The sequence below is a fragment of the Gymnoscopelus braueri genome (genome assembly GCF_963280865.1).
Source record: "Gymnoscopelus braueri genome assembly, chromosome: 5".
NCBI classification, from domain to species: Eukaryota; Metazoa; Chordata; class Actinopteri; order Myctophiformes; family Myctophidae; genus Gymnoscopelus; species Gymnoscopelus braueri.
This window is the reverse complement of record NC_137606.1, coordinates 27158058-27230146: the sequence shown is the minus strand read 5'-3', so window position 1 is coordinate 27230146 and position 72089 is coordinate 27158058. Positions and strand designations below refer to the sequence as shown.

Sequence of the window (72089 nt, the reverse complement as noted above, 5' to 3'; positions counted from 1 at the left end):
ATGATGTATGAGAGTAAAATTATATTTATTTATTTTAAATGTATTGAAGTAAAAGTGAATGTTGTGATGAATAGGCTATCAACTCAAGTATAGAAGTAAGTACGTGTACTTTGTTACTTTACACCACTATCTCTGCATTCATTAAATCAGTGTCCTACCTATTCTGAAGAAAACCTGGAGACTGGCAAGTCACTCACTGTATACTGGCTCTAAAATTTTTATTTTTTAAATCAAAGATTTGCCGCGGACATGGACAAGTCTTGCCACGGACACATTTGTCCATGTATGGACACTTTGATGGCCTGCTTAAGACTCTTCATTCCTTGGATACTGTATCAACATTATGACATTTAGACTTGTATTGTGATCTTGACCTTTGACCGTTTCAACTCAAAAGTGAATCTTAAATGAGATGATTTACAAGAACATCTGGACAGGCTGCATGCCCAGAACGTCTGGCCCAGTGTTATTTTGCTAACAGACAGAAAGGCAGACAAACAGACATGCTGAACATGAAAAACTACTGCGATATGCATGTCCTATAATAAAAGGTGCTTTTTAAAGTCTGAAAATGCAATTGCTAGATTTGCGGTCGGCGCCGTAGGCGGGATGTGGAGCAGAAGCCAAATTCTAGGCCAGCATCTGAGGAGGCCATCCTCTCTGCTGGACCCATCATCACCAGGAGTGGTGAGTAATGGCCCACAGCAACACCCAGACACACACAGAGGCATTTACATAACATACACAGCCACATACACAGCCACACGCATAATATGTCGCATCTACGTTTCCCTCTATAAGTCCCCCATCTCTCTCTCTTTTTTTAAAAAAAGATTTGTTTTTGGACTTTTATGCCATTTAATGATAGGACAGTAGACTCACAGGAAATGGGGAGAGAGATGGGGAGTGACACGCAGCAAAGGTCTTCGGGATCGGGATTCGAACCCGCGACACGTTGTCAGGCTGGCATTGCAGCCTAGGGTGCCTGGACCGCCATGCCCAGGCCCCATCTCTCATTATGTGCCTGGAATTATCCCTGAATTCGTCCTCGGCCCATTTCCCATAAATGGAATCAGATTGTACCACTGATAAATTCTCCCTGGCTGGGATCTGCTAGACTCTAGCGGCTCCTCTAGTTGCCAGAGGATCCCTTAGGGATCCAGGGCATCACATGAGCCATTTTCCTGTCTACGCAGGGATCCCTGGAAATCTGATATACCTGGCCATGCCGTCAGCATACACATTAAAACTTCTCAAATATTATCTAATTACATAGAAATAAATATATAGAACATTTCCATTCATATAGCTGGAAGAAGTTAATCCTGGGTGGCTTCCGTGTCATATTTGTTCTAAATGAAGATGGATTGGTTTATAGTATCCATAGCAATAAGCATCATTCACCACTTAATGGAATTCACCACTTAATGGAAATGTATGCAGAATTAGTGGGAAATACCAGGAAATAATGGGAATAAAATGGAAATAGGGGTCAGTAAGGCTATATTTACCATGTCAGATAGAAACAAGTTCATTGATTAATTAATTAATTAATCAATTAATTTGCCGAATAAATCCATTAATTTGGCATATACGTTCAATGTGAAATGTGCCATATGGTGAATTAGCTAGGTAGCAAGTTAACTAATTTAGGTTGACAATGTTGACATGTTTGCTGTGTGCATTCACAAAAAAGGCACCCCTTTTTACATTAAAACCTATGAGAAATTATACCAAAAGGCAATCACATAGTGAAAAAGCTCTTTGTTTTGCTCAGCTGCTTTCAAATAGAGAAATAGGCATATATTTTATCTGACCAATCATGATAAACTGTGTCTTCTTAACAGGTGGACAGTGTGAACACACCCTTATGGTTTAAAGTGAACAACTCATTTATGAAATAAATGTTTTACAATAAAGAACGAATGATTAATTAAAACTCTTCAATTAGCATGCTCAATCAAGCTACTTCCCACACCGTTAACTTCTAGAAAAAGTGAGCAGAAGATATTAAAGGAATATTTCACTTTCAAAAAAACTTTGGGTCATTTTATCGTCTACTCAGGCTTTTGTGAGCCCCCAGACCGTTTTTAAGTTGCTTGATTCAGTATTTAGATATTTGATTTTTATCAGACACGCCCCCTTCCTATACAAACTCATTATAACTTCAAACTCCATTTTTAACATGTTAGATTCATCAAAAACACCCGTCCTTCGTTCTGGTGACTCACCCTGCCCTCCTAATACGTGAGGGGGCCGTGTTCTTTCGATAACTTTTTTATTTTTTTTATTTTTTTAAATTGGAAAAAAAAAAAAAAAAAATACAATAAAACAAATTAATAAAATAAATGAAAAAAGTAATCGAAAAAACACGGCCCCCTCGCGTATTAGGAGGGCAGGGTGAGTCACCAGAACCAAGGATGGGTGTTTTTGATGAATCTAACATGTTAAAAATGTAGTTTGAAGTTATAATGGGTTTGTATAGGAAGGGGGCGTGTCTGATAAAATGAATATCAAATATCTAAATAGTGGATGAAGCAACTTAAAAACTGTCTGGGGGACTCACAAAAGCCTGAGTTGATAAAATGACCCAAAGTTTTTTTGAAAGTGAAATATCCCTTTAAGTTATAAGCTGTGTACTTGGCTAATATCTGCTAGTTAACTGAAATATTATAATAAATACGAAAATAGTCACTCTAGTATGATCAATTAATACTTTCCTGCGTCCTTAGGCTCAGACAGTGACTTACTGTAGTGTTGGCATAGTGTGGACTACACATGTGATGGGAGAATATTTTGCAAGCAGAGGGTTGCAATCTCACTCAATTCCTATTTAATGAGATACTGACAAATCTGTACCCAAAGTCCAAGAGATGCTGCTTTGTCTCCCCAGTGGCATAAACAAGGACAAAAATCCGAAAGTGGAGAATTTTTTTTTAATTAATTATTGAGCAAGGCAACTATTTTGACACAAGGTCTTGAACATGATCCACAGGGTCACTTGAAGACTGTGCCTTGGATTTTTTTCCATGTTAATGCGACTGGGGAGACAAAGCATTAGCCTACCTCTTGGACTTTGTGTTTTTGTATACCTGTTCCACCAAAGAGCACATGTAGCACCTGTCTAGAGAGCCACCTGATCCATGCAGCGCTTCCTCCCTTTGTTCTAAATCTGTACTTGTGATGAAAGAGTGCACTGCATTCAGCAGTGTGCATGGTTACAATTCAATTTAAATGGGAATAAAAAAATTCTATTGCTTGTTTGTATTAAGCCCCCACCCACCTAAAAGAGAAAAACCAAAGAAAAGTTTAAACGATTTCTATATTGAAATTGTGCACTTTTCCAAAATTCCACAAATTCCTGGGCTTAATTTCCCTTAGAAAAGTTCCGGATATTTTCTAGAAAAATATCGGAAGTTGTCAGGTTCTTTGCAACTCTAATTGTCTCCCAGCAAAGTAAGTGGCTGTGAATAAGGAAGTATGACCTATCTATATTTTTATATTTATGCCTATTTGAGTACTTTGTCAAAAACATTGTAATAAACGCTGTCTTAATATTTACAGATGAAACACCAGCCAACAACTCACAACTTGGTAAGCTTTCTTTAACACTTTGCTAACCAACCTCCAGCAATGGAGTGAATTGGGCTCATCACGTACGCGTACGCACACACACGCGCACACAAGCACGCACGCACGCACACACACACTTTTGGAAAACCTGAAAATGCATCTATAATAGCTAAAAGGCCATAGTTGTTAAGTTTCTGTGTTTGTTTTTGTTATTCTTCAGCTGCATCTAGTAACTCCTCCCTGCCAATGAACCCAGTGACCAGTGCGCTGCTCTCGGGCGTAGTCATCCTAGGAGGGCTCAGTATCAGCTTTTTCCTGATCTCAGTCCGCCTGCTACACAATGCCCGCCTACCCACAGTCACATCCTCGGGATCCTGGAACCCCACCTTCAAATGAACAGAATGAGTTCTGTGTGTTGTTTACATGTGCCATGCATGTAACAAACGGTCTATTTACAATCTACATGAGTGGTATTCACCATGTGTACTGACTATTGTACTGTAAATGCTACTTATTTTTTTTATACTCATTATACTATATCTATTGCATTTTTTAAAACTGTGTGTGTGTGTGTGTGTTAGCCTGGTAAACCCTCCCTCCGGAAATCTCAATTCTATTTGACTCCTGAAATGAAATGGAATTGAGATTTCCGGAGGGAGGGTTTACCAGGCTATGTGTGTGTGTGTGTGTGTGTGTGTGTGTGTGTGTGTGTGTGTGTGTGTGTGTGTGTGTGTGTGTGTGTGTGTGTGTGTGTGTGTGTGTGTGTGTGTGTGTGTGTGTGTGTGTGTGTGTGTGACATGTGTGTATTCAGCATGTACTTGGCATTGTAAATACCTGTTACTCACGTCTTGTCACATCATGCCAGTCGGGCACTGCCAGGGTAGGTGTGTACTCCTGTGATTCTTTATTATATTGTTTGACGTGTCACGTGTTATCGTCTTTGTTAAAGCTGGCCTACTGGTCCTCATAGAAAATACTATTGAATACCTCAGTATACTTGCAATCTGTTGTTTGGAACAGGATCTGTTACATTGAACAAATACATTCTTTCAAGTATAGGCTTACTGTGACACCTTTAAATGAAGAATATTTGATATAAACTAAAACACAAACATTATAATACAGTAAGATGATTATTATTTTAATAAGGACCACTGAAGGGCAACTTGTTGACTTGTTTCGCACTTGAGCTCTGTGACACTCATCTGTTATTACTGAAGAAATTATAAAATTGTGAAATTATACTGTAAGGTGTAGCGGCTAGAAACCTTGACAGGAGTTTATTTCACACTGTTTCAAGAAATAAGTTTGCTTCAGATGTGGAATGTTAATAAACTAAAGATTCCAGCTGTGTGCTGTTGTCTCGTCAAGATTTGTTTGTTTTTAAAATAATTTTATACTGATTACACAGCATTAAGGGGATGATGAACTTTATTAGAATATTGGGTTTAATACAGTATACCTGGCCATCCAAACATTGTCGCTCATCTTGATCTGTTGTGTTGATATAATTTTATCCATGAAAAGCCAAGTGAAATAATGCTGGGTAGTTGTAAGATTGAAATAGAACGATTTTCTCAGCTAGTTGAAAATATTATGGTTTTAAAGCGATGTTGAACTTTATAGAAGGACGATGGGTTCTATACTGTAGCTACCTGGCCATGATATAAGTAGCATGTAAAAAATAAAGAATCTGTGCTCTGTTAGCAAGCAACGGGGAGATAACAATAAGAAAGTGAAGGCACACACATCATGGTGAAGACCCCAGCCACCCCAACCATGCATGGACTCTTTCAGTTGTTTCCACATCCTCAAGGGCTGGACCAGAAAGCTCCGGGCCAGTTTTTTCCGCCAGTGTGCGCGTGCGCACACGCATGCATGCATAGATGCACAAAATGTAACCCCTGCTGATTTCAAACCACTATGCTAATACTAAACAAAGGCTAACAGGGGTAGATTTTGTAGAGGGAAAAAAGGAGTGGACCATGTACATAGCCTTGGGGGACTCCGGTCAACTAAGTAGGGCTTAAGTGCAGAGTCCACGCTACAACTGTAATGAAGACAGTGGTGAACAATATAGTTATAGTGCTTTGTGTGGACAGCCCTTAATTATAGACGCCATTCTCATGAAAAGACAGCATGAAATAAAAAAAAACATCAAATAAACTACATTACATTACAGTCATTACACGCTTTTATCCAAAGCGATAATTCCATCATATTCCATTAAAAAAAATTCTTTGCTGATTATTTTACTGGGTGTTTGTGGGGTTTTTAGTGGCTGTCAGTCCGAACTGAATAACTGCAAGCTTGCATAATGTCTTGAGACAAGAACTTAAGTCTAGGATGTGCAGGACAAATACTATCTCCCACCATGCAACAACACATAGACATTGGACGCGGGCCTTTCCCTTTGGGCTCAACCTTCTTCCAGGAGAAGGTCTCTGGATTTAATTCCCACAGATCATTGAAGGTCTGGTTCGATTTTAAGCCACCAAATATGTACAACTCTCCATTGTAGGTAAAGGCTGAGTGACCACAGCGTTCTTCTGGAAGAAGCTGTACAGAAGGTGTGCTCAGCAAGAAGTTTGTCTCTGTGTCAAACACTCTGATCCCCCTGGTCCCCCCAGCTCTAAATATAAACATCTTTGTCCCGATGATGGTGGCAGAGTGCTCTGAAACAGGTGGTGTTAGAGTGCCTCTGGTGTTAATTAAAGCCCAGATCATTGTGGTGGTGTCCAACTTGTACAGTATATCTCATTATTGCATCCAGTCCCCGGGATGTATCCTCCATAGAAATACATGACCTTACCCAAGACACAGGCTGAGTGGCCGGTCATCCACTCTGGACTTCAATCTGATCACTGTTGTTCATATTACTGTCGCCCCCGCCAAAGGAGTACAGCTTGTGTCCATCGGCAACAGCATGACTGTATTTATTTGGAGACTTCTTCGATATGAACGGTCCAGTAAAACATTTCACACACCTGCAGCTCAAAGTGGATTAATGGAGTATTTCTGTGTAATAGAATGGAGTTCTATGTTCAGCACTGTGTATTCAACTGGATTAATGCAGTCTTTCTGTGTAACAGAATGGAGCTCTATGTGAGCAACCTCTTATATTGGCAGACTGTAAATTGTCAGGTTAAACAGCAGACTGTCTGTTGTTTAAGTAACAATTAATTTAACATATAGTAGTGGTACAATCATCCCTGTAAGAACACTTTCTTGATTTGTCATGTAAACACACACATGGAAAGGATTATGTCCACCTTGAGATGGTGGCTAGATCTATCTACTTTTTAATCAGCCTGATCTCCAGAGATCTCCGTAACATTGCACGGATCCAGTGCACTTCATTCCGTGGATAGTCGCCTAAAAACCCCGAAGTTGCGTGCATATGTACGGCGAGTCCCACGGTGGGCGTAACCAGTCGCGACCCGGAAAAACCCGGAAGCAGAGCAGTCCCCACAACAAAATTTACGATTCTGTGCCTATCGGTACATAACTCAAACGGCGCTGAGTAGGCACAGGCGAACGTCACACCGTTCAGGACGGCAACTCGGTCGCCTTAGCTCCCTCGGTGGTCCTTCACGGGGTGACAGTTCGCCTGTGACTGCGCGCCTCCGTCATGGTTTAGTCACAATGGGGGAGATGCGAGGCGGCTATGCACGGAATTTCGGGTTTTTCCGTGTCTATTCACGGAATTTCAAAAACGTTCAAAGAGAACGTTTCCTCTGGAGATCGGGTTGTTTTAATATTTAAGTTTGCCCACCCTTCCTCTCATCTCTCTTTCCTTCCCTTATGTGATGCATCACTTCCTTGTTTTTGTTTTTTTGGACCAATATGCTCTCACACTGAGAGAGAACCATCCTCCCAACACAATACAGGTGTGTAAGCTAGTACTGCTGACAATGACCCTGATGAGGACTGAGTCAAAATGCTTCGGTCATTTCAAATACATATAGGGTTAGGGTTATCTTTGTGAATAACCAATTGAATGAGCAATTGAATTTGCTATGCCCAACCCTCTCTTTTCCAAATTGCCATATGTACAGAACATATGATATACGATATGATATATCACTTATGATATATCAGTGGAAACAAAATGAGATATTACATAAAATAAGTAAAGTGCAATTTAGTAATTATTTCTGTTAACTTTTACATGAAGAGATACTTGCATCTGTTTTATATACTGTATTATTGGCGGATTTGTGAGATTTGCTATACTGTTACCTGAACAGAAAAACAAAACGAATCATCAGCCTTTTGATGTATTATGTTATCATTGAAAACTGATGCAACTTTCCTTCCAAAGAGCATACTGGGTAGGAGTTTGGCTTGATAATTCAACCCAAGTTCAACTGTAAGTTCCAAAAGAAGGCAGGTACTTATTATTTTTGAGTGACCTGAAAATATGATATGTGGGGAGTGTTTGAGGGACAACTCAGAAATGATCATGTGAGAGGACAGGAGGGCTCTCAGTCTGTTTTGAGTGCACGTCATAACTATGACAATGTAAGTACGGTGTCCGTAATCCTCTTCACGGTTTTATACATTTTGACAAAAGAGCGAGGGCAACACTGATACTCTGATTTGACCCTAATCAGTGAAAATGTCTTCCCTTCCCAGGTGGCTCACCTGACAAGATCAGGTTACAATGTCCTTCACCCATTTCCCTAAACTTGAACATAGAAGATGATCTGTTTTTGGAAATGTGTGTTTTGACTCACACAAGCACTGACACAAATACTGAATCATTGAGTATTCATGTTTTAAGAATTACAATTCTGTGATAATTATTATCACAGAATTTTGATTAAATAAAACATTGACCCATGTGTTCTGTAATGTATAGACTTTAACATTTTTAGTGGGCTTGAACAATCCTCATATTAATGAATGAATGAATGAATGAATGAATGAATGGATGAATGGATGAATGGATGAATGGATGAATTTATTTATTTATTTATTTATTTATTTATTTATTTATTTATTTATTTATTTATTTATTTATTTATTTATTTATTTATTTATTTATTTATTTATTTATTTATTTATTTATCTATTTATTTATTTTATTTATTATTGCTTATTAATTTATATCTCATGTTTCACAACACATACACATATTTAATTGGTCCTTAAATTACTTAAGATACGTCGTTAAAACTATTTACCATATATAAATTATATTCATTAAAAAGAACACCTGAATTGCGATGTGCTATGTGATCTTTTGCACTGATTAATCAAAGATTAGGGTCATCCAGTACACATTAAACCTATAAAAAGCTATATGGGGAAACAGGACCTCCTTTTGCATTGTGTTCGTAGTCCCTGTAGACAATGAACCTTACACTTTCTTACTTTATTAAGTTTCATATTAGTATGTAAAGGAGTTCATTTCACACACAATGTCACAAAGCCACTTTGACATTGTTTAGCCGTGTAACTTTGAAGGTGACTGTGTTGGGTTTCAACATTTGCCTCAAGGAAAGTACCATGGTACCTCAACCACAAAGGTGAATTGTTTGAGCAAACTGAGGCAGCTCCACCAAAGTGGCATTGACCCTGTTTCCATCCAATCCTAAAACAGCATTGCATCTTTACAGCTGTTCTGCTTGCCATATATAAGACAGACCACTGCGGTCACACCTCAACACAACTGAGAGACTGAAGAGGTAAGAGACAACCATCTGACTGAGGTATCATATACAGTATAAGAGTTGACTAATAGCAGACTTTCATTGTTTGACAACATTGGATTATACAGCTTTGTTTTGGACTTTCAACATCTACGCACCTCACTGGATCTACAGATGTTTTGCTGTACACTGTTTTGGATTTTCAACCTCCGCTTGCTTGCTTATTTTTGTCTTTGCCTCAGCATTTCACATAGGCCATTTCGGTGAGATGGCTTTAGTCTGCTTCCTCATCCTGACCTCCTTGTGGATTGCGGGCCGAGAGGCCCTTACACCAAATGATTGCGGAAGGTTTTCTAGAAAACCAGGTAAAGGATTAACATTTATTCTCATTCTCAACACATTTTGAAGACTGACTTACAATATAACAACTTCGGTCATATTCTATTAATTGTAAAGTCCACTTTAATGTCATCATCTACAATACTATTACTACTACTACTACTACTACTACTACTAGTAATAATAATAATAATAAATGCATATATATATGTATGTACTGTGTATACATATATACATATATATATATATATACATATATACATATATACATACAGTACATACATACATACATACATACATACATACATACATACATACATACATACATACATACATACATACATACATACATACATACATACATACATACATACATACATACATACATACATACATACATACATACATACATACATACATACATACACACATATGTACACTATATATACATGTATTATTATTATTATTATTGTTATTAGGGTTAGGGTTAGTTATTAATATAAGTATTATACAATATAATACTCACTCTCAGCATTTCATTGAAATTAACTCACCTGAAAGTCTCGCTTCCTGAGAGTTATCTTGCATAGCAAATGATCAAGCATGAATGCATTCCCATTGCTCAGTAACATTATTGTCTGATCCTCTTCAGAATATACTGATATATCAGTGACCTGTGGGACCAACGACATTGAACTGGCCATCCTAATCTGCCCAGCTGTCTACACTGGATACAATGAGAGCTTGCTGGTGCTGAACCACATGAATGATGTGGGCTGCAAGGGAACACTGGACACTTCAGTGGCTCCTCCGGTGCTGAGATTTCGCTTCCCCATCAGAGAAGGAAATGCCTGTGGCAGTGCGTTCTTGGTAAGTCTGAATTTCTATTCTTGGGACAGTTGTCTTATTGCAATGTTGGGTTACTTTGTTAGATGGCCGTAGATTGGCAGTTTCCAGCAAGGAGATTTGGTGTAGAGGGGAAAAAGGTGTGGACCAAGTATAGAGCCCTGAGGGATCCCGGTCAACAAAGTATAGGCTATAGGGTTTAAGCAGTGGTGGACAGTAACAGAGTAAAGTACAGATTCTGAGTATCTGTTTTAGCTTTTCTCCTTCCCTAATATTGCATTTTAGGGAAGGCCACATTTCTGCTGTCACACTACCCCCCTCCACTCACCTCTTTGTTACATGTTGTATGGGTGTATAGGAGTAAAATAATTAGGTTCTGGCTCATTTCTATGTTTTTAGGTGTTTCTGCAGGCTTTGTATAACGTAGTAGTTATACAAGCAAGCACATCAGTGCAGTGCAGGTGGTTTCAGAGAGTTACTTACAAGGTCCTATAAATGAATTGTGAAAACATTACAGCAATTCATTGATATAACATTTTGAAATGTACTTCTACTTTTACTTGTACTTTAAGTATTTTTAAAAGCATGTACTTTTACTTTTACTTGTACTTTTAAGTATTTTTAAAAGCTGTACTTTTGAATACTTAAGTATATTTAAAAGCAAAAAAAAGATTACTCTTACTTGAGTAACATTTTGACAGAGCTACTTTTACTTGTAGTGGAGTAAATTTGACCAGGAGTATCTGTACTCTTACTCAAGTACTGGGGTTGAGTAGGCCTACTTGAATGTGTACTGTACTGAATTGTACTGTTGTTAAGCAGGTACAATGCACATAACTGCACATAGTGTCCACTTGGTGTCAGTCTGATATTCCAGAAGTACATTAACTATCTCTTGTCATTCTCTCAGACCACAAGTTCAGCAGGGTGGGGAGTATTCTCAGACTTCTCCAACATCCAGTCCGTCAATGTGAGTGGAGTGGTCAGGTCTTATGATCCTACCCTTGGAAAGATCACCTACAATGCAGAGCTCAAGTACTTTTACTCTTGTGCCTACCCACTCGAGTATCTCATTAACAACACCCAGGTGGATGTGTAAGTGTTTGCTTTTTTTTTTGCCTTCATGCATGAGATAGAGGGATTGCATATTATGCGTTAAGCATGCATACCGTAAATGCCTATCATACTTCCTCAGCATATTTTACTCACCTATTGGGTACAGGATATTCATAATGGATTGAATGGCTTGGTTTAGTGTTGAGATGGATGCATCAGTGTTTTGCTTGATTCATACTTGGTTACGCGACACAGGCACACAGCTACGTATAAATCACTCTTATGTGTGCTGTGTATGGACCTTCGCTCACTGTTGCTTCTCCATTCCCTCTCAGGTCAGCCTCCTCCATTGCTTTGAAAGACAACAATGGGAGCTTCATCAGTACTCTGAGCATGGCCTTGTTCCGGGTGAGAAAACACATTCACGGTAGCGCTATCTCAAATGTTGCACTGACACACACATTTCTGAGCTGCACAAATTGGCAAATGCCAATGAAGCACCATAAGCACCATGAAGAGGAACGGTGCACATGCTCACATCTCCGATATTAGTTTCTATCTACTGTAAGCCTAGAAGTTTGAACATCCGCGAGGGCACTTCAATTACGTTTATATTCATTGCCATCCCTTCTTTGTTTGCCAGGATATGAATTATACTACGCCCCTCATAATACCACCTCGGGGTCTTGAACTGCGAACTAGAATCTACGTACAGGTGAAAGCCGCCAATCTGACATCCCAGTAAGAAACTATTATTTTATCACAGCTATATACATTTTCATAGGATGATTATGAAATTGATTTGTATGTACTTTGCATGCATGTCTTTATGTATATATGTATATGATTTGTATCTATGTCTGTATGAATGCATGTAGGCCTACTGTATGTACCGTAAACCGTATGTATAAATATTGTATGTATGCATGCATACACATGCTGGCATGTATATATGGACACACACACACACACACACACACACACACACACACACACACACACACACACACACACACACACACACACACACACACACACACACACACACACACACACATGCACTACTGCATAGATATATTAATAGATCATTATTTCAGCACATTATTGCCAATAATGTGTTGAAATAATGTATTGGTTACAGTGTCCGACTGAATAATTAGTGATAGACTTTGATTAGAGGACTCCACAGTCCACCTGTGACCTTGAGTCTCTGACTCGGTGCTGTGGACCTCACTTTTTCTGCACAGATACCATGTGCTGCTGGACCGGTGCTATGCTTCAGTCTCTCCTCAACCCAACAATTCTACTTTCTTCAATCTCTTTGTCTCGTAAGTCAAACAGCACCGTTGTACAATCACTGTCCTACGAAAGTAACTTATTTCCTCTCACTTGATCAAGGCTTGATGATGGTTTCTGCCCGATGGTCATCAGAATTCCACGTTTAATTCAAACACTTCCACATCTATACAGGGTTTCCACTTTTTGTGCAGTAAATTCACAGCCACCTCAAGTCGAGGGAGCCTTATTCTTAAATTCACCTCACTTATTTTCAATCATTAATACACTTTCTGTATCTATCTGTGTGATGTGCAAATGAGCACTTGTGAGGTTCGCCTTTTTCCAAAAGGTGCTCCATCGATCAGATGACCACCATGCTGGAGAATGGGGACAGCCAGAGGGCCCGCTTCTATTTCCCTGCATTCCGCTTCATTGAGCAGCAGAACCAAACGGTCTCCACCTACTACCTTCACTGCATCACCCGACTCTGCGAGCGCTCCACCTGTGACACCTTTAAGGTAAGCCGACACAGCACTCACAGAGAGCCGAAACCTTTCACACCAATAACACAGTCAAATCAGTGTTCATTTAACTCAGATTGTACAAATAAATGTCACTGAGGATTTTACTGTGAACCAATCTGTCTCTTTCTTTCTAATTCCACAGCAATGTCCCACCAACAGGAGGAGGAGAAGGAGGGATGCTGAGACCACTGTCATCCACGATGGTATCACTGAGCCATCTTTACTCACGGTACCCATTGCAACCCAGGCAGAGAACAGTATGTCTCCCATCAGTCGATCAGCATGTATACACATCTACATAAATCTACCTCTACATCTTCTATCTACTCTGTCTATGTCTGTCTCTCGTTTCTCACCACACTTTTTCTCACTTTCTCTAAATAAAAAGAATCAACCACTGTCATCCACGATGGTATCACTGAGCCATCTTTACTCATGGTACCCATTGCAACCCAGGCAGAGAACAGTATGTCGATCAGCATGTACACATCTACATAAATCTACCTCTACATCTTCTATCTATTCTGTCTATGTCTGTCTCTCGTTTCTCACCACACTTTTTCTCACTTTCTCTAAATAAAAAGAATCAAACATATTTCAAAATATTTTGCAATAATTCAAAACTAATCATGGCTACTGGCATTGAGTAATTCTCACATTTCTTTCTTCTAGCCAATGTCATCCTTGATAAGGGTAAGTCTATTTTGCATCAACTCAAAAGAGTATTGTTTTCTTTATTATTTAAACTTTTATCTCTGCCAGGCCGGATGGCCGAAGGCCGTAGACCATGTATGTTTTCGCTCCTGTCTGTTCGAACGCCCGTCAGTCCATGTGTGTGTCTGTGAGCAGCTAATCTCAGGAACCACTGGACTGATCGGCGTGAAACTCGGGGCGGCCATAGCTGAGTGGTTAGTGAGCCCGCCTAGGGAACCAGAGGCCCTGGTTGCCCCAGGTTCGATTCCAGGCTATCCCAGCATATGTGCCGATGATATGAAATTTGTCCCTGAGCAAGACTCTTAACCCCAATTGCTCACAGGTTCTCATTGGAAACAAGACCGCAAGGACTTTCATCAACGACCTGTTAAAAGGAATTATCCTTATCCTTATCCTTAAACTTTGCCCGCACACTTTCTGTAGGCCAAGATGTATCTATCAGGGTTTTCAGATTCCATTCCGATTGGCAACGATTGGCTTTCAAGGTCCTTCCCTATGCAATTTTTTATCACACATCAAGGGGCCTCTAAACAACACAGAGCCAAAGCAATTTCACTTCCATCCATTGGGGGCACCACAAATGCTACAAATGTCACCGTTAGTTACCTATGCTTTCACAAACGCGCGGTCTGTCGTACAAACTCTTTTCACCCGCATCTTCCTCGTGCCCTGACACAGGGTATCTGTGCAGAAAAAGACAACCCGGCCTGACCTGCACTCAGAGGAGCGCACTTTTCTTGTTTAGTCATGCATGTTTTTCCCCAAACAACAGTAGTATTATTAACTTAATTATTAATTAATGTATTGTCTTCACTATACATTGGGTGCTTTGTTGCCCTGTGTGTGTGATGTATCATTTTTGTTCTCATTCTCCTTTGTGTGCAGACGTGTCTGCTGCCCTGCATATTCGCACTGGTCAGGCGGTTGGCCTGGGGATCGCACTGGCTGTCCTCGGTGTGATAGGGCTGATTGCCATACTGTTGGCTGCAGGCTTCTATCGAAAGCTCAAGCGGCTAAGTTAGCATTAAGAAGATTATGAGTTTTGACAGGGCCACATTTCCATACTGGTGGAGGTATGAATGTATTTCTCTGAAATCAATGTATATGTTTTCTTTTGGGTTTTCATTGGTTCTCATTTTTGGACAGCTGAACCTTTTCAGCGCTTGAACATGAAGTTTGAATATTCCACTTTTGAAATGCCTGATCTAGAAAAATAAGAAAAGAAAGAAAGAAAGAAAGAACATTACAAATTCAGACACGATAGTCAAGGAAGGAGACCAAAAGATGGCTACATGTTCTAAATGACCTGCTTTCATCTAAAAATAAGTTGGCTTGTCAGTGTGTGAGTATTTCAGGTGCTATGCTTTTCGCTTGTATATGTAGGCTAATAGAAAAAGCCTGCACTTCTGTGTATGAACCGTGAGCCCAGGTGAAGCAGACAGCAGACTACCATTAGCCTACCAACTATTGACTAAAAGTCCTAGATTTGCTTTTCTATTTTGAAGGACAGCATAGACTTTTGCTCAACCCAGCGCTTGCTTACTTGAATGTTACTGTACATTTTTTTGTTTTGTTGTTGTATGTTGTAGTAAGCATGTATAAGCAAATTCTAGCTGAACACTTGTGGGCCATTACCCAATATTCTGTACCTCGCATAAGGCACAAAGATGTACAAACCAAAATTCAAACATAATAACCATATGTCAAGAAGAAAAGTGGGTACATTTGTTTATTTATTTGCAGAAAGCATCCCAAGCATATTGCATGGTCTGCTCATGTGACTTGACTTGAAGTTGAACCAATGTATCCAAGTCTGAGATTAACACATTCTGACTTTTAAGAACACTCAGGGGTATTTTCATGACATTAAACATTATTTGCAATAATGTATAATTCTACTATGTGGCAATTAACTGTTATGAGAAAGAAATTGTATATTTGTCAAGAATGAATGGATGGTTTATTTTCATGTCTGCATGCATTATCATTATTAAAACTTGCAGGCTATGGATGGAATAAGTTATGTCTATTCATATCTATTCTATTCATCAATAGAAATTCACCTGTGATATACACTACCTAACTCCATAATATCAATATTCAGACTATCCCACTTTATGCATTACACATTTCACAAGTGCAAATATTACAAATTAGATGTTTCCTATAAGAGGAATTATGTTGGTTTTGACTCCTTTCATTAATTGAATGGATATTGATTAAAATGAAATTTAATTTAAAAAAATCAGCAAATTGAACAGAGGTGGCTGAACATTTATTACTATTCTTACAGGAGGAATATAGACTACCTGCATGAAAAAAATAAAGAAAAGAAAGAAGAACTGAAATGAAATGGTCCATGAAAGTGATGTTTTTTGGACTCTCCACTAGAGGGTACCTAATCACCATTTTCAATTATGGTTCTTTAACTTTTTAGGCCTTGAAAGTAACTGTCCATAATGCCACTAAAAAGCTTGGTGTATGGAAATGTTCATGATGACTGCATCATATAAATTTCCAAACACCAATCTGTCTGCAAAGATTATCAAAATAAGTGATTGACATCACAAACAAGGGAATAAATCAGAAATATATTTGGTTGTATTGCTACCCTTCCAATTAGGACCTTCATAATGGTACAGCAGATGGTAAATACATTCACACATTCATACACACATTCGCACCCATGGTGGAGACACCTAACCGGACACCTTCCGGTTAGCAGATGGCCACACTACCTCCAGAAACACGGACCCCACCCTAATAATCTTTTTACAAAATATATTCTCTGTACATTTAGTTTAACTTTCCGAAGAGTAAGACAACACGATTTCAAGATTCAATATTCTTTATTATTGCATCCCATTATACAAGTATAAGAGAGTGAAATCATTGGGTTTAAGCTCCTCGACATTGGAGCCCATCCCCACCACCTGGTGTCGACCTGACTGGAAGTCCATGGATCCAGCCTCACAGGCTGCTGGCGTTGATTCCCAAGTCCCGGAGCCTGGTGTCGAGTCTGGAGGGGACTATGGTGATGAATACTGAACTGTGTATGAACAGCAGCATCCTCATATAAGAGTTCCTCTTCTCCAGGTGGGTGAGGGTGGTGTCGAGTGTTGTGGCTATGACATCATCCATGGATCTCTGTTTCATTGGTAAGCAAATTGGGGAGGGTCCAGGGTGGGTGGTAACATGCTACAGATTAGTCAAGGAAAGCAATGCTTCATTTTATTTCATTGTGCATCAGTGTTGCGTGCTGAAAATAGCAGATCTACGACCTGATGGATGCATTCTGCATGACCCAAAGGGAAGTGACATGTTTTCCCTAAACCAAGAAAAGGAGAGGCAATTTCCCCAGCTAAGTTGAAAAACAAATCATTACTTCCTGCCTATCCAATTAAATAGGCAAGACCATGCTAGCTCTGTGTCAAAACGACCTTCTTTAAAATATTAGGAATGAAATGAGATGAGCTCTCCATTATGGTTGGAGTATAATTGTATGTTAGATAAATCTCCCCCCTGTTTTATAAGGGTTCTCTCTAATTTAATTAAAACAACAAGGATGAGTGTGTGCTCTGATTCTCTCTAATGGTTTGGACATTAACCTTTAGATACAGATGGCGGGACCTCTAAAATGTTAATAGCCTGGAGGAATAGAAGTGGGGCGGGGCTGGGGCTCTGTTGTTGCTTTTCTGTCACTACTCTCTTTGCATATCTACACAACATCTGGAGGACATCATACAAAGTAACATCCTGAGTGTTAAGTATCTCATATTGTAAAAAATGGCCCATGAGGTACATTATTACACTTTACTAAAGTGTAATAATGTGAGTTACATTAACACTTGGGATTTTACTATGTAAATGAGCACTCATATTGATTAATCTTCACTCTATTATACTAAGCACCGTTAGTTTGCTGACAGAAAAGGTAACTTTATGTAATTCTGTGCAAAATAAAAGAATAAAAAATATCTGGATGAAAGAATGTATTTGTCCTCAGTTGAAAGAATGATTGATGATTGCATATTCTTTTTGATCCAAGGCATTTTTCATATTAATTTGCATTTAATCCATCTGCAGGCTATACATTCAATTTAGCAGACAGGACAGTAATGAAATATTCATGGCCCTCTTTTCTGTAATTTAGGTCACAGTGTCTATCATGATGTACAGTATATGAATAAACAAAAGCTGCTTTGGTTTATTCTGTCCCCTAGATTACACTGGGCAATCAGAGTAGGTAAACGGCTCTGTCATACATAAAGATAAGATAAGAGCTAACGGAACTGTAGAAGAAATTAATATGAAGCCAAGCCATGTCACATGACATTTTGCTGTGTGTGTGTGTGTGTGTGTGTGTGTGTGTGTGTGTGTGTGTGTGTGTGTGTGTGTGTGTGTGTGTGTGTGTGTGTGTGTGTGTGTGTGTGTGTGTGTGTGTGTGTGTGTGTGTGTGTGTGTGTGTGTGTGTGTGTGTGTGTGTGTGTGTGTGCGTGCACAGAATACTGATAGACATATATGGGGTTTTCTTTTAGGCTTTTGCCCCCTGCACACAGTGGTGAAGATAAAGAAAGCAAGAATGTGAAATCCTTCTAAAAGGATAACTAATCCTTCCGTGGATGAGCGGCCCCATTCGACCTGTGTACCAACACTTGAAATCCTCTCCCCGTTTTCCAGGATTTCTAGATTATCAAAGTATGGACCATTGCTTGGTAAGTGCAGAAAATCCCACTGGAATTTTTAGATGAAAAGAGCTGACCATCTGAGAGACAGGTATTAAGTGTTGCCACCTTCAGTCTGTGAAGAAATTGAAGCTCTCCCCGACTCTGGTTTAAGCCTCCTTGAGAGACAAGTTATTAATCATTATTTTATTTATTTCCATTCAGGAACTTTTGTTGTGTCTTGAATAAATGGTCTGAAAAGTGAATAAGGCCATCATCACCTTGTCCCACTTCATCTGAACTTATTTGTCAAGCTGTCTGTCATCTTGTCAACAGGGGGCTACTTGTTAATGATTGATGCGGCACCTCTTAATGTGATGGATGAATCTCCTTCTGCATGATGGGATGGGGTGCATCACCCCATCGCCCCTTCCCCCAATGCCCCTTCTGTTGGGGAGACACACGGCGTGTGTCCGTCCTCCTTGGTGGAACAAAGGCACATTCAATTTAAGCCCCATCAATAATGTACAGGCAGAAGGAGCCCTGTTGCTAAAGTAGCTCTGTTTTCATTGAGGCATAGTGGTGGGAGGGCATTGGTTTGGGCTCCTATATTAGTTCCGGGGTGGGACTCTGAATACATTATGGAGTCATCAATTTATTCCATCCTGTGTAAAAGCATTGAAAAGTAAAGAAACATTATTACACAGCAAAGTCATCAGTGTTAATTTAACTTAAGAGAGTGTACAAATGTAACCAAATGGACTCAGGATTTTACAGTGTAGGCTACACTATACGTTGCATGGCAAGCTCGGCAAAGACAGTCCCAAGTTGCATGCAGCTTCATATGTAAATGTCAATCAAATAAGACAACTGACAACTCAATAGCTAACTCAATAGCTATAAAGTTTTCACTTGAGTTTAGAATCGTTTTTTTTCTAAGGCAGCAGCAACACAATGGATAGCCATTCTATTGCTGAATTGTCAAGTCAAAAGATGGCAGAGCAAGTATCAAAGTATTTGGCAAAAAATCGGTAAGGTAAGTATGGGTAAGGGGTCAAAAATAGCTTTCCTTTATTGTGAAGGAATGCTTAGCCCATCTTGTATCCATGCGCTAATAGTCTACAGGGGTCACTGAGAACTCAAACAAATTCTCAGTCAACCAGATCCATCCACAATACAAATGCCCTTTGACATAACTGACTGAGATGGGCAGCTTTGCACCAATCCATCTATTGCCACTGGGGGACCTGCTGCAGGGATCATGTTTCATAATTCATGGAGGAAACCAGACATCCAGAAAGAAGGAACAGACAACCCCAGGTGGAGTGCGGATGGGGTGGGGGTACTGTCAGGATGAACCAACACTTTTGTGTTAGGTCTTTGACCAAACAATCCAGGCCATCATATTCTGTGATTTGGCAAAACATCTCAATGTGGACTTTTAGCCTTGTCAAGTTTATAGTGTATATGCAAACACTCCAGATTGGTGCTAAATGGATGAATGGATCTATATAATTGCATTACGTCTATGAATAAGACCACCCCAGGAGGTCTACACAGATTTGTGTGTGTTTTTGTAAAGATGAGTGAGCAAACTGCTGGGATGTAATGAAGTAATAATGAACAGAATGGCAAGGCTTTAGATCTGCAGTGCAGTCAGTTTCCCATTCCTCCCACAGTGCCAAGTTACATGAACATACATGTAGATATGCTGTGGCCTGAAACAGAACTCAATTGTTCTTGTTTGGGGGTTCTTGAATTCTGGTCCCTCTGTCCTTAACAATGCTGTAAAATATCAGCACTGCTATTAAGATCATATTGTATCAGACTTATATTGTAGTGTAGAAAAGAGCCATACTACTCAGCAAACCTCTCCAGGCTCTCACCTATGGCTGTGTGTGATAAATAGTTTATTACTTTCTTCATATGTTGTACTTTAGTGGCTATGATTGAATGTTTGACCAGTATATATTGGTAAATGCTACAATTGTAACATTACCTTTTTGAGACTACTACAGATATACGATTGTGTGTAATTGCGGCATAAGGGCACATGATTTAATAATTGTAGCCTTTAAGGAAATGCGAGAATCATTATAACCTAAGTGACGATGTTATGCATTGTTTAACTGTATTGTAATTCTTGAGTGTTTTCTGTTATCATCTATGGAGACAAAAAAAAAAAAAAACGTTAAGCCTCATCATCTCTATATGCTGTTGTCCATTATGGCAATAAATGGCTTAAAAGGATCAGTTGTCCCTCCTACATTCTTATTCATGCTTACTGGGCCTTGGCCACTGGCGTAGCGGTCCAGGCACCTAGGCTCAGTGTAGCCTGACAGCATGTCGCGAGTTCGAGTCCCGATCCCGACGACCTTTGCTGCACGTCACTATCTCTCTCCCCATTTCCTGTCAGCCTACTACTGTCCTATCAATAAAGAAATAAAAGCCTAAATATCTAAGAAGATAAAGAAAAGAAAAATGTAGGCCTACTGTACCATGGTGAAGCTCAATCTCCTGTGAGCCAATCCTAGAAATACAATATCTTACAGTTAGTATACAAAATGTTTTATTATACAACGATGACATGATTCCTAGTACAATTATGGCAACGCATAGTGCACAGCAACATTCTGATTATTACTCTGAAAATGTAAAGAAATAGGCTCATTAGTGTCTGGATTTTCACTTTTATATACTCAGGATTTTGCTGTGTATGCCCTATATTTGTTCAATTATTGTTTTGCTCACTACAGTGTAGAATGTCCGTGCGCTGTTTTTAAGTTTCTTTCATTTTTCTTTCTGAACACATGACTTTTTTTCATCGCGAATATTCTTGAAAGATGTATTACCAAAGGCAGACACACCAGCCACATGCTCACACATACACTCATTCATGTTCTTGTCTCACCCATAAGCTGGAGTCAGATGTCTGGCTTCACGCCACAACCGTGGTGGCAGTACACAGTAGTAACACCTCTGGAGGGCAGGACTGGAATCATTTTAATAACCAAGGAGACATGTGTGCATGCATGCGTGCGTGCGTGCGTGCGGGCGGGCGGGCGCGCGTGTGTGTGTGTGTGTGTGTGTGCGCGAGTGCACACATATATTTCTACAATGACTTAAATTAGCACTGAGGATATTATTGTCTAAATCTATATGTGACTCACCTTACTGTGGTAAAGTGCCAAATAGCCTGCTCCTAATGGCTTTATGGGTAAATGCTGAAAACCAAGGTATATGCAAATCTACTACCCCAAATTGTGACCCAAGGGGACACAATTATTATCAGAAATAAGTGCCAAACGGCCTAATGAGAACTAGACAGACCGTTATCATCAAGGACAAATGTATGAATATTCCTCTATTTATTATGTTCTTCAAATCTCCCTACATAAGCTTGAGCTCAAAATAAATCAATGAATCAAATCTGTACTAATTAAGAATCCCACTTAATTTTCTCGTTTACAATTTTGTTATTCACAGCTCATATTTGATATGTATGCAAAATGAATGAATAAATCTCACTGTTTGAATGTTTGTGTGAGAGATCCATTATACAGCAGCTAACCAGAGGCAAAATGATTATTAAAAATGTGTTTCCTTACTTCCTGTCAACCTATTTAAATGCAGCAGGAGTATGAGGTCCCTTTGGGAGCAATAGAAGAAGGAACCCAAAACATGGCAGCTCCAGAGCTCCAGTGTCTCCCATGATGCATTTGTTTGAGAAAAAGGGTTTCATCCTGTTTTGGGGGGGGGAGCAACATCAGAGATCATCCTGCCATCTTCTATCCAGCTTGGCTCTCAGACTGCTGGAGGCAAGGTACATCCCCACTGTTTGATTAATGATTTATAACCTTTTCAGATGTATTTTCTCTCATTTTTTGGGGAGCCTTATGTGCTGTGTTTTGCTCAGAGCTGTTTTGGATGAACGAGGGTCTCCTTATACGCAAACGTTTTGCAACTGTCTTCAGTGACTGGGACAACAGTGGCTTGGATGATTTGGATGATTTATTTAATGGCAATACCCTACAGCAAATACGTCACATAATACCTACACCATGCCCGTCTGCATGTAGGAATACATGGGAATAAATATATGGGAATGCTTGATTCTCTGCTTGACACTCACTAGACCGGTGCCTACTGGGCAACGGCCTACTCGGGAATGATGCAAGTTGGAAATGCATTGAGGTTATCCAATACCCATTGAACCTGTTGTCAGAGTACCTGTCGTACCCACACCCATCTGTCTGTCTGTCTGTCTGTCTGTCTGTGTCCCTTTTATGCCCATATATGGAGATTTCCCCCTTTAGCCGGTCAGATAAGCGGTTGTCCAAAACTGGTGGTCCGAAAGATATGCCCATATATATAGGCATATACATTATAGAGATGATATATTTTTAAATTGACTAAAAACCTACCTTTTTAACAAAGCGTTCTATAAAATTTTCTTGGGCCTTTTCTTTTAATTTTACCCTTTTTAGTCTAGCCTAGTTGGTCCTATGTAATTGTTTTGGTTTCCTATGCTGTTTTATGCCATGCTTTTAAACCCCTGTAGCACTCTGAGATTCGCAAGAATGTAAAGTGCTTTATAAATTGAATGCATTATTATTATTATTATTATTATTATTATTATTATTATTATTATTATTATTATTATTATTATTATTATTATTATTATTATTATCTTGTAGTGTAAAGAGCATGGTCAGCCTCAATTTTCTTTTTCTAAAACTCAGTACACTGTAGTCATACAAAATGTAATATGTGAATCAAGTGAATTGGTAGTCCCAACAGCCAACATATTGAAGTGATTTAACAGATCGTTTGATGAGGCACACAGTGTGAATGTGTAGAGAAAACTAACAAGTCCTTTCATCAGAATCTCATCAGCATCGCTCAAAGAGAAACTGACTCATCTGTAAGATCTTTTGTTCTATTGCTTTTATTCAGATAATGGACTCACTCACACTTCATTCTTGCTCCCAGACCTCAACAAAGACAACAAAGTTGACCTTGGCTTATGGGCAGACTATAGGAAACTGACCTATGACCATTGTTATCAAATGCAACCAGTGTTTGCAGGGAGGATTGTTTAAAGAGAGGAAAGAGACAGAATGCCTCACAGTGGTCTCGCAAGGCTCAGTGTACAGTAGGGGTCTTCAACAGGGGGTACAGGGCCCCTAGTTACTGCAGGGGGGCCGCTAAACCTTTGTGTGATAAGAACGTGTTTTTTTGCGTTCACCACTTGAATCCCTATGGCATCCCTATTGTGGGGGGGACATTTGCGTAAAGGGAAAAACAAGCAGACCAAGTACAAAGCCAAAGGTCAAGTTTAGAACTGAGGCTTTAAAGGACGACTTCACCACTTTTCAACATATCTTCATATAATAGGTCCTCACTAATGCTCATGATAAAATGGTAAAAAAAAAATCTAATCAGTCTGTGTCTCATAGGAGGGCTGTAGACAGTTCAGAAACCCGTCTACCAGTGACATCATCGATGGGGAATCCAAGCTATTAGAAACTGCAGGCTTTGTATTCCTGGAAAGTTGCAATGCAATAATAGATCCCATTGTTCTCGCCTTAATAAAAATCTGAATAAAATAATTGTAATCTTTTTGGGGAAAAAAATCCTGCCTAACGATGATCAACACATCAGTGAATAATTGCATCCTTCACCAGCTGTCTACTGTTGAATTGCGCAGAAAATCAGTATTCAAACAGATTATCAGTTTCCGGTATTTCATCAATGTAACAAACAGGTGCATGTCCAAATAGATGTCTGTGTTTAATCCAAACAGGGGGCTTGTTTTCCATACACATTACATTATATTAGCAAGTTTGACTTTGCTGCAAGCTCTCATTTTCTGTTTTCCATTTGTCTGCACCAGACAATCTTTTTTTTTTTTTTTCCTGGAAAATGCTGCAACAACCCTATTGACTTTTATGTGGTTAATTGACTGAGTTGTATCTGTGCTAGTGCTTTGGTTACTCCTATTACAGATGGTCCAGCCTGCCATTCATGTGGTGCCAATTGCAGTTACATCTCTAGGCTATATCACTGCCAGTATGATCTTCTTCAGGTTTGTAAGTTGTTTTGGGATGTATGGAATATTATTTAGATAAGGAATTTACAAGAGGAGTAACCTACTATCACTTTAAATGTTTTATTAGCGGTGCCAGCCGCTCTACATTTGACCGTGTGTGTTTGCGTGCATGTCCGTCCGTCCGAGCACGGCCTCAACAGCTGCAGCTGATTGCAACACAAAAATGCAACCAGTTACACTAATCAACACAAACGTGCAACACATGCGCTACTTAAAGACATGCACACTCACACACACACGCAGGCTCAGCACACATGCGCGCTTCACGTGCACACGCGCACACACACACACACACACACTCACACACACACACACACACACACACACACACTAAAACGACCGATCTACAATGTGAGTAAAAAATATTAAAAGTAAATAAAGTGAGTACAAATATTTAAAAGTAAAAACCTAGAGTAAAAATACTTAAGAGTACTTAAATTGAGTAAAAATACTAAAGTAAAACATACTTTAAAGTAAATAAAGTGATTAAAAATACTTTAAAGTAAATAAATTGAGTAACAATACTTAATCATTGAGTGCCAGGGCTTTTTAAAAACAGGGTACAGTCGGTGCCTGGATTTTTAACCATTTTTTAACCTTTTTCAAGTAGTCACAAAATATTTTCAGTGATCACCGTCCTCAAGGTGATCCCCTCATTACACACATAGAGGTCTCGTACAATCGGGGGAAAAAAACATTAGGTAATCCGCTCCATAGTTGCAGCCAGTTGAAAATAGTCGAAAATAGTCAAAAATACATATTTTAGAAAAAAAGTACACAGGAGCCGAGATACAGGCTTTTGAAGTCATAAGTTAACCAGGAAGTGGATTGGAGTCTAAATCTTCGAAAAATGATATCTCCTGGTGCTGTGAAAAAAATATATATATATTTTTTCCCCAAAAACGGTCATAACCGTTTTTGGCACACAATGCATGGCTTCTCAAAAACGGTCCGGACCGTTTTTGGCACTCAATGTGTTCTTAAATTGAGTAAAAATACTCAATAGTATTTTAAATTAGTAAAAATACTTTAAGGTTGTTAAAATGAGCAAAAAAACTTAAACATAGTTAAAATGAGTAAAAATACTTAAAAGTTGATAAAAAAGAGTACAAATACTCTTTTAGTACCGGCTCAATACAAGCACCCACACATCAAATAGAGTAGTACCGTCTGAATGCCAGCGCCCACTCATCAAACAGAGTAGGCACCGCTTACTCACACTGGGTGTGATATTTTTTTCCTAATTGCAGATTTTTGCTGATAGGGTATATGGTTTTATTTCCATCCATGTTTGAATTATGGATTTCAAACATATACGCCAAGCAAGTGATTTATATGATTTTATAGTGCTGTTACTTAGAACAAAGCAAACCTGAGGAGAAACAAGAGAAGCTTTCTCCCTGGCAAGAATGGTTACTTCACCTTAACTGCGCAAATATAGTGTTTTTAATACATCCTGCAGACATACTGCAGCACTCCTTCACAGATCCACTCCTCCGATTCTAAAGAAAGTGTTCTGTGTCTCAAGTGTTATTTGTTACTTGCAACAAAGAACAGGGAAAACTGCCAGTTTACTTGCAACAAAGACATGTTATGTGGCATACCTTCCCCCCCCCCCCCCTGCATCATACAGTAGGTACACCTTGGTAGGGAATGATCTCTGTCTGAACTTTTCATGAACCAAAGTATTTGTGTACGTGAGGTATGAACATGTTTATTCGTGAGACAGTCTGCCATTGTTCATGTGTTTCTTAAAATGCTCTGTGTGACACTTTGCAAACGTTGTGCTCTGGCCACATGATGCAACACTTAGCGAATGTTTCAGCTTTAGTAAAGGCCAGAAGGGATGCATCAAGTGAGTCAAGTGAAGAAGCAATGTCATCGCACGTTCATGTGCATGTTCATGTGATCCATTGTTATTAGCCCCCCTGGAACTGCCTCTGGGAGGGTACCGGGGACATACATAAAATATGCTACCACAGTGTTCTTGTCATGTCTCCTTGCTAAAGTCGGAGCTGAGAGCAACAAGCATCCTTGCAAGCCTTAAATAAACTACACAAAGACAGATTTTTTTCAGATTGTTTATTTGTCAGACCATTCTAGGGATATCATTCGATTTTTCCCTCATCAACCTCCATGATGGTGGTGCACTGTTCACAACAAAGCTTGCCTGGCCTTTGTCGCAGTAGCGATGGAGTTCACGTTCTTAAAGGTTTCAAACGTGTATAGAAAGTTTTAACAAAAAGTTCCACTCCATTGATCCATGGCAGGTGTTTTTCTCTCACATTTCTAAAGCCTTTTCAACTGCAATGAAAAAAGAAATCTTTGCCTGCGGGTGTCGCTGGTGAGGGATTTTGCCTGTCAATCATCGCCTCTGCTGAGGAGAGTGGGCGGGATTAATCGGCTGTGACCTCACTGCCGAAGGGCCAAACTCAGATTACTTTTCAGCCTAATTATTCAGAAAACCCCAGACCACAGAAAATCCACTGAATGTTCAAAGTTCAGATTTTTTGGGTGTAATTGAGGTCATAAAACCCCCCCCAAAAAAACATAAAAAATAAAAAATGTGAAAATGAATGTCATAGAACCTTTAACCTGTTGATTAGATATTCTCTACGTGAATATTGCCAGACAGCTATTCAACCAAAAGACGGACGATGCCAGAACCTTCAGCTGAATCTGAACCTGAAAATATCCTAAGTATAAGTCATACTCATGAATATTCCCAGAGACAGCTATTCAAGCTAAAAGACGGACAATGCCAGAATTTTTTGTTGAAAGTGAATCTGCAAGTATTCTAAGTATGGCTGTCGACTCATCCTCCTCCTCCTCGGGGCAGGCGTGCCCCGTCCCTCCTTGGGGTTGGAATCCTGTTGTGCGCCGTTGTGCAGCACCTTTTCTACCCCCTGATGACCTTGTCAATAGTACAACCCACTTTTTTCCTTCTACCTATCACCTGCCTCTTAGGGTGGATTCAGACTGGGTCCGATTGATTCGAACCGTTCCCGAGCACGATTGGCCTCTCCCAGCTGGCCAGCATTCACATTGGCCAAAATTCTTCCGTACTCGAGTACACTTCATTCAACAGTAATGGTAAATATGTTGCCTCATGGGGGTTGACTATGGGGGCTTTGGGAGATAGAGAATGTCATTCACAGAGTCAGAGTTTAAAGTGAATAATAACGTTTGACTGTGTTCCTGACATTGTCTTGAGTTATAATAATAACAGAACAACAATACACAACCAAAGCGTGTGTGTGCATTGGTCTTTGAAACCTCAAAATGTAACGTTGTCTCTCGCGTCTCTGTTATTATCAATATGATAGTCACGTCACTGATGCATCCTTGGTATTTTAGCAGTGACGTCACAGACTAATCCTTGGTATATTTATCCTTATATACACGTTCGCTACACATGTGTTTTTGTTTATTATTTTTCACGGCTCGCGCTACTCAAACACTAGCGGGATTATTATTTCTTGTCAACATTCAATTACAACTATGAGAAGGTATAACCCAGCTAAAATAATGTGTCATTATAAAAACATATAAATGATATATGATTAGCAGTCCACTTCCTCCTGTCGGTACGGATGGATTCACATTGCAGCGCACCGTACCCGAGGACGCATCAGTCGCACCCGAGACTACCTCGGGAGGCGGTCCCAACGGTACGCTACATTCACACTATCACGACATCTGCCGTGTGGTCCGGGGTGCGCACCCGGGACCATAGTCTGAATCCGCCCTAGTCATCCTCACTAACCATTGCATCATCTCAAAACAGCTTTCTCACCCCAGTCTCCTGACCTCTGAGTCACTGGGTTACGTCAGTGTTTCCAATGTGAAGCTGACAATGCTCAAGGTTACCAGTGCTTCTAACGTCAGCAGTAACATACATTTAGTTTCAACGAGACATGCATTACATCTATAACTAGTGACAATACACCTGACACAATCAATCAAAGCAAATCACAATAATACATCACATTAGTCATTGAATTGCTCAGATTATATTTCATACACATCAGAATAGCTCTCTCATATATTGTTTATCAATTCTCAACCCTTATCAGCGTAACTCTGTGCTTCGCTTAACTTCGTCGACTCGGTCTTCTCGGGTCTCCTCCGAGCTTCTGCTCTCTGGCTACCTCTGGCGTCTGATGTGCAGGCTGCAGTCTTCTCTTCTCCTTCTACGTCACCCGCAACTCCTTCCTCCTCAATCCCTCTGAGGCCTGCTTGAGGCCTGCTTGATCTTTGACCTCAACTTGTTGCTCCACGGCATGCTATTGTATCCGAACACCATTTCCACTGTATCCATACGGACGGAGGGAGGCTCACTCACCTCCCACAATGCTCAGGGCCATCTGTCCACCTGTGGTAGGATTTTCTGTTTACAGGCAGAGCAATTCCCATACCAGGCGGTTACACAGCCTGAGGATGCGGGTGCCTACAGCAACTTTTTCAGCCGACGGATCCAGTCCAATTGTCTGCAGTGTTTTGACTAACGCATTATAAGTAACTACTTTTTCCAATAACTCGTATTATTCGTAACTAGTTACTTTTTCCAGTTTGGTAACAACATTACAGTTACTGACATCTGAATGGCCGCATTACTCGTTGCTTTATGTGAAAATAGTTGACAACTCAGAGGATTAAAGGTTTATTATGATCCGACTTCTACTCTCACACTAGCCCTATTTATGACCTCTCCCTCTGCTCGCTGCACAGGTGCAGCTGCAGGGCAGTGGGACTACTCCAGGGGTATTCAAATAGATTAGGCAGGGGGCCACAATTGTAAAATGACTTGAAGTCAGGGGCCACAAGACCATGTTTGTGGTTAACCGTTTGTTGTGTGTGCTATAGCAAGGATTCACAAACTTTTCAGGCTGTGAACCCCCAAAAATAATCATATTTGAACTGGGGACCCCCCACACTGACAAGCACTTGGAATTGTAGGAGTTGAGTTGATTGATTTAGTTTGACTCGGTTCCACAGATAAATATATTGTGAAAATAGCCGATCTTGTCACGCCCTGGGTCTGACCCCATCCCCTCCCTGCTCCTCTTTGGTCTCTGATTGCCTAGAATGGACTGAGCTGGGGGTGGCAGCCGTGCCTAGTTGGCTAACGAGCCTCACTGTCTGTGACTTCACTCTGTGCTGGATCATTGTATTGTTGTGGGGCTTGTTTCCTGGTCCCCGTGTTTCCCCGTTGTAATGTAATTCCCTCTGTTTGAGGTGTACCTATGTTTGTTTGCATTATGATATATGATTTAAGTAAAGTCGTTGTTTATTGTCAACCTTGGTCTCCTGAGTATACTTTGATGTTGAGTTCTGCATATGGGTCGCAAAACATCCGGGTCCCTGACAGATCTACAAGCTCACAACGTTGTGAGCTTGTAGATCGTGTACCCGATCATGTTGAGCCTGTCTGCTCCAGAAAGACTGATTTCATGGTGTATTGTTGTTAAAGACTACTAAAGTAACGCTGTTACTTTTTGAGACAGTAAACTACGTTATTATTTTTAAGTAATTTGACCAACACTGGTCGTCGGTGGGTCTGTTTTGTCAGTATGTAAACCAGCCTCTTTTGCAGATTATTGGGGTGAGGGCGACAGGTCTCCAGTCGTTTCAGCGTGTGACCTTGGAGTGCTTGGAGATGGGCACAATGGTCGACATTTTGAAGCCTGCGGGGAACACAGCTGGTCCACACATGCTTTAAGGACGCAACCTGGCATCCGGTCTGGGCCTACAGCCTTATGAGTGTTCACGCGGTTGACGGCTTTGCGTACACCGTCCTCCGGATGGTCAAGGGACTGGCCTCCTCAGATGGTGCAGCCACTGGCTGGTTTGTGTTGTTGCTGTTTGTCTACTCAGGTGATGTTGTGGGTGGAGTTGATCTCAAACCGGTTGTAGGAGGCATTCAGGTTGTTGGGGAGGGTGGCAGGCGGGTTCTCTGTGCATCTGGTTTTTGCCGTAGTGCCTGCCACGTAATTTGTCACATTAATTGACAGGACATGAAACAGACACCAGAAGGCAGTGTTTTGGAAGGACTTAGAAGGTTTAGAACAAAGAACAAAGGACTACATTTCTCTTCAAGTAACCGCATACCAAGATGGTGCTGGAGCACGGATGTGTCGAAACCAAATGGGAGTGTGAACACCAAATGACATCCCAAATGGGTGTGTGGACACCAGTAGCTGATAAGAAATGTGCATGCGCATTGCAACATTTTGACTCCAGTATTGAAAGCGTATATTTTTTAAAGACCCTGTAAAGCATTAATAATTTGTATTCTCTGTCAAACCACAGAATGTGTTATAAACGACCCAGCCAAATTGTAAAGATGTTTCAAAATTGTGAAAGAAAAATAAAATAGAAATAGAAAAAGTGCCAGTGTGACAGGTCTCGCGCTATAACAGGCCAATGTGAAAAGGGTGGCATTTCTTCCTCTGCCTAGTGGGAATGTGCGTGCATTCATGATTTGAGGCATTTTGTTGCAAAAATGTGTTTTGTTAAATTAGACCTGCTGGTGGTGCTATAACAGGGCAAGGTGAAAAGGGTGGCATTTCTTCCTCGGCCTAGTGGGAATGTGCGTGCAAATTTTCACGGAAAGCACACGTGCTGCGTTCATGATTTGAGACATTTTGTTCAAAACGGACCAATCCTGCAAACTTTGGAAGCCAACCTTAGCCAATCAGGATGGAAGATGAAATATCAGACAGATCCGTCTTGATCACTTGCGTGATGTTTGGATACAATTTGTAGGAGTAATATCCAAAAATGGGTTTTGCACAAATCGGCCTCCTGGTGGCGCTATAATAGGCCCATGTGAAAAATCTGAATTGGCACCCAGGGAGTGTGTGTGCACAGTTTAGCAGCGACCGGGCCAACGGTGCCGAAGATTAGCCGCTCGCAGACAGATGGACGGACGGACGGACGGACGGACGGACGGACGGACGGACGGACGGACGGGGGTAAAACATACTCTCTCGCCATGCCTTTCGGCCTGGCGGAGACAATAAAAGCAGTATTTCCTCTGCTCACTCTGCTCTGGCCATGGGGGCTTGTCTCCTGCAGGCACTGAAACCATTGCCCATTCATGGGAGAACAGGGAGAACATGTTGGTGTACCCCTCCCCCACCCAGTGAAACTGACTGATGACTCATTTGAAATTGGCTCCAGTGTGTTGTCAAGCCATGATTTAGCCCCGCCCTATAAACATAAACTGAAAAATGGTTTAAATGGTCTAACTCCAAAATCCATTACTATGCAATTCACAGTCTTTTTACATATTTTCAGCCATTACTTTTAACATGAATAATGTGTTTAGAAACTGTACCCTCTAAAGTTTAGAGGGTCTTAACTTTTAATATAAACAGTACAAACATTGTATGTGGTTAAATAATATGTGTATGGTGAACTTACATTGTCATGACAACTGCACGCTACTAATAAAGTTCTCTCTCAAGTCTCTCATGTGCATGTTACTGCTCAGGTGTCAGCACACATACTCTCTCTGAATCTCCTGCTTGCCATCGGTAAACATTGCTGATGGTGAGCCTTCTGTACAGGCAGATATTACATTGTTGCAGGTTTTCAACGTAGGGGAGACTGTTACTCAAACACCTCTTTTTGGATGCATTTTTAAATATAGATAATTTGTATCTATGTAAAAGTCACGCAATATTAGAGTCACTATGTTCATTTAAAAACCAGAAGTCAAATGTTACATTTGCCTCCATGTGCAGTGGTGATTGTAACAGCATGTGGGGACAACACTCAATACCTTCATACAAATACCAAGAAACACAATAAACTTCCAAGAATATAGATATAGTTGAAACAATGTTATAGGCCTATCACTGACAATTAATTTCAGTATAAATAAAAATAAATGTGGCTTAAAAAGGTTTATTATGCAATGTGTGGCAGGCCAGCCATGGTGACAGGTGGTGTTCTGCCCTTAATTGTTCAACAGTCTGATGGTAGCTGGGTGGAAGCTGTTCAGAAATCTTGCTTTGCCTTTGATACTGTGGTAGACCTGAATACCAAAACAAGTTTTTCTTATATTATTGGTAAGAAAGAAATCATCTGTTTTGATGTAGTTAATAAGCCAGACACCATTTTGATGGTGTAAGGGTCAGTTGTAGCACAGTGTTAGCCCCAAACCGTACCACACATGACACAAGTGACCCTGCTAAAACAGAAAAGCTAACATTTGACAAAAATATCAAATGTTAGACCACAGAATGATCATCATAAACTTTCATAGAGGGTTAAGACAGTATGTGGAAAATACTAGATGAAAGAAATTACTTTAATGCCTCAAAAATGTGCCTTGGAATCCTATAATAGGCCAATGTGAAAAGGTGCCAACCGTGCCATTTATTCTTAGGCCATTCACGGCAAATACAGGCCAATGTGAAAAGGGTGGCATTTCTTCCTCGGCCTAGTGGGAATGTGCGTGTGAAATTTCACTCGCAAGCTGCGTGCATAGTTTGAGGCTTTTTGTTCAAAACGGACCAATCCTGCAAACTTTGGAAGCCAACCTTAGCCAATGAGGATGGAATATGGGAAATCGGACAGATCTGTGTTGATCATATGACTGTGAGATACTGTGTACCGATTTGCATGACGTTTGGATAAAATCTGTAGGAGTAATATAAAAAAATGGGTTTTGCACAAATCGGCCTCCTGGTGGCGCTATATTTGGGGTAGAGGTTCTGAATTGGCATCCAGGGAGTGTGTGTGCACAGTTTCGGAGCGACCGGGCCAACGGTGCCGGAGATTAGCTGCTAACAGACAGGACACAAGGACGGACGGACGGACACACGGACGGACGGACGGACGGACGGACGGACGGACGGACGGACGGACAGGGGGTAAAACATACTCTCTCGCCATGCCACAATAAATCGATCAAGCATTCTTTATTATAATGTCTCTGAGATTCCCACAATCTTTATTGATGTATTGATTGATTGATTGAATCACTTGTGTGCCAGTTTTAACATTACATTTACTCACTGTATCTGTTTAAATTGATCAGGGATTTTGTTAAATAACTCAACGTTATTGCAACTTATTTCATGTTACACTTTAACATTACTTAGATAGCTATCATGGAATTCAGAAAGCTCTTTGGGTCTGAATTGAATGGCACAGCTTCCTAATCTCCATATGAAATGTATGCAACAAAGGAGAAAATTAGTCCCAAAGAGTAATTGTTTAAGATGGGCCTTTGTCAAATTAGGCACAAGAGAGTGAAAGCACTAGTTTCGAGCAGGAGGATATCAGCACCAGTCAAGTGTTGAATTATTCTTCATACTTCTCTCACACTGAAACCTTTTTTTACTCAACGTAATTATAATGTGCAGTAACTGCTTATCAAAATGAATCCAATACTTTAAAAATAAAACTCACAGAAATTCATCAGCAACACATCAGTAGTTATAAGCGAGTCAGCAATTTGAGTCTAAATAAGCTTCACCCTCCAAGGTATTTCGGGTGCGGTCCATTGTCATCATGGGGACACAAAAACATTTGTCAAGGAATTGAAACATATTTTTATTACAAGACAGTGAAGACACTAAAATGTCTAAATTCTAGTTAATTCATTCCTCTGAGACACTAGCTACTGTATGTGTAAAACTACATTTCATTATCAGCCCAAGCCAACTTAATGTAACCCAATGCATTAGTTGAACCATAAACTTGTCATAGCATACTGTAAAGCTGAACATGTTACTATGTATATATATATATATATATATATATATATATATATATATATATATATATATATATATATATAAGCTTAAAAAATGAAGCATTAACTGAGTCTGAGTCCATCGTCATTTGGAGTGTGCGGTTCCTTCCAAAGAGAAGCAGTGGGAAGGTTCCTTTCTTTCTTATATATATAAAAGGAGGCCTGCACTTACAATGCACTTAATAACACTGTACTTTTTATAACCCAACACTATGCCTTCTTACATTCCAAATACTCTAGTCAGCTTTGCAGCTACCACTCAGCAGTCCCTGTGGTGCACATGATTGGTCACAGCCCAAGGGGATATTTGGCTCAAAAACAGTATTGATTAGCATGCTAACATTAGTTTGTTTGGAGTTGTGCTGCAATGCAGGTGTTGCTAATTAGGTTCTTGTAGGTCACAAGTGAACATTAATTCTAGCAATCACATTGTTGTTCAGCGCCCAGGGCATTGTGTAGATAGCGTCAGCCTGGCTGTGGTCATTTGAACTAAGCTGCTCCTTCACACTCAAACTGGTATTTCCACAAGAAAAAGCCCTGTGGGCTGGAGATACCAAAATCCCCCCAGATTCAAATGTTGCACAACTCCCCTCTCCAGGCTCTCCTCTCCTCCTCCTGCTCTCTCTTGGTGGTATACACCCAGTACAACTCCCTATGTTTAAACACTTGTAATCAGATCTATCTGCGGGAACCGTTGACAGAAGGCTGAACTGGATCCACGCTGTTACCTTGAACAATGACAAGGCTTATGGTAGTGGCATGCAGTCTCGGCCGGCAAGCTCTATTCTGCTCACACAGAAACAATAAAAGGATTAAACAAATACCAAACAGGAAATGAATATTTATTGTTGAAGTAAAACTTAAACATCTGAATAATCAAACACTATTCTAATTTGTTATTGAATATACAACCGCAACAACCCTGCAGAAATAGCATATCTACAAGCTCACAACACATTGTGACACGCTTTGAGCTTGTAGATTGGCTATTTTCAGCGAAGAAATTGATGTAGAGGTGAAAAAGAAGCAGACCAAGTACAGAGCCTGCGTACTTTGAGCAAGCACTTTGAATAAATGCTATATAAATGCACCATTTACCATTTAAAAAAGGGCTTAAGTGGTTAAGCTGCTGCCAAACTATTGTACAATGGTTGATTAAAAATATAGGTTGCTGTTCCTGTTGTACCAAAATAACCAGTCTGATCAGGAGACAAAGCCAGTGGAAATGCTTTCCAAGGTATTCACTTGGGATGTATGTAGAAATCATGTAGCAATTAAAAAAGAGGGAAAGTTCTGAGCCAGTGTAGTCATCCATTCATAGGCTTGGAGCAAAACTCATTAGTCATTTCCCCAACTTTTGTACAAAACATAAACTGCTAGAATTACATTTTGGACATTGTCCCAATGTACAGGTATAGTATTTGTATTTGCCTAGTTACCTAACAGTCAACATACTTAACTGAAGGCTATAGCTGAACACATCACTAGTTTTGGGACATTCAGGTTTTTATTTCATTTTCTTCTCTTAACTTTAGAGTTGCCAATTATTTTTGGACAATCAGGCTTTTAATTCAATACATTGTCTCTCTTATCCTAGCTGTTTATCATATGATAAAATACTGTTCCCACAACTGGAGATATAATTCTTATGCTCGCAAATCTCTTAAAACCCTCTCTGTTGATAGATTCTTGAAGAAAGGCACAAGAGAGGAAGTATTCTAATATATGCCACGGTTAAAAAGGGAAAAGCACAGGTCTAAACTGGTTCTACGCAATTGCTTTTCAGAAGCTACTTTTTGATGTAATGACTCACCCAGACCATAAATGGCACCTGTTTGTTAGTGGATCATCATTTAAATCTGGCATTTGCCATCTCTTTGATATTCTTGAGATTTACCTCAAGTAGCAACATCAGGAGATTGTATCTTTCTTTATCTGATATCTCTCTCTTTCTCTTTAAAGATTCGGTAGCAAATAGAATGTCAAGAATGCTTTTCACCACTGTGTTGTTGGAAATTTACTATGTAGAGAGAGAGAATATTTTAACATTCTCCTGTGAAATCACACACTACGTAGACAAGAATTACCACAACAAGAAAGATTTACTTTCATTTGATAATGTACATAGATCACAAACATTGTAAATTTATGCTACAATGTACACCATCATATCAAGCTGTTTGTTGGGGGATCTGGGTAGTGAAACTACATTAAGTAAGCAGGCATAAGAATCTACCATTTGTGTTCAATGTGTAAACCTACAGCAGAAGACGCTTAAGTAGCCTATAGCATTTAATGCCACACACATTAGGCCATAATTAGCTGATGAATGAATAGTTTCAGGCATAGGTGAGGTATACAAGATACTGACCACTGACAGATGCCTAGGTAGAAAAAGACAAGGCTTTTTCTTCATGAATAATTTCTCAACTTTTCTTCTTGCCAGCTTATTTAACTTTATGAACACACCTATGGCACTCCGGTGGTGCAGAGGTAAAGTACCTGCCCACCTCCGCAGAGTCTAGGGGTTTGAATCCAACGCGGTGCATCTGGCTTGCAGAGTGTCTAAAACAAACACAATTGTCCCTGTTTGGGGAGGGAAGCCGGGCGGGGAGGGTGATGTTTGTCACTGCACTTACTCCTACAGGCTGGGGCGTCGCCTGTCAGAGGGGAATGTTGAACGGGAGGGGTAGCTACGTCCTGCCAGTGGGGGATCCTCACTGGCAGGTAAGCCAGTTGGATACAACAGCAGTGGGAGGAATGAATAGGCATAACGACTAAATCGCTACTCTAAATATATTTTTAAATAAATAAATCATAACAATGATAATAATAATACATCTATCGGCACCTAGCAGTCTTGTAGGGAAGTGTCACATTCTGGATCAATCAGGATGGATCAGTACAGAAGGGCCCCATTACTGACAAGCCGTGACAAACAATATCAACCTGACGAAAGAAATGGCATTTGCCTGCCTAATGGTTTGATGATAAATCAACAGACTATTTCTACTGACTCACAATAAGACACCTGAGACCTTGCCTGCTCACGGAACTCCAATTTTTTTTTATCTACACTGTTATTCCTGTAAGTATAAGGATTAGTTGAGGGGAAATTCAGGCTATACAGAGAAAAATGAAATCAATAAAACATGCACTTCACAGAAAGAATGGTAACCTCGCATTGACTACATGCTGCTTGCACACTCAATCAGATTAACTAATGAAAGAATTATTGATTGAAAGTGTGGCTGCCGGTGCGACACTGTTGAGGCTGACCATTAAAAGTGGTACTTCTTCTCTCTTGGCCACACTGAAAATGTCAGGGTCATTCTGCTCACTGCTCCTTGTGGTGCAACAAACCCCAGTCTGCAGGAGACGAATCATTCAGCCATCCCCTAGGTGCAACTCTGGATGATGAGCCTGTGCCAAGGGGATCTTATGTTCTATCAAACCTGGAGAAGAGCCAAATTCACCTGCTGTCGTTTAAACACAATGGGAAAACAAAATACACTGTGTTGGACCCCTTGTTATATTCACTGTACGAACTGCTGAATAGACAATTCTAGTTATGCATGTTTGAAATTAATATAAAATCTTCTTAAGGGAGGACCGGCGGGCGGGCGGACCACGTCGTCACGCTCATGTCACTATGACTCGTCCATAACCATATAAGGAGTACCCAATGCAGCTACGCCCAAATATGGAGTGTGTTGTCTAATCTTGACATGTTGTCATGGCATCAGGCACAAACAAATCAGTCAGCTCCATATATGGGCACAAAAGGAGACATGCCCATATATGGGCATATACTGACGACATCAGAGATCTCCATATATGGGCATAAAAGTGACAAGGACTGACAGATACAGAGATCTCCATATATGGGCATATTGGTCGGATCGGTGGTGTGCAAACTCTATATGAGGGCTGCATAGCGGCCCAAACCTCTAGTAATCGAAAATGCCCTTAAAAATCATTCTGACATACACTGAATAATAAGTGCCGAATATTTCTACTGTATGCATTCTGGGTGTCAGTGTGCTTTTATTTCCCCAACTCCACAGCAATATAAGGTTGTTTGTATCTATCCTCACAGCTGTAGCAGTGTCACAGAATGTCTCACAAGATGTAAAAATAAGAACATTTGTTCTTTCATCAAAGAAAAAACTGTGGGAGCTGTAAGGTGCTTCCGATATGACATGTTACTGCAATGCATTATTCCTTCTGTGTTTGCCTCCCCCAGCAATGGGAGCTGGCTGCTTTCCCCAGTGAATACCACATCCTATGCCTTTACAGTGTCTTGAATTGTTTTGTTCTGAAATATATATGAAAATATAATATGATAATACTTACTTTTCTCTACACTTACCTAAAGATAAGATAATACTTTTCTCTGCACTTACCTATCAACGGCAATAACCCTCTAACATTTTAAAAGATAGTAAGTGCCAGCATAAGTTGCCTGAGTGTATCTCTCTAAGCAGTCAGTGCTTAACACTGATAATCTTTACTCCATTCTCTGCTGATCCCAGCTAGCACTCCAATTATTAGCAGTATGTTTTTGTTCGGTAATTGAATACCAAACTCTAAGACTTGGTCGCCTTTCAGTCTCTCAATCTTTTCACCCACGTGTGAAGAAAGAAATATTGGTTTATTTTTCTTCTCATGCAGTGAAGCATTGATCGAGGTTATTGCTTTGCACTTAAAATCTTGTCAAATTGTATTTAGTTTTCACAGATCTGACATCAAATCAAACTCTGTTTTCCAAGTGTATAATAACAGACATCAGCTGTAGAGGAAATGCTAGACATGCTCTAGAAGACAATAGTGATATTACCTGTTGTCAAAGTGTACTCTGGCAGTATAGAGTTCATAGTATTGATAGGCTACTCATCATCATGAGTGATACACAATTCAATAGTGAGTGTGCAGACCTGTTTTAAGGGGGACGTGAAGGACTTCGTCCTCCTGTTTGTCTTTTCACAATAGGTCAGTGACCGTCAGTGACATAAAAACTAGAAAAATGTTTTTGGGAGACGAAGTGCATGTTGGTCTTACAGTATATAGGCTCACAGTGTTTGGTCTGCATACAGTGTGTGTGTGTGTGTGTGTGTGTGTGTGTGTGTGTGTGTGTGTGTGTGTGTGTGTGTGTGTGTGTGTGTGTGTGTGTGTGTGTGTGTGTGTGTGTGTGTGTGTGTGCGTGCGTGCGTGCGCGTGCGTGCGTGTGTGTGTGTGTGTGTGTGTGTGTGTGTGTGTGTGTGTGTGTGTGTGCGTGTGAGTGTGTGTGTGTGTGTGTGTGTGTGTGCGTGCGCGCGCGTGCGTGCGTGTGTGCGCGCGTGCGTGCGCGTGTGATGGACAGCCCTAGATAGAATGACAAAGCAAGACGGAGAGTGTGTGCAAATGGAGTGGGGGGTAAAGCCAATGGTGCATAGAAGGGGGTTTGCAAAAGAGGGGGGTGGGTGCTGGGCGGAGTTTCAGCGCCTTGCCTACGCCCTCCGTTCGCTGCCTGGTGCCCCTCGCATCTACCTGTTCACTGTTCACTGCCACAGACACACTTGCGTCGGGAGAAGCAACACTAAAACAGAATTCGTTCCACCCAAGATCCTAAAGTTCGAAGGAAAAGTAAAAAATAAAACAACATCAACAACTAAAGGATCGCTGCTCCATTATAACTTCTTCTGACTGAGAAACACATTGAAACTGAGCGAAGCGTCCGAGACACTTGCGAGGATGCACTTGTTGTCTGCTGCCAGCTGCGCGCTGGGTGCTGCCCTCCTCCTCATCGCTGTGATCTGCCAAGGTAGGCTTTGTCTCTCTCTCAGTCACATTGGTTTTAATTGTGTGTGTTGCCTACTTTCGTGCTTTTCAAAATATACGGGTTTGCAAAGTAATACATTTATTTAAACTTGCGTGCCAGTCTGTAACCATGTTTTTTTTTTCTTTCTTAGAGCTTTTTTTTTTTCTTTTTAAAGAAAGAAAAATAATCAATATATTTAGGAAACCGCCCATCTCGTTAATTAGCTTGTAGTAGCGGTACGAGTTATATGCTGCTCATGTTAAAGTGATAACATTTCCTACTCTTAAAAGGCAAGTTTTGATCGATTGATTGATTGAATACTTTATTAACATTTTGCCCCCCAAAAAAAACAGAAAGTACCGTTCTATACAAATGGATGCTAAAAGGATTAAAACCCAAGAAAGCACTATGGCTTGTTTCCATTGGGGTCCATGTGTAACCAATCCATCGAAACATTTAATGACAAATAACTTTAATAGTTGGAAAATGCTCAACGAGTGTTTATAATAATTGATTATTATTTAACAGTTTGCTACTCCTGCCACCTTTCTGTCTCCCAGAGAGAAGACAGCACAGGTTTCCACAGGCATCGCACGTGCTTTGCTGTGGTTCTGTGCTGCTTCTGTTCTGACTTTAATGGAGCACAGATTGAGAGGGAACTAACTGGGAGAGATTCAGACAGTGGAGGTTTCTGTTTCCATTTGGAATATAAGACCCTTAGCCCGAGGTGTAGACCTACTTCGTATAGTCGTATAGCTGTTTTCCCATAGTAATATGTAACGTGAAAGCATTAGCTTTTTTTTTTAAGTATGGGGGGGGGGGGGGTAACAGGACTGGAATCAGGGATGGAGGTGGTGGGGGCATTTCATCAGACCTCTGGCTCTCTAGAGTTTGTATGATTCGTAACTTAACTTGAATATAGATCTGTGATGATTGCTAAGATTTATATTTAAATATAATGTATTTGGCATGGACTGTGCATACGGTTTCACTCATGAAAACATGATTTTCAGGCCAATGTGTATAGGGTACCATGTGTTATGCTACTTAGCTTGACCATTGAGCTGCTCTGGAGTTCACCACTCCCATTAGAACGGTCTTATCTATTTTAGAGCATCACTTTACCCTCTGACTGACACCTCATTATACGACAGTGGAGCCTGTCATTGTAAATTAACACAGTGCCTGCCACACCTGTCACTCAAGCTCAGACATTGTTTGTAATGGGGAACAAGAATGTGATTTTTATGAGTTTTAAAGGGCTATTTTGTAGAAATTGAGTAGCTTTTACGGCCTTCTACAACAACATCACAGGAGTAGGCTGTTCAGGCCTATACCATGAGTGTGCTTGCTTACAAAAGAGATCATGTCCATGTGAGTCATCTCTATATTACTGTACATGTTACAGTCACCAGCTCTGCTCATATTTGAGTCACCATTGGTGATCTAATTAAGTTGCTGAAAACAAGAAAACAAACAAAAGTATTTGTTTTTTGCTTAATTCAATTGAACAGTGCTGTCTCGTGTGGTTTATTGGTGGAGATTCACAATCTAGGCTGTATCACATGGGGGGGAAAAAAGAAGATGCCTTTTATCTCATTCTCTAAAAAGCAACAGCTCGTTAGGCTTTAAACACTGAAGACTGACCCTTGGGCAAGCCTGATAGTATTGAAAAACCAGGCCTTGGCTGAAAGGCTTTGAGAACAAATAGTCTGGAAAGATGCATCTGGTTTTTGTTCCCTCCCCACTCCCCTCCCCCACCCTTGCCCCTCCTGAATAGACAGCACTCAGTGTCACAGCTGGTATTTCCCGTCAAGTGAGTGGGGCTCTCCTTTTGCTAATAGATTAAACTGGCCTCCGTGTTCTGTTGAGGGCAGGGTCACCCAGTTTCACCTGAGATGGATTCAGCATCCCTTCTTTCATCTGTAACTAGCTCCTGTCCAGGCATGACACGTGGTTGTTGTAATAACAATGTGCAGGATGGAAGGGCTTATTTGTATGCTTGGTTTGCATGTGGGATTTGTACGGCTGTGTGTGCCTGTGCATGTCTTGTCTAGTTTATAGTCAAGCTTCTCTTGATGTTTGAAAGATGTTTGTGGTTGTGACACTAAAAGTGATTTCTTTTGACTTTGAAAGTATTGTATCTCCTCATGCAATATTCAGTCGCATCCCCAATGCAAAGCAGGAATGGAAATGCTCCATCTGTGTTTGGTGCTGTCTGTCAAGTAAATTCTACATCATGAAAACGGAACAAAATATCTGTGTTTTCAGTTGGTAGCCGACAAGCAGTCTATTCTCGTTCTTTATAATTCAGATGCCTTTAATAAATGGCCAGGTACAATTTCGAATAAATTGGTGAAATTACATTAAGATATCTGTAAACACACAGAAGTGCGTATGAAGGTCAATAGGTCAAATTCATTATTGTGGTATCATACACCCAAGTCTTTTGATTTAAGTCTCATTTTTGGGTCTTTTAAGGAGTGTTTCCCTTCTTATTATATTCTTCTTATTATTATGAGTGTTGTTACTCATACAAACTGGAAATAATTGCACTTAACTTTGCCTAAACTCTTCAGACAAACATTCAGTCCTCCCTGTTGACATTCCTGTCCTTCACATCATCTGACTCAAGCCTACTGTATATATACACAGTGATGGCCATGGAGCAAGAATGTGTAAATAAAGATGTTTGCCCCTAAAAACTGAAATACCAGCCAACAATAGGTGCACTTGGTGTACTGTACTTTTTGTTTTCTTGGATTCATTTTATGTCAGGGACAACAACATGTAAAACTGAATAAGCCTAAACAATCAAGATGTTGAGATAATTCCACCGAGTTCAGTGTCAGTGACCGATTATATTGAATGTTCTCAGCTGATTAGGACAGGGAGCAAGTTTCGGGTGAATGAGCCCATATGTTGTGTGCTGTAACAGTTAAGCTAAATCTTTAACTTGATCTAGACTTGACATGAAAGTAAAAGTGTGTGTTGCTGCAAAATAAATCAACAAACAAATCTGGTATGCAGATACAAATTATTGGCTTTATCTAAAAACGGAAGAACCTAAGTTCTTATCTTCAGTATTTACACTACCATGTATTTACATTGTAATATCTCACTGGAAGAAAAAACTAAATAAAAATACCCATTTGATTTTGATTCAAAAAAGCTATTAGTAATAGTGTCTAGCACAAATATATTAAGTGACTCAATCAAACTGGGCCAATCTTTGAAGAAACAAATGGTACAGTTCAACCTAGGGCTGTTTGAGCAATATAACAGACTAGATTTAGAACACGCCTCATCTAGAGGGTTGTAGATTGCTTTATATTAGGTACGCCTTTGCCCCTGGGGTTAAGATTTAGGGTGTCACATGGGGTAATGGTCCCAGCATGAGACAGGAACAGGTGGATATAGTGGTGTCTTTCTCAAGCCTTGTGATGAGGGACACTGTTAAGGATTCAGCAGTCTATTCTTGTTCTATGTAATTAAGATAAGTGCTGCTAGAAGTGACATGATGTATTAAACCTTTTTATAGTGCATTTTTTACGTTATTGCTATTACTACGAGTCACGTGTAATCTGCGACAATGCCTGCCTCCTTAAATGATAACACGATAAATCATCCAAGATACCATAGGATGTTGATGCACATATTCAGCATGGCAAATTAGTTAACCTTGGTCTAATATCACTGTATCCATCTTTTACTGGATTGCTTTAATGATAAACAACAAATAAATGTGGGAGAATATAACTTGATTAAAACTGATTTTTTTTTAAAGCTAATTGTGTCTTTGCTAAGATCAGTGAAACAGCAGTAAGGAAATGAATTCCCATGATATCTGAACAAAAAAAGTGCATAGATTTGATTTGCTGTTCCAGGGGGAAAATCAAATTTCTTGTGTTGAGAAACCCTAAATTGTAATTGCATTTTGGTGATTGGCTTGTCATGCTAGCAAGGAAGACTGGGAGATGGCTTTATATTCACAACTAGAATTGCCTGTTCATCATTACAATTTTCTTTCAGGTTAAGATATGCATGCTGTTATGTCTTTCTGCTCATTTGAAATGCTTTTCGCTTTCTCTTCCCCATTGTTTGTTCCCTTACAATGTCTCTCTTATTCAAATACAGTATCTTTGCAATGGCATGCAAAATAAGGCTTTGTCATCCAAAGGGTGGACCCCCAAAAAGTTACATTGTATCAGTGAAGTGAAAGGCATGACAACAGGGTAGAGTTGACCGTGCCCTATGCAGTAGCAATCCCTTTTTTTATGCAGAAATTCACCCATTGAAATTCATGAACATATCCTTAGTTTTGGTGAAAGACCAACAAACAGCACTGAAATCGGTCAACCCTTGTATATGGGACAACAGTGAGGTTGTTTCTCTCTTTTGTCATTAATACAACCCCTGGCTTTCACTGGGTTCCTGGGGACTCCTGTTGACTGTATTGTGAAGCAAGTTCTTTTTAAACAAATGTCTTTAGATAGGGATTTCTTCTTTCCGCTCTTCCCTTTGTCATGAATATGGAGGAGCTTGCACCCCTTGGAGAGGGCATAATATATTATCCACTGCTTGTCCTCACACTTAACATGCGCAACCCTACAGTAGCAGAAGTGTCTCTCCCATGTGAAAAACTAACAGTCACACCTATCTTCCTCGATCTTTGTTAGATTTTTTCCAATTGCAGTCGTCGTTACTCTGCTTTAATTAATAGTGTGACAGTAAGCCATTAATTGTGTTGGCAATATGACCTCCGGGACTTCCAGTGGGAAAATGCTTTGTGACACATGCGCATGAAAATAAAAAAGAGAAGGGGGCGGATGCTTAAGATGGTCTTTGTTCTTATGAGTCATAGTAATGAATATCTTTTTTCATTACAATGAGCCATCTATTTGAAAAGAGACAATACAGTAATGGGGTCCCATCACTGGGAGCCCATATCACCCCATGGGAGCCTCAGTGGCAAGGTCTCTTGCTGACCCACAAAAAGGTCAATTGTCACACCCATAAAATTGAAGCCTACACTCCCCATAAAGCCATTATTTCTACCTATTTACTAGAGCCAATAGGCAGAATAGGTTTGGCTTGCTATTGTGTCAGCCCCTTGTTGTTTTTCTTGGCTTTATGTTTTACGGTAGTCTGTTGAATTGACATGGCTTTTGTTCAAAAGGTGAGAAATTCAAACCTTATGAAACTATATGCAATTTCTTCATTCCATTGATTCCTGAATGGACCTCTGTTAGGCCAAAGGGTGGTTTGACTGGAATCTCTATTCACAGAAACCCTGTTTTGCAATGCTTCCGTCATCAGTCTTCTTTCTGTAGCCGTTTTGCCCTCAGGGCTCAACAGAACAGTTTTGTGTCTGCATTTGACCTCGGTATCCTCTGGTCATTTTAAAAGCTGCTTCTTTGTGTTCTACTGATGCCCCCCATCCATCCTTTGGACAATGCAGCAGGCAGCGCTCAGTGGTGCCTGAAGCCATCTATGATTCCTTGCTTCGACTGTTGAACTTGTTGGAGGAGACACAAGTTCTCATTCAGAGAGTGCTTGACTCACTTTCATAAGGGGGGACAGGGAAGGCAAAACTATACATTTTTGCTATACATTATTGCTGTTATGTCATACTCAGGTCTTTGCCTGCCTGCCATTGCACCATGAAAGTATGGTCAATTTCTTGAAGTTAAAGTTGTAAACCATGTTCATAGACGGAAAATCTCTGGCCCATTTGGTTTGGGAGCTGATGGTTTGGAATCTAACCTCGAAGAAGCATTCTGAGAAGTTCAAAAGTTACTTCTGAGGAAACAGGCGCCTTGTCTCATACCTCAGAGACCTTCTGATGTTTTCTAGAGGTAGATTTATTACCTTGATTTAAAGGTGTCCCTGACTGGAGTTTAAAAAGCTGCGTAATGTTTAGATTGTGCCCGTTGCACATTCACAGAGACCATGAACACCCAGAGACTGACACGCACAGTATGATAATAACACGTTAAAGAAGACTTTTGTCATTCTTTGAAGCTGTTCTGAATTCTTTTTACTATGTACTTCAGACAAAACCCTTGTCCTTTTGAACTCAAAGCTTAAGTCAGAATAATTCATCCCGGTATGAAGGACATACTGGAATGAATACTATAATGGGATGAATAAATTGCAGTGTAGTGCTCTTAAAAATGTCTTACAGTGCCGTCACTGTCTGAGTAGGAAGAAACTCACAACTGAATATGGTATTAAAAGTAAGGTTTTAATAATATACCCCTATTATTATTAACAACTAAGGCACTGATATCTATGTGGAATCTATTAATATTCCAAGACGGCTCTTTGCACAGCAATTATGCTGCTGGTGACGTCTCCAGGCATAGCCAAAGCTGAGCGGATGATCAAAGACACTCACCAGTCACCCCAGCCACATCCTGATCATGCTGATGCCGTCAGGCAGGCTATACTGTTATATCAAAAACTGAACTTAATGACTAACGGCTCAACTGGCCCTGAATGGACGCTGAGCCCTGTCGCCATGCCAGTCTTGGCGTCACAGGCCCATGTATGGTTGTAAATATATATGACTGTGAAGTGTGAATATACTCCTTTCCCCTCACATTATGATATCTGATGTTAAAGGGCTATTTCACTTTCAAAAAAACTTTTGGTCATTTTATCATCTACTCAGGCCTTTGTGAACCCCCCAGACAGTTTTTAAGTTGCTTGATTCATTATTTAGATATTTGATATTCATTTTATCAGACACACCCCCTTCCTATACAAACCCATTCTAACTTCAAACTCAATTTTAACCATGTTAGATTCATCTAAAACACCCGTCCTTAAAAATATTAAAAATAAATGAAAGAAGTCATTGAAAAAACACAGCCCCCTCACACATTAGGAGGGCAGGATGAGTCACCAGAACCAAGGACGGGTGTTTTTGATGAATCTAACATGGTCTTGAGGGCAGGCTGCAGCATGTTCACCTATAAACCGAGCTGGCACCACGCAAATGCTAATGGTTTTCCAGTAATGTTATATCTCCTTCAGCTATCAGACATTACTCAGTGAATTGCTTAATGTGTTTTTGTGTGTGTGTGTTTTATTATTTTGATCAAATTGTATTATTTTGAATATTTCTTTGTACACACACACACACACACACACACGCGCGCACACACACACACACACACACACACACACACACACACACACACACACACACACACACACACACACACACACACACACACACACACACACACACACACACACACACACACACACACACACACACACTATTATATGTGATGCATTTATTGTATTGCATCAGCACTTATGAAATAGAACATATCCTTCATTGAAAGAAGTGTCAAGTGATGACAACAGTGTCAGCATATTTCTTTAGAAGTTTCTCTGAAAAGTTCGCTGACTATGTCTGGTAATGATGAAGGCGGTATTCGGCACAGAATGTTGGTCCCAAGATCACGCCCACGTCCAATTTGGCAGTACAGGAAAACGGTTTCTGAGGTATTTTTACTTGAAATAGAGCAGAGATTTTGCTGTTTCTGTGAAGATGGGTGTATTATCTGCTGTCAGGGGTGAGGTCAAATTAATAGCTTAATACTATGGCATTGTTTTGGGCTCTTGCTTTGATAGCCATTGGATATACCTCCCAATGGCTAGATGGATCATTGCACTCAACTTAATAAATGGCTGCGTTTAATTATCTGTGGTATTGTAACTAACGAAAATTATGTATGCTTTAAGTTAACATGCTAAACAAAGTCCAACAAGGAGAATGAGCTTATAGAGGCTTAATAACTAAGTGATCAGATTTTGTCATTATAGACTTCACCTATACATTGTCATGTGGAGGAGAGTAGCACATTCTTGCCAGTGGAGTGTATCATCAACAAACAAAAAAAAATATGTATATTTTTATGCAAGCTCTTTCTTTACACAAATTCATCTTACAAAAATGTAAACTCTGCCCCTGGTGAGTTCTGGCTAGTTCTGGTAAATATAAAATAAAATAAAAACTTGATCACCAAAAAAAGAAAAAAGGCACAGATGGTATTCAATAATATGAGGCATGCAGAATATGTTGTTTGTACAGGTACATCATTATTTGTGTGTATTGCCTGCATTCCAGTCTGTTTTGCCTTGATTTATTACCATGGTTTCAAAACCCGGACGCAAGACGCAAACAATCATGCCCTCTTGATAATACAAAACATGGTGTTAGCCTATTGGAATGGAATGGGAGAAGCAAGGCCTATCCTGTCTCACAGTAAAGGGGTTAGAAGGTCAGCCTTGTTGTTATGACTGCACAACAACAAACTGCTCTCTTTGCACAACTAATGTGAAAAGATCAGTGCAAGACTATGGCAATTACTGGTTGAGCAAATGAGGATTTGTCCCTATTTGTCTGCTGTTTACAGGATGATAAGGCATACATTATTTAGACAGTAAAGTAGCCTGTGCATAAAATCAGACAATAATAAATGTGTCGGCACCGCTGAGTACAGTATGTCCTCCCATTATCCCTTCATTTTGGATTGGGAAAATATTAGTCAGTTCATACACTATTTAATGAAGCACTTTCAGATCAATAGCAGGATGCTGTTTTGTTTACCCACAGAGGAAACCGATGAGACTCGGACCACTTCATACTTTCTCTGTCCACATTGTTGGTCAGGATTGCGGGCCGCTTGCCCATTATGTACGAAAGGCTCCATTTACCCTAAACGAGAGATGTGTTATGGCACGTTTGATTGGTATCTGTCTGCAACCACAATACAACTATACAGATAGGATAATGGTAAATACAAGTGGGCCCTCTGGGACCCACGGAATGCAATGTTCAAAGCTTTTCTTTGTGGGAGTTTAAAGTGGGGGGTAGGGATAACAATGCAGGGCCGCATCTACAGGGAGGGAATGAAGTTGTGACCCAGAGGCAGAGGCAGGTACTTTAAACAAAGGGGTGAAGTCGTTAAATAGTGTGTGTGTGTGTGTGTGTGTGTGTGTGTGTGTGTGTGTGTGTGTGTGTGTGTCTGTGTGTGTCTGTGTGTGACTGTGTGTGACTGTGTGACTGTGTGTGTGTGTGTGTGTGTGTGTGTGTGTGTGTGTGTGTGTGTGTGTGTGTGTGTGTGTGTGTGTGTGTGTGTGTGTGACTGTGTGTGTGTGTGTGTGTGTGTGTGTTGTACCTGTTACATTTTTCTCTTGTTAATATTCTTGGATCTCGCATACCATATTGTTCCCTCCCACACGCACAACATACACGCTCGCGAGTGGTCACCAAATGAAATGGTTAGTAGAGGGTATACAATGTTTTAAAAAAGAATCTTGGACGGCATACTACATATAGTAGTATATAGTGTATGTATAATATAGAGTAACACGGTAGAACACACCACTGAGTCTACCATCAGTGGGAGGACACTGACCCCAGAAGTTGTTCCAATTCTGCTTTGCTTCCATGTTTGGCTGCTCCTTAGGCTAGGGAGGACAGGTAGTTTTATGGGTAAAGACAAACGGACACCAATTGCGTCTGCAATTCCTTTTGGAGAGACATGTTGAAAAGAGGAATGCTTTGATGTCAAGAATGTTGTTTTGTACAGTATGTCAGGGACATTCTGAAGCTGCCTAACAATTATGACTGAACAGGTACAAATGTATTGGTGGCATGTAGAGATTTATAGATTTGCATAGGGCAGGGCCCCATTTCTTGTCACTAGGCCTGTAAAAAGCAGTTGTAACAATTTGAACATTATATTCATTGCATAGAGAAGCAATATTGACCAATATGGCCGATGAGAACATACATTTTGGCATCTTGACCCACTCCTGGCTTCATAGTCACTACACTGATTACACTTTTCATTACCTCCGCCAAGGAGTTAATGCTATGGCCTCATCTGTCTGTCTGTCTGTCTGTCCGTCTGTCCGTCTGTTTGTAGGATATCTCAGTTATGAACAGATTTGCACCAAACCTGTTGGAGATGTTGGCCGTGGGCGAAGGAAGAGATAATGAGCTTTTCATGCCAATTGGCATGGGGTAATAGACAATAGACAGTGGGCAATAGACAAACTTTAAGAGCACAGGTTGTAAATTTTATGTTAAAACTGGATCATTTTCACCAGCAAGCTCTGCCCCTCAAGAATCAATGTTCATATAGCAATCATTCAGGTACTTACAACAAGAAAAAAATACCTGACATCCCAGGTGTAAATGACAGTGTATGAAACCAAAATGTAACCTACTGTAACATCCTTTGATCTCCAGAATATAGGAAACTGGAACAGAGTCTACAAGATGGTATTTATAGAATACCAGCTGTCATTGATGGGAACCCTCTCTCACCTGCATTTGCCCTCAAAGATATTCTAGAGTAGTCCCCAACAGAGTTGTAGTATAAATACACTCAAGTTGCTCCCTAAAATATATAGATATTTCCTTTAAAAGGCCAGATACTGTACTTTTTCCTAAAATGCCTAATTCCACCATGTAAAGACTTACAGCAGAAAATCATTTAAACTTAAGTAATGGCAAGAACTCCAGTTGTGTTATTACAAGTGTGTTATTTACACCAATTAGGTTCATTTCTCCAGCATGGTAATCAATGTGGAATCAATGCAAAGCTTTGCCACTTTCAATAGGCAGGAATTATTCACCCAGTACTTGTTTTAATGTTTTAAAATAGAAAAAAATTAAAATAATTTTGGGGCCATTAAGTATAGGCTAAGTATGTGATATTGAAAAGTTGTTTTGAATTTCATCTGAATAACGTGGTCAAGACAATGTAGCTCCATTAGGCTTGTATAGCCTTTAGGGTTAGGCTATCTGTTGAGTTTTACGAAAGGACATTTAATTGCTTCCTGTACAATACTGTGCATAAACCCATAGACCACTGTGTGAGGTAATACAGGCTCTTCCGGAGGAGAGCAGGGTGAAGTCACTGCCAAAGCCAGGAGCTTTGAATTTGATTAGGAGTTAATGGACCAATAGGGAGCAGTATGGCCGTGCTTTGTTAATGGCCTAACGTGAGGCTTAATGGCAGGCCGTTAATGGGAGATGCTGGTGGATATCATTGCTGTTGGGAAGAAACCTTGTATCTCCTTAATTCATATTTTTTTATGTTTTTAATGTTTTTTCCATAAATGATTGCCCCATTTCTCACTTTTGTCGTTTGACAGTGTCGTGCAAAAGTAGCAGAAAATTACAATCTACAAGCTCTCAACGTGTCTCAATGTAATGCGTTGTGGGCTGCTATTTTCACTATTTTTGAAACATCTGAACATATTTGAACAAATGTGTTTATAATTACGCCCAAAGTTGTCTGCCTGATTTTTTTTAAATTACTAAAACAATATGAAAAAGAGCTTAATGATAACTACATTGGATCCATTGGATCGCAGCTTATTTTTTCCATTTTCTGAAAAGTAACTGTTTTGGATATACAGGGTTTCTGCTGGACAGCGGCGATATATAGGGTCAGGACTGTATGTTCTCTCCCAAACTTGCTTACAGGCATTTCTTAACCACTCCTCCCCAAGGGTCGCCTGGCCTACGCCCCTCAAATACATAATTCACAACATAATGGACGTGATTTCTGAGTGCACTTAGCAGCTACTATCCCTCCAGAAGGCTGCTGTCTGTAAAAGCAGTTGCTTGCTGTACCCTTACAGCTGACGCAATTTATTACATTTTAAGAGGTTTTCAGGGATGTATAGAAGAGCAGATCTGAAAGACTAATGATCATGCCACAAGATCAATTTCAGCCTAACCGTATAGCCAGTCATTTTAGAGTTACCATTACTGTCCTCAGAATATGCATAATCTCTTCCTGACTGCTACTGCCATTTGCATAACAAACTCACCTTCTTATATTTTCCACCATGTCCACATCAAGACAAAACCTTTAATGTTCTGTGTTGAAGTGTATATTTGTATCCAACATTTTAAGCTACATTACGTTGTCTCTTTGATTGTGGTGTCAGCAGCTTTAAAGTAAACCCTTAGTTATGTGATGAAGTTCAGAATGCAAACTAAGAAAGAAAGTAGAATATCATGTATTAAAATAAATAGTTTGGCCATTAAAATCTTAATGAGATATTAAATCTATTGGTAAAATTACTGCATCTTTGTACTGCTCTTTGTTATTTCAGAGCTTCAGTATTGTTGGGCGCAGTTAACAGCAGATTTTGTTTATAGTTGTTTATATCTTGTTCTATCATTGAATGTGACTGTGTCCATGGCTTTCTTGGCAGAAAGGGTAGCATGAAAACAAACTGCACAGACTGCTGGTTTGTTTTCTTCACCAAGAAATGTCCTTGGGCCCTGCGGAAGGTACAGTAAATGTGTATTCTGCAGCCAGAAAATGGGGAAGTTTTCTTTTTTAGTGTATAGACAACTTTATTGTCACATAATAGGTTTACAGGTGTAAAACAGTGCGTGAAATTCGTTTTTGAATTGAGTGAAACAAAGCAATTGAAGATAGTGTAGCCGTACACTCTGATGCAAGCGTGTTGATACCAATGTTTAATAATACCAAACTAGCAAATTGGCTTCACTGTTCATTTTCGGCGACAGACACTTCATTCGTTCAGGTGTGCCGGACGTCTCAGTTTGAATCCTCCTGAGACGAAACAATTTAACACAGAAACCTGTCTCGTCGTTCTGTCCTTGTTGAGCCCTGCTCTCCTTTGTTTCCTGGAGTCTCTGCACAGCCCCTAAAAGAGCGGTAGAAACAGAAACCTAATCCTAAGTCTACAAGCCTGAACAGGTATGGAAGCCTCTTCAGGACATGTCTTACATCAAGGAACACTGAGCCACTATTTCCGCCATGAGGCCACAATGGAAGTCTTGACAGGTGGGACTGCAGGCTATGTTTTAACTACATTCCCGCCCGCCGTTGTCTGGAGGAGGGGCTGTTGACCAGTGTAATGAACAAAGACAGCAATTTGACCACAGTATTCCTGTAAAATATAAAAAAGAGGAAATAGAGGGGAAAAAAGGAATTCATATTGTTCTTGATATGAATTCAGATGTAATTTTTCGGAGCTCAGGGTGGGTTTCCATTGTGGAAAAGTGTGTGAATATACTACACGAAGACTCTCATTTTCTATTTTGTCATACTGGTAAAGTAGAAGAGCCATTGTGCATAATATATTCACTTAAAATATGGTTTCAACACTCTAGTTAGATTTCACTTTTTTTTAGCTTTCATCCTCCACAGACCAATTAACCAAACCCTTGGCTCAGAGTAGTTTTTGAAAAAGTAAGTTTTAGCCTATGTTTTCCTGCCCATTTGGGTCGTCTTTGCTCTGGAGTGTTTAATTATTGACTTAGCTGCACTGACAAAGTCCACACAGCTGGGGCACAATTCCAACCGTAGATAGAGACTAGGGCCAGAGAAATTAGCCTTGTATCTCCAATTCAGATGTGATGTTTGTGCACACAAACAAGTTCAGTCCAAGGCTTTGATTGAGAAAGTTCACCATTTCCACTGGCACAGTGGAGTGTGATCATATTACTGTATGTTTTCATTGTTATTGTTATTTTATGTCACAAAATCATTCCAACATTGTGCACTTTCATGCTGTGACAAAACGTACAATTGCACACAGATAGATCATGCAAGATAATGGTTTGTCTCTAAACCTTAAACAAACTGGAAATGCTTACTAGAAATAAAATCTTCAGACAGCCTTTAGATCATTTAATCATTTTAATAGCAGTTTTATATTGTAGACATATCGAAATTAAAATATATTGCCCAGTCTAGCATCTAGGTTGGCGAGTACTGAGATGTATTGTGAGAATGATTTCAGATTTTTGTGATTCAGTGTGGGACATGTGAAAGGTTTCAAGACTTGGGAAAGAATGCCCTGCCACAGTGAGGCATCCATGGGTGCACAGCAAGATAAGATTTCAGAACATTTCATAAGTATGAAACAAAATCAGTGAACTGCCTTCTGCACTCTACACATATCACTCAGCTAGTCCTATTTTATCAAAACAATTCAACTTAAAAAAAAAAAAGAAAAAAAGAAAATCCAGAGACTATCAATACACATAATGTACGTATATAACTGGGGCATGCCAGCAGCTGACTAGATCAACTACATATTATAATGTCACAATGTCCGGTTCGATCCTGGACAGAGACCTGTGTGTTGCGTGTCCTTCTCCCTCTCTGCCCTGAGTTTCTTGTCATGCTACTATCCTATTTAAAGTGAAAACTGACCAAAAGATATTAAATAAATAAGCGCTATTAATAATAAACTACAGTCTTAATAAATGTGCTGGACTTAATACTTTAGTTAGACATAGATTTAATACGGAATTGTAGAATATAAAGGCATACTCAGATCTCTCAGGCTCCATAATGCATATTGGCAGGTGGGGACTGCATTCACCGAGTAATGAAGAGCAGAAATTACAGATATTAGCTTGGACATGTTGCTCCTAAAGCATAGCCTTTGTGGATTGCAAAACAGGATGTTGTGCTATCAGGCTCTTGGTTATCCATCAGTGAGATGATTATAGCCCTTCTCAAGAGAGAAAGACAGAGAGACATGGATAGGCACAAAGCCAGAGAGACAGAGAGACAGAGACAGGCAATCAGCCCGAGAGACAGAGACACATAGACAGACAGACAGACAGACAGACAGACAGACAGACAGACAGACAGACAGGTAGACAGACAGACAGACAGACAGACAGACAGACAGACAGACAGGTACACAGACAGAGAAATGGAGAGACATAGACAGGCAACGGCAATGATAGACTAAGGAGAAAGGTGTCTGTACAAGCCTTACCCTTGATTGTGACCTTGACCTTTTACCCTTTTCACTGCATAAGTTAATAATCTCTTTGTGGCAGCATACTCATCATTTCCACCAATTTTCATGAAAAGCCCTTCCATTCAAACCAAGTCTAATTAAATTCTAACAGACACATATTTTGCTAACAGGTGAAATAACCTCCATCCACCTCCATTGGCGGAGGTAACTAGCAGTTCCAAACATGTGGACAAAACACCTCCAGTTCTCAACAACAACTTGTTTTGAAACATGGAAATGGTCTCGAATGTCAAGCAGTGTGAGTTATAGGCACGTTGCCAAGGCAATAAATATCTTAACACCCTAAAGGCATTATCTGTGTCTCTATCACCTAGTACAGTGGAACATTCCTATTTAGGTACCTGTTTTGCCCAAATAGTTTTTGTATTTTATTTGGCAGAAGAAGCCGACGTTCAAATTCAATAAGCCATTAAAATAAGTTGATGTAATTCATTGGCCTCACCACACATGGGATATCTTATAGGAACCACCCATTCTGCCAAAGCAAAGGAACCTAACTGCAATCCTATGCAGACATATTTCCTAAAACTCAACATACTTAGGAGGAAGTAAGCTAGCAAATAGCTATTATTATTCAAAACTGGCTGTTGACTGAAAAATACTTCTGTTATTTGGAGAATACTCAAGTAAATATCCAGTAATCCCAGAATTGTAAATGTCTTTATTTTCCTTACTCAGCTCAGTCACGTGAGATGGCAGTTTTTAGATCTTGTTTATCGATCCACAAATAGAATTGGAAGGTCAAGCAAAATGTCATATAGAGTTTTCTTTGATCTCTTGCTGTTTGGACAAACAGAATTCACTGTAGAAGTCTGGTCTCAACCTGAATATTGATCTGGTTGGAGTTATGTTTTCCTCACACCTCTGCATTCTGAAGCTAGGGTATTTGCAATAGATTCTTTGTATGTCTTCTTTCTTGCAACATGGCATCACCATTTACTGCACAGCCTTTACTCATATATATTTTTTTAAATCGGTGTGTTGCATAGAGACAGGAACGCAGATGATTTCCCTTGTGGGCTGTTGAGCTGTTTTCTCCCATCCCTCCTGTCCTTGGGGATACAAGGTACCTTAATCAGGAACATGAAGTGATCTTCCTTAGTGCTTTAGCCTTTCCCACTCTGCTATTATTTAATGCCATCGAAAGCTGGAAGCAGTACAAGCTAATTTTGCATGCATTTCGAGGATTGACTTTAGTTGATGACATCACAACAAGCATTCATCACCTGAGCCTAACGGATTTATTTGTAATGCTGTGGATGTAGCACAAAGTGTGTGTGTGTACTACTAAATACTTAGCTGTGTGCCAACGTGTTGTGAGCTTGTAGATCTGCTATATTTCTTGTTATCTTGCTCAACATCCTCAACAGATTGTGCAATCATTTGTGCAAACAACAAAAATCTTGACCATTATAACAGGTCTGGGCAACTGACAAACCCAACCACATCACGCCATGACCCAGGAATCATTTCTGGAAAAGAAATTGATTAGTGTTCTTGACCAGCATCAGTAGCCTACATGTTGTCGCATCATGACACATCTGTGTAATTTCTTTGGCTATTAAGAAATAGCAGATTAGCGTGGCACAGAGTGCCGTGCTATGAGCTTGTAGATCTGCTATTTTTGAAAAATCGTGAAAATGTGTGCAAATCTTTGAATATATATATTTTTTAAGCGAACATTTGTAAAATATTTTGTTCCAGGGACCTCCAGAAGCAAAGATTTGAGTTATAAATGTTAACTTTAAAAATATATATATTCAAAGATTTGCACAGATTTTTCGAAAATAGCAGATCTATAAGCTCATAGTACGGCACTCAGTGCCGCGCTATGAGTTTGTAGATCTGCTATTTTTGAATAGCCCAAAGAAATAAAAAAAAATGACACAGATGCGTTCCCGGTCTTAATGGGTTAATGTGGGTCTCCCTAAAACTTTTCCAAACCCCATTACAGTTGTCAAACATTACAGATAGTAGATACAATGACAATAGTTTATGCATCAAAAGTAGTTGCACAGAGAATTAATTCCCTTCCCTGATACCTGTACATGGTATCTTGTGTCTTATCCATTCAGCTTGTGTGGATCTGTTCTTTGTGGAAACTAATCTAGCTGTAGCTCATTCAAGTGCAGGAGACACTTTCATTTCATTCAAGTATCACTTTGAGGCGGCAGTGACTCAGGAGGTATAGAGTGGCCGCTTTGGGAATGGTCCCCGGTTCGATCCTCGGCTCCTCCTGGGTTAGTGTCGTTACTAGTATCCTTGAGCAAACTGCTCCTGATGAAGAGGTTGGTGCCTTGCATGGTTTCCTCTGCTGTCTGTGTGAATGGGTCAATGTAATGCACATTGTGAAGCGCTTTGGATAAAGGCACTATATAAATGCATACCATTTTGTAAATGAGTTCTTCTTTAGAAATTAAGGTCAATTTTATATGACAGAAAGTGATGAATGAAACAGCCCTGCCTGCTCTCCTTCAAATGTCACCCAAAAGGTACAAATCAGATCTGAAGTATTCAGGACATTTGACAGTAAAGTCAGAAGTTGTCAAAAGTTTGGTTAGGTGATATCAGGCAATCACTGTACTGATATCACAGAAAAATTTGCACTTCCATTTAAACAAGATTTAAATTTATGTGTAGCAGCATTATAGTTTGCTGCTGTTGGTTTGTGTGTAGATTGTATTAGAGCCGTTTCACACTCAGGTCCCGGGTGCGCGCTCCAGACCGCTTGGCTAGTGTGAATGTAGCGAATCGACCCGCGAAACGGATAACCGTTCCGTTCCCGAAACCACCTCCGGAGGCAGTTTCGGATCCGGATCATGCGTTTTCGGGTACGGTACGCTGCAATGTGAAAGCAAGCGTACCATTAGACGGAAGTGGCCCGCTATTTGGAATAGGTGACGGTATATAAACTCGACAAAAACAGCCAACAAAAACACTGCTCTTCTAGCCGGTGCTACTGAATGAATGAAAACGCCCCAGAATGCATTGCGCACTTAAAGGGATACTCCACTTTAAAATAAAATAAACATTAAAAATATATATTTAAAAAAAATGAAAGAAGTTATGGCAAAATCACGGCCCCCTCACACATTAGAGTGTGTTAAGGTGGGCTGGTGCATATTACTCTTAAGGTGGAACATAACAATTGAAATAATAATAAACTTATATTATGGGAGCCTTTCTAACAATTTTACTCATTCAATTCTGAACCGATTCTTAAAATTAAAATTTCTCTATTAGCTGTAAAGGGCCTTCTTTCATGTCTATCAGTCATGAAACATTGGCGGGTCTCCATCGCGCATTTCAGGTGCGCGAGCAGCGCATATAGTATATCTTGTGGGTATCTTGTGGAGTTTCAGCTACTATGCATCCCAGAAATATATAGCTTATAAGGCTTTGTAATTTGAAATTTGTAAGTAAATATGGTAACTCATTTAGATGTAGGCCTACGTAGGTTTATAGTTTCCCAAGGACTATAGCCGTTTCACTCATGATGCAATTTCTCTTTCATAACAGATACATACATGTGCCAGATAATCCCCACACCAAGAGAGTCAAAAAAGAAAAGACGTTGGATTGATGTACTTTATTTAGACATGAGACATGAGAAACAGTACATGGAAGTACAATTCACAATACAAGGTTTCAGTCATTCAGTCGGACTTCACTGTATAGGCTATAGTTGCCTTTTCATAAATGATATATTTTTGTACTTAAGCTGTCGTGAAAGTTTATAATATTTAGAGAAATTTAAAGTTTCAAATACAAAAGTATTAGTAGTTGTGAAGGTTAGCAAATTGGACATTTAGACTGAATGTTTCCTGTATCCTCATCTTGCGCTAATGCACACAAGTGTTTCACCAGGTTTTATTTGTGTTGTTTCTCATAAGCGTACATCCGTTGTCCGTCAACAACACAGAAGTCTGTGGCTTGACTTCTGTGCGCTCACTGTGTTGAGCGCTCAGTGCGTTCTCCCCGCTTCGGGGCGAGGCTCCCCAAAGACCGTGCACTTACATAGATCGCCTCCCCTCCCCAGCATAGCTCTCCAGCCTATATTTCTGCGCGACGACCACAAACAGTGTCGCATAGTTGATGACGTCTGTGTCCACAGAAGAAACACTATGTGCATGCCGCCACCTATAGGATCGGGGGTATACATGCAAGTGTTCTCTGATGCGATTGGATCTTGGGCAGTGTGAATGCTGGCCAGCCAAGCGTACTGGGGAACGCTTCGATTCAAACGGATCCAGTGAGAAACCGCCCTTAATTAGACTATCAGGTTTGAATACAAAGAGACCAATTAAGTATCCTCCTCGCTATGTGCTTCTCTGCAAGCCTTTATTTGCTGTTTATTCAATACATTATAACCATGATTAGGAACTCATTTGTTCTCATACATACACTCTCGGACTGCTGATGAGCTTTGCCTGGATGGCACCATTGCTATGTTACTTTGCAGTCGCTTCATCTGCCTTAAGATAACCTTCATGTGAGCTCTGGTGGGACTGCCCTATGAGAACATTTTCATGGTAAACTGAGCAATATCTTACGGATTTGTATATTCATGCTTACTCCGGCTCTCTCCCCCTCACATTCTGCCTCCATAACGATGTTTACAGGTTCAGTGTAAAAGTCAGTGTCAAAAGTGTATTTTTGAGTCAGAAGGTTGTCATGGCTGTGGTTAATAGGCTGAGCCCCTGTGTCAAAGTAGATGAAAATTAAGTTTTAATGTGTCTTTTTTTCCTCTAACTTTCAGTGAACAGTTTGGAAACTGTCATCGGCCAATATGGGGAAACACTTCAGGTGCCATGCAACAATGGAGCTGCAAATCCAACAGGCCTGTTGATCACTAAATGGAAATACGTAAGTTATACATTTCCTCATTCATTTATTTAGGGAGACAGGTGGTAACTGATACAGTACCAACACTTCACCTTGCGATACCTTGTGTCTGAAACATGCAGTCTCTACATCTAATAGAAAATGCAACTGTTCTTACTCATTAACCTATAGCTTAGAGTTTGACACTCTACTTTTTTTTTTTTAATTACTTTTACAGTTTTTAGAACTTAGCTGGCAGAAGGGTAACAAAATGTACAAACTTTGCTCCCCAGGACAAAGGAGAAAGTGTTTCAGGTGATCTAATTGTCAAGCCGCACGACCAGAATGCCTCAGTCATCGCCACTGACAACTACAAAAGCCGCGTGAGCTTGGCCGAAAACTCCAGTCTGCTCATCTCCGAAGTCACCCTCAGTGACCAGAAGACTTTCACCTGCATGCTGGTTTCTGGAGTAATGTTTGACATCAGAGAATATCCTGTTTCTGTGAAGATCCACAGTGAGTACATGGAACATGAACACATTCTATACTCTTAATTTCATTGTTATTGTTAATTTGTCATAAATGTAATTGCACGAATAGCTGATGATATGCATGCATCTGTATAAATAATGAACAATTCATTGACACTATTTTCAATTTGTATTGCAGAGGCTCCATCCAGGCTGGAGATTGCTGACAAAGCTGAAGAACTAGAGATTGGCAAACTAGTTAAGGTAGGCTTTTTTTTTATATAATTGCTTATACCTACATTATTTTAAGCAGGAAAGCATCATGGGAAAAGCACAATCATTGGAGTTAAGGCTTCTCGAGGCGTACCAAACGCCATGTTGCTGGAATGATGACTTCTTTGATGTGATTCTCATGAATTAGTTAACAGCATGCATCCCCCCCCCCCCCCCCCCCCCCACACACACACACACACACACACACACACACACACACACACACACACACACACACACACACACACACACACACACACACACACACACACACACACTCTCGAATTAACAGACCCAAAGGAGAGATGCTTTAGTAATGCTTTAGGCATTGCATGGTCTATTGCTTAGGAAAGGAGAGCCCTCAAATTCTATTAATGAACTGAAAGACCTCATTTTGGCAGCTGTGTGATTGATTAAATGGGGCTTAGATTTATGCTAAAGTTATTATTTTAGATATAAAATGCAGTTCTCTAGGTAGCTTAGTCAGTAGAGTACTTGCCTTTGGACCCCAAGGTCCTGGGTTAGATCCTGGCCACCACCAACTCAGTATGAGCAGCGCAGCTTGGGTAAGTTGTGCGGTAAGTCCTGGGTTGCATTGCACCTCAGCAATCCATTGAAAAAGAGATCCTTATTCTTGGCCGATACCGACATGAAGCCACTCCGACCTTACTTACTTGTGTAAAATGTAGGTCTTTTCCATTTTATTCACTATTGTTTCTGTTCTTATCACCTGTTCTGCAGTTGGGGCAGTGCCGTGCAGAAGATGCCTATCCAGCTGTAAATGTTACATGGTTTAAAAACAAGCTACCTCTGGTGGCAAATGGCAAAGGTGTGTATTTCAACCTGATTTATCATTGTAAAGAGCTGAACATCTGAGCAAGGTATGACAAATTGGCATTTGACAAGTTTTTGTCTAGTCTAGGAAATACCTGCCAAAGTAAAAGGGAAACTCATGATGAGCATGAACGTTGGATCATAGTTGAACATGTATGCATTTCCTCATTTTTGGACTGGACCGTCGTTATTAGACTCTACAATGCCATTTGTTTTAATGAGTGTTGTTTGCTTTCGCTTTAGAAATCATAATCAATGCTTCAGTGCACATGGACCCCGATACTGGCCTGTCAACTACTTCCTCCACACTACAGTACACTGCGGAGAAGGCAGACACAGATGCCCAGTTCACCTGTGTTACCCAGCTCTCTGTGGGAACAGAGAAAGTCTCTGCTCCAGTGACTTTTTCCATCACCTGTGAGTACACAAGTTCGATCCCAATGTCTAAATCCCAGTGCAGTCCTAACTAGACTATTGATAGGCTCAGCAGCCAGTGTTCACCCCCCTGCTTACTTTTTTTGCCTTGAGGCAAGACGGCTCACCTGCTCTCCTATCCCTCTACAGATCCCACCGAACAGATCAGTCTCCAGGTAATGTCTGAAGGGGCTGTTGTTACAGAGGGAGACAACGTGACCCTGAAGTGCATGGCAGATGGAAACCCAGCTCCTGCCAGCTTTAACTTTCACATTAAGGTAAGAGATTGACTATATTCTTCATCAAAAGCTCAAACATGTTATAACAACAATACATCTCTAAAACTGTTACAACATTGGTTCTCTATTAATGAAACCTATACTGTATGTCTATGTGTGATGGCTGAAATATACCACTATGACTTCAAAGGGAGAGGTGGTGAAAGTGGAGAATTCAAACACCTACACCTTGCCAGGTGTAGTCACTCGTGCTGCCACTGGTGAATACAAGTGCTCTCTTACCGACGATGCTAAGATTGAAGCCTCCGAGAACATCACAGTCAACTGTAAGTAGTACTGTGTTTATTACGTGTATTAAAGATTGGAACGCACTTGTGTTGCCACAGAAAGACAAACAATGAATGTAAACATATTAATTGTACTACTTACTAGTCTTAATCCTTGCCATACATCACATTGTTTTTTTCTATAGAGGATAGTTAGTTGTATTTTGGCACAGCAGTGTTAACAGTGACAACTGTGGTTCATTTGTGGTTGGGTGATGATGTATTGGAATGGGAGGTTGTAATTTCTACTGCAGGAGTGCTGTAAATGTTTTCCGCAAGGTTCTTAAACAGTCTTTTAATGATGCTGTACTCCCTTTTAGACCTGGACATGAATTTAAGCCCCTCTGGGAAGATCTTGAAGAGAGCTGGTGAGACCTTGGCTGTGAGCCTGCATATTGACGCATCTGAAGTAGCAACAGTGTCCTGGACCAAGGTAGGACTGCTCTGTGTAAATCAAAGCATATACAGTATACGCAAGTGATAAAGTGCGACAAAGTGTCCTGATATTGGAAAGTAATCCTGGTGTTCCCTATATCTGGACACCATATCCTGCAGTATTGTACTTATACCATGGCCATTTACCACTGAAAAGAAAGTGTTTATCTTTTTTTACACTTTCAAGCAGTAAACAAAAGCTGTGTTGTTTGGTAACCACTTTCTAGTCCAACAAATGGTTGCTACAGTTTGTTTACTGTTACATGCAATTGAATATTTCAGGAGTATTGATTTAGTATTGATATAGAATGCTGATTATACACAATGTTTGAGGTGTGCTGATACCCAATATTAACAGACACCCACCATCCAAGTATTTTTGTTGGCCATTGTATTAATATACAGTATGTACTGTACATTTGTGTGTCTATTCTGTTGATAGTTCTAATTTTCTTTTTTATTTATTTAATTAGGATAGCATTAAGCTTGATGGGGAACCCAAGTTTGACGAAGTGACCTATTCTAACTCTGGCCGCTATGAGTGTGAAGTGACCATCGGAGCTATCAGCAAAAAAGGCTCTTTTGAGCTTATTGTCGAAGGTAAGAAATGCGATGCTCCCTAAAAAAATGGTAAAGAAATAATTGGCTACTCTAAATTTTGAAAAAACAAAAAGACAGTAAAGACGCGAGCACATGCTTTTGTTTAGAGACCTTTCATCAGCATTCAACACGATGCAGCCCCATCTTTTAATAGAAAGGTTGCTCTGTGACTTTAATATGCATCACCAAATTGTACTGTGGAGCTTCTTTTAATAGAAAGGTTGCTCTGTGACTATTATGCATCACGACCTTGTACTGTGAACTTCTCCGTAGCTATGACTACAAGGGTGCATCCTTTCACCCACTCTCTAGCTTTCTGATCAAATTCTTTGATGACTACATTGTCCCTGTCCTTTCTCTGAGAATCAGAATCAGGCAATGGGAATGCTCTCACAAATTTTAGATCCTGGGGGGATAAAAACTTAAATGCTACAGTATGTTAACATTGACACTATTGTGAAGATGGGACAACAGAGAATTCACATTCTCCACAAACTAAATTGCCTTTCTGCCAAACCATTTTTTTTTTTTAACCAATCTTTTATTGAGTCTTCTGAGCTTTTCCTTTATCCACTGGTTTCACAGCCTCACAGTAAAAGATAGAAACCACCTGAACAGCATTGTTAAAATCTTTTCTAAGATCATCGCAGTGAAACAAAGAGACATGAATTCTTTCTGTATCCAATCAATCCTCCGGAAAGCAGCAAGCATTTTGGCTTCTTCTGGACATGTTCTTGCAAGTGAAACTTCCCTGTTTCCGTCTTGGCGTTGTTATGTTTTACCTGCTTGTAAATCTAATTGTGATTCAAAATTGTTACTTATTTTATTTTATTTGTTAAACTGACTTAAACGCTCTGAAGGTTCTGTATTGTTTATCAAGATTATTTTATTCCACATTTTAGCTCAATTGTCTATTTGTTTGTTTGTATATTGTTGTTTGTTACTGTTGTTAAGCTGCTCATTTGAAATTAGGATTTCCTTTATTTAATTGAATTTGAATCATGCTTTAGTCTGATGTATTGTAGCTCAAGTGGCATGTCTGTCTTTTTGCAGGTGGTGCAGTTATCAGACAGTTGTACAAGCGCCGTGGGGAAGATGGCCAGCATAAGGTCCTTTACTGTGAAGCTGAGGGCTCCCCAAAGCCTGTTGTTACCTGGAGCATCAATGGAACATCGGTAAGCAAACATGCTCATCTAAGCACCCCCTAAGAAAACCTTAAATGATCCTCATGACAAAGGTTTCCAACTCTATTGGACATAGTTATTTTTCCTTTTCTTTTTTCCTTTACATTTTTATAGGAAGAACACATAGTCAAATCCATTGCCACAGCACCTATAGTATTCAGCTTTAGATGCTGTTTCTATTTATAGCAGGTAAATCAACTTCAAGTTTGTCACATCGCATGTTTACAGGCTTAAAAGAGTGGATGAAATTATTTTATGTTCAAGCTTCCACGAATTGTAAAAAATAATCATAATAAAGGAAAATGTCAAATAGCAAAACAGCAATATCAAATATACCATACATAAGGTGTGTACCTCACAGTCTCTTTTGTAAGTAAGAGACATCACATCACTTTAGCGCTAATCTCTCAAGAACAGATTCTGCTCTGCGTTGGAATCTGTCGTGAAGGCTCGTCATAACATGTACGCACTGGGCTACAAGTGGGCGTGCCTTCAGATCAGGAAGCAGGCCGCGCTTTACCCAATCAAATGTAGTGGGCGGGATTCACGTGTCCGTCGATCTTTCCCCCTCAAAACAAACCCAAACTAATTTAACAATAGCGTCCGCGGAGCAGACAAAACCACGGAAAGATATTCACATTTTAACTTACTCTTTCATCATAGAAACAAGTGGGCTTATAACCAAAACGATCCATGTTCTCTGGGAGAAGTGGTGTTAGTGTTCCGTGTAGAAATATTGTTAGTGGGAATGAAAACATAGTGGCACCACCGGAAGTGAAAGCTGAAGGCAGACCAAAACCCCGGTTTCCTTTGCGCACGGGTGCTACGTCGCCATTGTCCCAGAGCCAAGTAAGATAGTACAAACAGCAGAGGGCGCTGTTTTTCATTCTTATTTGGTTCTGGGTTCCCAGATTGCTTTAGCGCAGATATAAAATATGTATTAAATGTGTGGGAATATGTAATATGTAAATGTACTGTATGGGGAACCATACCTCATAATGTGATTATAGAACTTCAAGTTGGATCTCAAGCAACATTTCAAGATCTTCAAAGAGTTCTTGAAATTGTTCTGTGAAGAACATCTTAAGCTCAATTGATACCCCATCTTCAAGCTAACAACTAACTACTAACAACTAGCTAAGTTGTTAGCATGAAGATCAGTTCTTGTCGGACACCGTTGTGCCTTGGAGTATAAATTAGGCATTACTTTAGAATGATCAGATTGGTGAGGTGGTGACACTATAAAAAAAGAGTCTATTTGATCTTCCTTTAATGAAATATAAATATGAGACATATATTAATATGTTAGCTAATTTAACATTCAGATAATATTACACATTAAGTGAATGTTACCCGCTATGTCCTTAAAGGATTTGAATCCTGTCCCAACTTTCGTCCAGCAAGTATTCTCATTGATATTTTCACTGCAATTCTTAGCATTTTCAAAAAGAACATCTCTCCATGTTCTCTGACACACATCCTGTTTATTATGCATTAGTCCACAAAGGCTCTTTTTGTTTGGGTACTACCTGTGTGTGTGTGTGTGTGTGTGTGTGTGTGTGTGTGCGTGTGCGTGTGCGTGTGCGTGTGCGTGTGCGTGTGCGTGTGTGTGTGTGTGTGTGTTACAAAGCAAACACATCATCTTCCATATTTAGAAGTAGAAATGTTGTTGGCAATTTTCCTTTGTCTGCAGTTTTCCCCATGGGCCTTTATCACAAAGGGATACACTCCCTTTTTCAGCTGAGCCAGTGTAAATCCACACTATCCCCTAGTGGGGTGTGGTGGAATAACATTTAAAAATGAGATGTTTTGAAAAGGTTACGTGGAGGAAGCTGCTAAATGTACATTGTACTGCCAGTACTTCAAGTATAATATTGGCCTATAAATGAACATTGTGAATGTCACTGTATAAACTTGGTTGTGGAAGATATGATTATTTCAAGAACCTGCCAGTCAAGCTCAATTGAACAAATCAAATATTCCAACCTGTGCTTTCTTTCACCATTTAGACTGATGAGACCCCTTTCATCAATGGGAAGATAACACATACACTCAATGTGGTGCCTACTGCCAATCTCACCGTCTATTGTTATGTGTACAATGAGCACGGACAAGACTCTAAGGAGATAAAGGTGTCATCATGTAAGTACAGTGTGGTAGTATGGACAGAAGATCTCTGCATCCGTCTGCATGATGTCTTGACAAAACAGTGACATTTTTACATAAAAATTGAATCATGGAATTATCCTGCATGCAATCATTTTGGGTACACTCTCTTCAATACAGTATCACTCTCAGTCTCTGCTGTCTTTCATGCCTGTGTTGGACAGCATTTCACCATTCTTCTGCCTTCACAATTTGTCTTTTTATCGGGATGCTGGGCTCTATCCTTTCCTCTCTTTGAATCACATTCTTTATGTGCATGCAGAAATAGTCTGTAATGTAGTGTAGAGATTCTCATTTACTGTAGCTTGCAAAACAGTTGTCTGACCAACAACGTTGTCTCTTCGGTTGGACGTTAATGTTATTTTATATCTGATTTCAGTATTTGTTGAGGAGGTGAGAATGGATAAACAAGGTAAGTTGTAGTGGTCTTCTTACTTGTATGAAAAGGGGAATAAAGGAGGAGATGCTAGAAGTCAGTATAAACAAGTGTCTCATTATTCATGTTGTTTGGATGATTGAGTTGGGTTCTCAGTTCAACCCCACCTAGGATATCACCACAGTGGAATTAGTCTTTGAACTGTTTGGTGTAGGTACAGCAGTTGCTTATACACGACTGCTTTAAAGTATGGAATTACTATACAGCTCTACTACAGTAGAGTAAGGGGAGTTGAGCTTCCAGCATCCTGACAAAATCTCTATATATTGTCCATTTTCCCACTGATATAGATAGTGAAATAATATATCTTGAGAGACTTTTGTTATGTACAGTGCATTACTTAACCACTTAAACCCTTAATATTTTGTCAATAGTCAAATAGTGATCTAAAACCTCACAACGCGACACGTTGTGAGCTTATAGATCGTCTGTTTTCGCGGAATGTTTGCCTATTTCTGCCAAATGTTCGCCCATTATTACATGCCCAGAATAAGGACACTAGGGTTCATGTGGTTAAAAATATAATGGACATTTACAGCACTAGTATGCCCATTCATTCATTCATGCGTTTATTTAGGCATATTATTGTTTCTATTCATTTCCCTGAATGGGTTGGGGTATGATACTGAAAGCTCCACCGCGGTTATCTGATGTTTCTTTCATATTATGTTACAGACCAGCCGGTTGACACTGACCAAACCAAGTTGGTGGTTGGAGTTGTTGTCGGCCTTCTCGTTGCCACTGTGATAGTTGGCCTGGCATACTGGGTTTACATGAAGAAATCCAAGTAAGAAGTCCAAATTAATCATTTTACAAATACATTTGTGTCACTAAGTATAACAAGTTTGCAGTGTTGTATACATCTGTGTAAACATAAAGTGATGGATTCCCATCAAGTGAGCTTAAACATTTCACATCCAGAAATGTAACAGTGATTTATTCTTTTTTTTTTAAAGGCAAGGAACCTGGAAGACTAATGAGAAGGAAGATGGATCATCTGAGGAGGAGAAGAAGCTGGAGGAGAAAGTGGAGGAGAACAGCCAAAAAGCTGAGGAGGTGTAAAGTACCAAGAGTCAGCCAATGGGAATGTGAAAGGTACAGTGGTTCTAAAACTTTTTCCGGTCAAGGACCCCAAATTAATATGTAATTGGCCACAGACCCCCCATCTGAAAATATTTTGTGCTAGGGACCCCCATGCAAGACTTGTGTTGTTAAAATGTTTACAAAATATTCAAAATGTTTCAACATATTTTGAAAGAAGCAGATCTAGAAGTAGTAGATCTACAAGCTTACAATGCACACATTATGTGCTTGTAGATCGGCTATATCAAATAGCCAAAGTATAATAGGGTTAAATTGGTTAAACTAATTTAGCTGAGGACCCCCTGGAACCCCTGTGTCCCTGCACCCCACTTTGAAAACCACTGTTGAAGAGGATAGTACATCTGTCTTATGAAGATTCACATTAATGTAGCATTTCATCCAAATCTACTAATAATGAAGAAACCTGTTAACTGTTCGTTATTTTCAAAACAATATTCCTAACATGTTTTTTTTCCCCCCTACAGTGAAAAAGTGGAAACAAGAAGCTTTTGCACACTCCTGTGGAGCTCTGTTGAAAATGGGCATACGTTATGAATGGAGATGATTTAGATTTGGATTCAGGGACAATTTTCGCACCCAACAGCACATCCAAAAGGTCCCCCTTTCTGAAAAATGAAGGGATATGTGATATACATAACTTGTCTGCACTACTGATACATGCCAACATGCTTGTTATTAAATATGGTTTCACATTTGCTTGAAGGAATGTGGGGAAATGAAAAAGAAAGGTTTTCTTTTTCCTTTTTTTTTTTTTTTCAGTTGCTGCTAGTAGAATTGCTACTGGACCAGTTGCCTTTGCTGTAAGGATGTATGGCTTCCATTGGCCTATATCCGTCTGTAACCCATAGTGCAGTAGGGGGTTTTTACATCCCTCACAATTGTTACATCTTAGTAATGTGTTACTTCTTGTTGGTTATTCATATCTCACATTACCACCTATACCTTAAAAGTCATCACTGTAATTCTGTTTTCGGCTGTGTTTTGCCTATCCATGAAATGTTGAAATTGAGATCGAATTTGTGAAAGGGCTAAGGGTATACAGTTATACTCTTATAAGCTTTAGATGTAGAGGGTCATATGATTTACGGGTTTTCAGGCATGTGTCCCCTGGCCTTATAGGAAGTAGGAGATGTGCCACAAAAGTTCTTTGGATGGTACATGATTTTATGTGTACAACATCATCGTATCAGGATGGATTTTACAGGTACTGAATTCACTGTGTGTCACATGTAGCTTTGATATAGCCATTACTGTATATGACAGGTAGATTTTCAAGTATAACAAACCATTTTAGTAGCATTAAGAAACGTTTATTGTATTCAGTCTTTTTAGATTGAAAACGTAATACTGTTGAATATCTGTTTCATTAATTTACTGTATGTTATTGTCAGCCAACACTGAGTCCAGTGATTGAAGATGAACCTTGATAGGTTAAGAAGTTCATTTGAAAATAGATTTGCAAAATAGACAGATTCATGTATTCTTTAGAAAATCTACCTGTTAACTACCAGTAACTGTTTCAGTTTGCAATGTGATCTATGGTTTATGTTTTCATGTCAGATTTGTGTACAATCAGATGTTAAATACTCAGCTGGACACTTCACAATTTTGGTCAGGGTTATCCGTGAGCATTTATGAAATCTCAAAAGCCTATATCACACCTGGATGTAATTGCAAACAATGTGACTTTATTTTTGTCTTTGCTATTTATACTGTTCAATATTATAAATAAACTGTCAAACAATTAATGTCTTAGGTTAAAACAATTGGTAACAATTACGGACTATATAGAAACAAGTGTATTTCTGAGTCCTTTGTAGGGCACTCAGCTTCTGGTTGAATGTTCAATTCAATATGTGATATCTTTAGATTGACAAGCTGCCGTTTATTCCCTACATTGTATAAACTAATTAAATTGGAAGTATGACCAAAGAGTGAATATTACCATGCAAGTATTGTAAATATCTGGCATTTGTTTTTGTACTTTTGTTTAAAATAAAGTGTACATTTCAGAACAGAATGTCAACAGAATGTTTTTCAGTCGTGAAACTGTGATATTTCCTTCTTTATTTTATTTTTTGATTCACTTAAGGCACTCTGTGCACAGTCATGAGCTCATTTTCATTGACAGACATGGGAGGAATATAGATGCAAATGTCATGCTCTTTGAAGCCATGAAGGGTTTGTTTACATCCTTTTGTTTTTTCCAAGAATTAAACCAAGACAAACTAGAATGTGTGCAATTATTTCAACAATAAATAATGAGTGCTGTATCTGATGGATTTGCACAAATGTATGAGTAGTTTACTTGTGTAATTTATGTGTTTTGTGCATTTCACAAAATATCGATCTACATGGCTATATTCATGACATTTTTATTCTTTCATAACTGGGGAAATTAAACTACACACTGGGGGCAGCGCTAGCCTAAAGGTTGGACCAACACTCACTCCTCCCCTAATACCAGTGAAGTGCCCTTGAGCAGGGCATGGAATCCCCAACCACTCCAGAGCTGCTCAGTGGCCAACAGTATCTGACTGGTTGTACTGGGAAGTTCCCAAGTTAAGTTTTAATGTGTGTGGGTGAACAACAGTATTCATGCTCAGCAAACCAAACTAACAAACACTAGACTTATTTGTGCCTTTTTCTTAAAGGAGCAACTCACCTATTTTCAACCTTATGAATATGGATGTATCTAATCATGACCATTCCTTGTTCAAGGCGCTCAAATTGTTTTGCTCCAATTTCAAGCTCATACAGTTAATAAATATGCCTTTACGGATAACTGAATAATCTAATAGGGCTACTACTACTATTGATCTGGTGCTAGTGTCGGAAAAAAAGAATTTCCAACAGTGAGGTGATTGATTATGAGCTTAGCGACCACTGAATAATATTCTGTGCACGTAGGGTTCAGAGGTCTGTTCTGGGCTATCACAATCCTGTCAGAATAAGATCTCTGAAGAACTAGTAGTGTAGCCTGGCTCCACCCTCTGAATCGCTAACCTCACATTCAGGAGTGAAACGAAATGAAAATTCAGGCTGAGTGTCAGGCTACTAGTAGTGAGGAGTTAAACACAAGTCTGTTGAACAAGGACTGGTCTCCCATGTTTTTGCTTAGGCTGATAAATACATGGGGAAAGTGACGTTTGCGTGGCTTTTTGATGATTGGCCGATTGACAGCAACTGACCTCGTCTGCTGGAAACCTCATCCGCTGGAACACGGCTGCAGCCAGGGGGTGGAACAGAAATTGATAGGTCACCACATTTGGCGCAACGCTCGGATGCCTTTCACACCTAAAAGCTCCGGTCGGATCAAGAACCTGACACACGCTCGAACAGGCCGTTTAGAGCATTTCTAGGGGAAATCACGAAGTTTATTGACATAGTCACGGGAGGAAGTGGGGAAAATTAGGTCTGTGTTCATCTTGTGGGAAAGTGGAGATATTTTACTAAATGCACATCTTCTGCCACTATTTTCTGTCTCTCAAAGAGATCGTTCAGCCTTTTCCCCCCTCCTCAGTTGTACAAGGGCGTCTTGTAAACACTCTAATCATGATCACTTTAATCATACTTCTCAGCCT

The 72089-nt window shown here is 39.9% G+C and overlaps 3 protein-coding genes across 3 annotated transcripts in view; all 3 read left to right on the top strand.

The window, feature by feature from the left end:
- The window catches only part of LOC308085481 (zona pellucida-like domain-containing protein 1), a gene marked incomplete at both ends in the record, with an annotated part of 7661 nt that extends 3692 nt beyond the window's left edge, over nucleotides 1–3969 (top strand). The window contains 3 exons of the mRNA XM_080428652.1: nucleotides 585–687; nucleotides 3565–3594; nucleotides 3794–3969. Coding sequence (XP_080284778.1) covers nucleotides 585–687; nucleotides 3565–3594; nucleotides 3794–3969 — 309 coding nt within the window. The remainder of the gene's footprint in view (nucleotides 1–584; nucleotides 688–3564; nucleotides 3595–3793) is intronic.
- Nucleotides 3970–9498: 5529 nt separating this feature from the next.
- On the top strand, nucleotides 9499–15009 carry LOC308085842 (zona pellucida-like domain-containing protein 1; the record flags this gene model as incomplete). The annotated part of the gene is made up of 9 exons (XM_080429153.1): nucleotides 9499–9595; nucleotides 10222–10439; nucleotides 11326–11510; nucleotides 11807–11879; nucleotides 12115–12212; nucleotides 12719–12799; nucleotides 13099–13267; nucleotides 13416–13530; nucleotides 14873–15009. 9 exons carry the CDS (start codon nucleotides 9499–9501, stop codon nucleotides 15007–15009), a joined length of 1173 nt encoding a protein of 390 aa, XP_080285279.1.
- A 25083-nt stretch (nucleotides 15010–40092) lies between these two features.
- Nucleotides 40093–70783, top strand: LOC308084913 (CD166 antigen homolog A-like). Its single transcript, XM_080427898.1, has 16 exons — nucleotides 40093–40338; nucleotides 59960–60066; nucleotides 60318–60540; nucleotides 60694–60758; nucleotides 61509–61596; nucleotides 61845–62018; nucleotides 62166–62293; nucleotides 62445–62580; nucleotides 62901–63013; nucleotides 63489–63615; nucleotides 64669–64790; nucleotides 66809–66941; nucleotides 67345–67377; nucleotides 68077–68188; nucleotides 68358–68496; nucleotides 68970–70783. Exons 1-15 carry the CDS (start codon nucleotides 40269–40271, stop codon nucleotides 68461–68463), a joined length of 1737 nt encoding a protein of 578 aa, XP_080284024.1. The 5' UTR covers nucleotides 40093–40268; the 3' UTR covers nucleotides 68464–68496; nucleotides 68970–70783.
- Nucleotides 70784–72089: the final 1306 nt, after the last annotated feature.

Bases quoted from the DNA above. Each gene is read 5' to 3' on its own strand.
- LOC308084913 (XM_080427898.1), top strand. From the start codon at position 40,269: ATGCACTTGTTGTCTGCTGCCAGCTGCGCGCTGGGTGCTGCCCTCCTC. The intron at 61,597-61,844 runs GTGTGTATTTCA...CTTTCGCTTTAG, and splicing joins TCTGGTGGCAAATGGCAAAG to AAATCATAATCAATGCTTCA. The intron at 62,581-62,900 runs GTAAGTAGTACT...ACTCCCTTTTAG, and splicing joins CGAGAACATCACAGTCAACT to ACCTGGACATGAATTTAAGC.